Here is a 72,089-nt window from a genome sequence, read left to right on the forward strand (position 1 = left end):
ATACGATACAAGTATCCATTTGGCATCGTTTTATATTGTCTATTTACCGGATTAGGTCCGATTAGGATATTGGTCCATCTGGATCCATTAACAACTCTTATTGGGTTTAAGACCGAATTCGATCCTCTTGACAGAGGCTTTAACAATAACGGGTGTATTTTTTTAAGATTCGTGTAAGTGTGGGATGCTTCGTCCTTTTAATCGTTGTATGCTATCAAAATTCTAAAGAGAGCCGCTTGTGTAATTTTCTTTTTGTCTCGTCAGTCTTCCCTTCTCTTCTATTAAAATAACCAAATATCAATATGCCAGATCCGATTGCCACCTAATTAATGATACGTCCGATACGATATAAGGATCCATTTGGCATCGTTTTAGATGGTCTATTTACCGGATTAGGTCCGATTAGGATATTGGTACATTTGGATCTATTAAGAACTATTATCGGGTTTAAGATCGAATCCGATCCGCGTGACAGAGGCTTTAACAATAATGAGTGTATTTCTTTTGATCATTCGAAATGACCATGAAAGAAGGGCATAAAGGAGTCTTGTTGAATCTCGTATTTTGATGATGAAACTACTTGATATATGTTTATGATTTAATCTGCGTTTTGAGTGACGCGGGATGCCTCGATCGGGATGAGACAATTAAAGCAGGAAAATCATGTTGTGCTGGAGGAACATGTCAGAAGATTGGACGTCGGGCCGGTGGATCGGTCGACGTATCGACAGAAGGCTTCGGGCCGTGGACTCGGGCATCGGACCAAGAAGAGTGGGTATTGTGCCAAAGATATCGGAGTTGCGAAGTCAACTGGCCGATTGGGCAATAGGCCGCAGGAAAGGACGATGCGCCGAAGAATCAGACGAAGCGTCGAGGGACCAATGACATGCAGGACAACTTGGTTAATTGCTTAGGATTAATTGTCTCGATCGAAGCTTTTGTTTACATGTGCAGGATTAACTGCGATGAAAGTAAGACATGCAGCAGGAGTTGCGCCGGAGTCAAGACAATGATCACGTTGGGAGTTCGAGAGTTCGACGGAAGTTCAGACAGTTGTCGGAGGTTCTGTGGGAACAAATTCGAGAAGTCCATAAGCTTGCCAAAGAAGCTCGTCGGAACTCGCCAAGTGGATCGTCGCAAGTCCAAGAGTTTGCTGGAAGTCCGTAGGAGCATCACCGAGGGTTCATCGGATGATCGACAGAAGTTCGCCGGAAGCTCGCCAGAAGAAGCGATTGACACACCGGAGCAAGCTGTAGAAATTATCTTAGGAATTATCGTAGTTAGCACAATGATTAAGTTGGAAATGGGAGGTGATCCCATTAACTTAATCTTGGGGCAATTGGGCCCCTAAAAAACCTAAATTGGGCCGAATGGATCAACCCATTCGGACCCTGATTGCTATGGGAGGTGCAACCGCCCAAGCCAGGAGGTGGCACCGCTTGGCCTAAGTCTCCCAGCGAGACTAGGCGGTGCAACCGCCCCAGCCAGGAGGTGGCACCGCCTGGGCTCAGTCTCCAAGCGAGACTGGGCGGTGCAACCTCCCCTGACAGGAGGTGGCACCGCATGAGCTCAGTCTTCGAGCTCTGCCAGGCGGTGCAACCGCCTCAATCAGGAGGTGCAACCGTCTGAGCTCGGTCATCGAGCTCTGGCATAGTGGTGCAACCGCCCCTGACAGAGGTGGCACCGCCTAGAGGCTCAGTCTTCGAGCTCTACCAGGCAGTGCAACCGCCCTAGTCAGTTGTTGCAACCGCTTGATCCCGGAATTCCGGGAATTGACAGTTTTGAGCTCCTAATTAAAACAAACTTGAATCGATTTATACTAAGATCCACACTTCACCCGATTTCTAATTCTAATATAGAAGGATTTGCTCTATCACTTAGCTCTCACCTGTGGCGGTATTGTGTAGACCAACTATCCTCCACTAATCTAGCTTGATTCGGCCAACTCATCGCCAGACTTAACTTCAACTCCAAAAACCTTAAAAAAAGAAAATCTTAATTATCTTCTTCGCTTTATGTTATATAATCCTTTTAATATTCAAAAATGATATTTTCTAGAAAAGACTCATAAAATCTAGAAAAACCTGGTACAAAAATATATTAACACAAGCACAATCCTGTATGGTCCATCAGAGATCTAATGCCTATCTACATCGGTGATAATTAATTAAGTGTCAAGCAATGATCATTTATCAATAATATATTCTATTATGTTTGCTGTCTTCCAATAAAATATACAATGTCAAGTTATATATGATTCATGTGTATATAAATATAAATATATATTTGGTAAAGGCTTTAAACAGGTCAATATGGCTGGCGTTGATGCAATTAATTCTTGTGGAGTCTGAGAGTACACAGCTCCGCCTGTGTAGGATATCTGAGCAGAAACGATTACAGACTAGGCGGATCCGTCCAAAGGTTTCGAGACTCGCAGCGATTGAGAAGATAGGGAGGACCTGAGCGAAATCAAACCCAGAGGGCCTCGATAAATTGACGTCGTCTCGCGATCTGAGATCTCCGCCGCACATATCCTCGATCCCTCCGCCGTCACTCCTTTCGCGTCCTCTTCCTTACGCCCATCCATATCAAGAGCCCCTCCGAGCCCTAATCCCCCTACTGATCTGATATTGGGCTTTTCTTCTCCGCTTTTTGCTGCTGCTGCCTACGAGGTGCGCACTTCTGTTACGGTCGCTTTGCTACCTTCTCGATAAAATTTGTTTCAAGAAGAGAACACCGATCCGATCACATGAACCATTGTGGTTTTGATGTGGCCTTTTTTTCTCCCACGATCATGTGTGCTTGGTGGTGGTCTAGATGGATTTCGGATTGATGTCTTTTCTCTTCTCTCCGAAAAGGATGACAGAAAGTGTTATTCCTGTGAAAGGGAATGGCGAGATTTTGTACGGAAAGAACTTCCAGAAGTTCATATATGTTGCTTTGTGGATTTCTTTTTTCTTTCGTGTTTTGATGATTTTAGTCCGTGAATTTATAATGTTTGTATGGGATGTTTCTGTTTATGAATATGTGCAGAATACAATCCTCATAAAGGAGCTCGGAGCTGGTCATTGGGACCTCGAATAGGAGTGAGGAAGGGGAGGAAGAAAGCCGGTGAGCGCGAGGGATGAAGAATTACGGACTCCGGCTTCGATTTCCGCTGGTGCAGAAGACCTCGAAGCTAGCTCCTCCTCGCCCTTCCCTTCCTGCCTTCGCTTTCGGCGGCGGCGACGACGACGAGGATGACATCGAGAGGGAAATCTCACGGCAGGCGTCCAAGAACAAGTCTCTCCGGAAGGTTTTTTAAAATGGTTTCCTTATTCCTGGTATTGATGAGTAAATTAACTTACGGGTTGATTGATTGATGGTGGAATTTGGTAGATCGAGGAGCAGCACAAAAAGGCAATGGAAGAGGATCCCTCGGTCTTCGACTACGACGGGGTTTACGACGAGATGAAAGGGAAGATTGCGCGCCCCAAGGTTCAGAATCGAACGGAGAGAAAGGTACTTCACTTTTGCCTACGTTTGGATGAAAACATGATCCTTTTGATTACGCTGATGATCGCATGGAATTACGTTTCAGTCTTATGTGAGACCTCTTTATTCCCTTCTTTCATGGTCATTTCGAATGATCAAATTGAAAGAAGTGATCTTTTAGATGAGACTATGACGATGATAATTGGGCTCCAAGAAGATTTCTTAGATATGTATCCAAAGTCGGATACTCTACAAAACGAACTCACCTTATTACTCTTTTTGAAATTGGTTTTCCCTCGTGTTCAGGGTGGGGCAGGTGTGACGGTGATTATTTATCGTATCTTCTCCATTCCTTTCTTGAAATAAACATGGGATACCTTTTCCAGTTTTTTTTTCTTTTTCAAGTTAGTCGATCTCTCGTACAAAGAGTATTGAATTATATTTTGGTTGAAATTCAGATCAATAATAGGATACAAAGTAAAGCTTTGTGGACTTTGTATGTTTGCTTTGGCACAATAATTAGCATTTTAATTTTCAATTGTGCTTTGTTCAAGTATGATGTGAATTTAAAAATCCTAATTCGGCAGTTCTTTTTCGGCGGCATCCTTTTTGTATTAAACCTAAATTGTGGGAGAGGATCGACCTTATTTTTTGAGTGCTTAACGATTAAGAATGCAAGTTAAAAATTTTATGTCTGTGTTTGATCTTGGTTGCAGTCAAAGTATATAGAAACACTTATGGAGAAAGCAAAACAACGTGAGCGGGAACATGAAATTGTATATGAGAGGAAGCTGCTGAAAGAGAGGAGCAAGGATGATCACCTTTTTGCAGATAAGGAAAAGTTTGTAACCGGTGCCTACAAGAAAAAGCTAGCAGAACAAGCTAAATGGTTGGACGAAGAGAGGCTGCGCCAAATTCGTGAAGAAAGAGATGATGTAAGTGGCTCATATCTTTCTTTTTGCTGCTTTGCTTTATTTTTCTTGTTGCATATGTAATGTGATTTATGCAACCTTTTGTGCATAAAAAACATCCACTGTTCAACAAAATGTGGTGTATTCGACAATTGATTTTGTTTTTCTCTGGTGGAAGAATAAAAGCTTAAAATCACTTCATTGTTGTAGAATCAGCTCATCAGCAATTGCCTTTTGTATGTTTATCTGGACTTTTTTAAGAAGTCAAAACCATGAGTTTGTCGGGGTCATGAAACATGGTAATACTTTTATTAGAACTTATCAATTTATTGTTTGAATGTGCTTCCAATTTGGAGTCCTGTTGTACATACTTGTGTCATCTTCTTTTGTTAAATTTAAATCCTTTTGGTATTAACATCAGATAGAAATACTTTCGATAACTTTTGTAGATTTATAGTGATGAAAGTTATTAAGTGTATATTTCGCCTTCGGGAGTATTGCATTTGTGAGCATAATTATTGAATTTATCTATTAGCTAATTTATGAATTCTAATATTAGCTATCAAGTATTAGATGCTATTTGGTGTTGGCCACATGGAATGAGACCTTGGTAAAAGTATTGCATCCAAGGTTCACATCTTAGTCATCTATTAATATAAGCTTGGTGGTAATTTTGATTTTTTCCATAAAAATTGAATTTATCTGATTTTGGTTTTTGTATTGATTTTAATTTTTCTGTGACCTTATCCTATCATCATCTTTGTCCAATACTCCAACCATATTGTCCCAACCAATTGTTGCATTATTATCCCCTTCTTGTTTACCAGTCTTGACCTTCATCTCGATTTTTAAAACCTTGATCAGATCAGAATTTGGACAGTTTTGGTTAGGGGTTTGATTCATACCCAGTTTAGTCAGATAGGCTATCAGATCACATCGTGTTAAGATATGTGACACTTGTAGTCTTATAAACTATAATCTTCCAATTATGAAGCACAGTGAGGTGTCTTGAGGGTTTGAGTGGATTTGACAACCTGGCTAACTTATGATCAGCATGGTTCATGTCTTTAACATCAGTTAGGGCAAGACTTAGGAGAGGACAAGACTTATGATGGTTCTCATGTTATTGTGAAACATGGAGCACCATAATTTTTTTACGCTTAGCCAGTAAGATTGGTCCTTCTGGTGACAATACGTATGTTTAATGTTCCGAAACTTAATGTGAATTTTCTTTTATGTTATCAACCATAGTGCAAGAAGATCCATTATGAGTGAAGGCTTCTAGTTATTGTATGTCGAATCCAATTCAAATGGCTGCTTTCAGCAATGATGCAATTTAAATTTGACTAGTATTTGAGTGATAAGTTGTTTTATGTTGCAATTAAGTGGGACTAGCAATTTCATTATTTCTCAGGAGTGATCACACTTCTCTTCGATGCTTTTACTTTTTTAGTTGGTTATCATGGTCATTAAATTTCATTATGCAGCACCCATTTCTTTTCTTTAATCAGTTAATGTAACCGACATGACTGCTTCATGTAGGTAACCAAGAAGAGTGACTTGAGCGATTTTTACTTTGGGCTCGGTGAGAATGTAGCTTTTGGTGCTCAATCAGAAGATGCCACAAAACGGAAGGAACAAAAGCCACCCGGAGGCACTTCAGCGGTACCTGAACATGGCCCTAGTGAGAAGAATGCACAGACAGATTATACTCGGGATATAGAGAAAGTTGATACTCAAGCCAAGACTTCTAGTCATACACAGAACAACTCTGAGCAAGCTGTAGAGTTAACAACATCAGATGTAACCGTAAAAGGTTACGATGATGGTGATAAATTGGCAGCTGTGGATCAATCAACTGAACGTTACACGAGAGGTGATGACGCATTGGCTTCAGCAAGAGAGCGTTTTCTAACTCGAAAGAGAGCAAGACAGCAGTTGGAAAGCAGTTGTTTCGTCTCTATTTAGCACTTATATCTGGAGTTAAAATTGGTATTATCTGATGCCATTTATAGTAACCTCATCGGTTATTTAGTTTTTGAGGAACTCAAGAAGTGCACCACTTGGTAAGTTTGCTGTAAGCATTTCTCCAAAATAAGCAAAAGAAGCATCAAACGTTTCATGTTAGACGCTTATTTATACACAAAAGTTGTTTGAAGTGACTGTGGTCAGTCTATATATGATTATGAACAGCTACAGTCTAGCCATTTCTGACTACCTGGGAGCTGATATGTCATGCAGCCCATCAGTACAAGCAGACCTTAATAACCTTCAAGTTGGAATTGATCTTCATGGTGCTGAGGTATATGCATGGCTTGTTAACAGAAATCCTGTTCTTCAGATTAAATTCTTCTTCTGCTAGTTAATCTCTTGAAGATAATCTTTCTGTTCTTTCATATAATCCTGTTACAAATATAAATCTGCTATTTTTTTTCTTTTTTGTCTGTTTTTAGGGGTTTCCTGGTGTTGATGATTCAATATATGGATCTCTTGGAGATATAGGTTTGTATTATTTGCTGCAGTTTTTGTTGTTTTCTTTACAAATTATCATTTTTCAGGAGTTAACTTTGATTAGTGCTAGTAATTCACTTCTATTTTTGTTTTCCCCCCACAAAATTAGTCTTTTCTTAGCAGTTAGCTTTTTATTTTTGCAATCATTTGAATTTTGAAAGTTCTTTAACATATTAAAATTCAAGTTATTACTACTGTTGGATGTTCATGAGATTTTTCTTTTCATGAAATAGAAGGCAAAGCCATTTAAATTTAGTAGATAAGATTAGAGCTAAAATTTTGGTACAACACAAAAGATAGGGAAAAAACTTGGAATGAGTAGTAGTCCCCTACTCTGTCTTCCTTCATCTCAGTTCCAGTGCTTAGTGGGACTTGGGGCTAGATTCCACTTTCAAATCCAAATATGAAAGTGCCAGGTGGTGAAATTGTATCTTGAGCCTTGCCTAATCCATCTAGCAATCCTGGTTGACCTTGGAACACCTCAAATGCCTGCCATGCATATTAATCTTCCCACCATCCGAGTGAAAGTAAGCCTTGTCACATGCATCTTGTAGTGACATACAGCAGCACGAAGCTGTCCAAATGGCCAATCATGTAGGATATTCATGATTGGAGCTGAAACCCACCTTGGCTTAGCCAGTTACATAGTGGATGCGGGCAGTTCAACTGGAGAGTCTTGCTAAGGTTGAGTTCAAGTTCAGTTTCCTTCGCAATAGTCCTTTAGTACATGTACATAAACAACCTATATGTTAACTAAATACATGCAAGACTAACACGAGTGCAACTAAGTGCTGTCAAATTCTGGTTCACTATCTGTGTACAGTGTGTATTAGTAGGAATCAATTGTGAGGTTGGGTCATGGCATTACAGTGAGGTTGCTCTTTTCACAACCAGGTGACCAAGTTTCATGAACATAGCAGCTTGAGGGGTCCCTAGACCCAACCTCAGTATAGAGTCTCGTATACTAGGCATTTTTCAAAATTCTTGTCATTTGAAAACCTATGTCAAATTTTGTAAAGATAAGCCATGCCAAAAACATGTCCAAGTATGTTCACCTCATAACACTAGGTATGCCAGATCATCTGAATTGGGTTAGGCTGAATTTGCATATTGGCACAAACATTTCCAAGCTCAATTCATAATGGTTTCGAAATACTTGTTACGGTAATAAGCTGGTGAAAATGGAGTGTATTTACTGTTGTACTTAATTTTTTATTCTCTCTTTTTGCTTGAGGATTCATCTGATGTGTGGTTGTATTCATTGTAAATTGCTTTACATGAATGATTAAGTTTGGATATTGAAGCATATTAAATAGTTTTCCAAGTTTGTTTTAAGTGTTTGCTACACAACATTTTGTTTTATAATTTTAACAATATTTTTCACTTGTAGGATTCATGGAGGTCTGGGACCATCCAACACAAGATTATGAGAAGTTCTTTTGAACCTTTAACTGTGTTGTGGCAATTTAAGTAAGGCTGCTTATTACTTATCCTCCAGCCAGTATCTGGATTTCAAACATCTAGGATTTTAGACAATAAATAGCACATTGATATATCAACTATCAGTTGCTGTGTCCAGTATCTAAACCACATGTCACAAAGTTGTGTTCTGCTTTTGTTGTCTGCTGCTTTAAATTCCTGCCATTAACTTTGTCCTTACCTTGTGAGAATGGTTGTTTTGTACCTTGTTCAGTAACTTCTGTTTGCCTGTTTGAGGAGAGGCTTCCATCTAATTCCATAGTCTATTGTTTGATGATGAAGGTTAACATTGATTAACTTAATTGTGCTCTATGTAGCTAATATTGCTGAAGTATCATTATCAGTTAATGTTTTATCTCATTATATTTCCAGATGTTCTCTTTCCCACTAATCTTATGTTTAGTGCTAGATTGGCTTGCAGTTGGTAGATCCTTGTAACACATCTAAGTTCGATTTCTAGTATATTTTATCAAGATAAATTAGAAATTCTAGAGGTTGCCTCTTGGCTTTCCAGGGAAAGGAAGTGAGAATGAGAACACGTAAGTATGAAACTTTTGTAAAGAAGTGGACTACTAGTGTTCAAAGAATTGGCATGTGAAATCATATAATGAAGAGTGAATGAAACTTTTTATTGCTGTTAGAAAGGTCCATGAAATTTGAACCAAGTCTTTTACTGGATTGAATGCTCAAGGATATAAAAATTTGTGTTGCATTAGGTTGGTCAAATTGGACAATGTGTAATAAAAACATCAGATTTGTGATAAAAATAATTAAAATATTAAAGGAACCTAAATTTGGGGAAAAATTAAAATTAAAAATAAAAAAATACTTAAAGCTTGTTATTTTCCTCAACTTTTGAAACTACAACAGAAAGTTAAAGAAAAACTACTCAATTTTCTAGATAAAATCCCCTAAATGTTCAATTTATGAATTTTGAATTTCACCAAAATTTCTAACTTTCTATTTTCATCTTTGATTACTTGTGAAAAGAAACTCTAATAGTCTAGCTCTGGCTAATCATGTATCATATATGAAAACATCAGACAAAGATCATCAGGAGCTACTTATTGTCATATATAAAATTTATGCCTAAAGATTACTAAAATGTAGTTTTTTTATGACATTACTGAAATCTAGCCTTCTGAAGATGATTATATTTTTCTAAATCTGCTATCATTGTGTACCATGACATATACAAAAATCCTTGATGTTGACATGGTGATCGGTAGTACATGCATGTTTTTTTATTGTGTTCTTAATCCTGTTTTATTTGCTTTTTTCTCTTTAAAAAAAGAATAACTGAGTTCCTCCTCCATTTTTGGCAACCATATGGAGAGGTGAATCTCTTATAAATAATGTCACCGTCCACGTTCATTGAAGAAGCCATCTAACAATTAACATCTGAAGTGTCAATGAGTTGTTCCCATATTGTGCTAAACTTCTCGAGCTGATTGGACCAATTCAGGATAAAACCAATGATCCTGTAATCAATTTTCTGAACTAGTGTAAGGGTTCACCAGAGGTTTTATTTTGTGCCAACTAAATTGCCCAGATCCATAAAGGATTGGGACCAACTTAAGGACACATACATGGTAACAAAGCAACAGGATGATAGCAGAAGAAAGGGTAAGAGAACGTTATTCGGACAGAGTAGAAGAATTTGATGTGGTAGACATTTCTTTTTTGGTATGATGGATAATTATGGCTAAGGTTTGGTAAATTGTCGAAGAGGATTGATTAATTGAAGCCGACACCGATAAGATTCATGAGCTGGCAACAAGAACATTTATATTCCATGAAGAGCTGTCGGTTGCTAAACACATGGTTCGGCTGAAGGAAGAGGTCTAGGATCACACATTTGACCATTGTTCTTAGTTGCGTACCACGTTGCTTTAGAAATTGAAGCAGAACTTGGATGTTTCACAAGATCAACTGTTATATGTTTCTACAATGGAAAATCAGACATGGTGCATAATTAACCTGAAAAGCAAATAGTTCTTGCAGAGGACATTCCTACATCTATTGAGCGTGGATGTTGCCTAGGCAATCTACTTAGAAAGGATTGATAGTATTTGAAGGCAAAGATAGAGAAGCTTGGCTTACCAGGCTGTTTGCTCTTAGCATTACTCAATAGCCAAAGGTGAAATAGTTTTCTTTGGGAAATAGACTTGGATTGGATGTGGGTTCATAGTTTTTATGAACTCAATGGTAGTGGTTGATTTAATCAATTCAAGGGTAGTGATTTAGAACAACCTACAGGGTGGTAGGCTTAAGAATTTGAGAAGAGAGTTGATGGAAGGTAAAAAAAGGGGGAGGATTCAATTTAACATACTTAAGTCACAAAAATTTCAGTCGAAACAATGAAAGAACAAGTAATGTAAATTCTAACACATACCAGTTATGAGGAGGAAGAAGATACTTTATCACCCTTCTTGACCAGCTTTATTTTGATTTGAGCTTGGTTCAAGAGACCTATTGATAGTTTTTCATTTGGAACCAAACTCTTACAAAATGCAACCTGCAGGCTTTTTTGGGTGCCTACTATAGGCTGATTAGTGATTTTTCTCCCTTTCTTTTCAGAATTCTAATTAACAAAAGTGTCTGAATTGCATGTAATTTTGTTTTAAGGATTATCCGTTCCTTAGATAAATTATAAATTTAAAATGCAAAAAAATAATGTTGGGTTTTCTTAGCATGTTCTTTATGTTCATCTATTTCCTAATTTTTCTATTTTTCCTTCTTATTTGTCACAAGACCCTGCATTTGTTTTCTTTTTATAATTTTAATGTGACTTAATACAACAAAATTACTCAACCCATCTTTCTCTCCTCCCTGCCCCTACTTTTATCTGCTGGTGAGCAATTCAGCAGTTGGATCTGTTGTATTTCATCACAGCAGCGAGACAAATTACCTCATCTGAAAGCCTGCTGTTGTCAGACTTCTTGTCATGATGGTCATTGTGCCATCAAGCATTCTTCTTCAAAGCCATCAAAAGACAATTACATTGTATAGCAGGTATGACATGAGAAAAGGTGAGATTAGATGAATCAGGACTTGAAACTTGATTTTTGATAATAGTTGTCTTTAAAGCTTATGTATAAACATGATTGTTATGCTTTAATTGTTGTTGCTTTGGTTGGAATTTTCACCTGAAATTAGTGGAGGTTAATCATGAAACTGCTTCCCCCCATTAACAAACTTCATATCATAAAATAACTTGCGATGCTGCCAATAGTGGCAAGCGATCTGTGAACATAGAATAAGCTATCTTGTTTTGTAATTTTTGGAAATTGAAGAAAAAGTGGACTTGTTTCTTTACAATATTGTTCTTAGTGTCATCTCTGTATTATATTTGGTCTTTAGTTGCAAAATAATCTAGAGGATCATCTTCACTGCAAGTATGTCATGTACATTAGCGAGAATATAGGTGTAATCTATGTTTTGCTGTAAACGGGAGCATCTGAATTCAAAATAACCGTAGACTTTCTTGCTTTCTAGAATGGTTAAAATATGACTTGTTTATTCTCATTTTGAGCAAAATAAAGGTTCCGTGTCAAGAATATAATTGTCATCTTTTGCATATTCATAGGTTTTGTTGGTCAATTCTTGAAGGAATCTTCCATTAGAGATATTGTGAGCTATTGGTAGTTAGTTCTTGACATTTTAAATTTTTTTTATCAGGACCGTTTGCAGTAAAAGAGTTTGATATAATAAAGTGAAACTGCTTCCAAGTTATTGAGGTCTACTAAAGTTTTGGCTTTTGGAAGTTCAGATGCTAATTGTTTCTTGTAGGAGTTATGTGATATTATTGCACTCCTCTAAGTAATATTTCATGCACTTAAACCATGGTACTGTTTCTCGGGATACCTCAGAACAAACTTGAGCACCTCCGGATGATACATTGTGAACTAAAACATCGATCTTGATAAATTTAAATGCTTCAATTTTTTCTTGTACAATACTTACCATCTCAACTGGTTCTATTGCTTTGTCATTGACCTAACGTAACCCCTGCAACTCGTAAGTGTATTTCCTTTATTCCACTTTAGTTTCTATTAACCATTACACTTTCATTGATTTATTTCATTTCTGTCATGCTTGTCTTGTTTGATAAGACTTGTCTTTACTCTTATACATTTACCAAATATATCATTAAACAGCAGCATTCTTAATGACAAAAACATCAGAAGCAAATTTTCAATTAAGAATCCAAAAGCTTCTTATGTTGGTAATGTGGATAGGGAGAGGGGATGGGTGAAAGGAGGGGATTGAACAACTGGCATTAGTTAAATTTAGGACAGTAATGGCCTGTTGGTTGATAAGTAAAAAATCAATTCTTATTCTTGGACTTTGCTTCTGGAAAGATTTTAATGTTTCACTTCTTGATGGGTTTGACATTGGAGTTTGGCTTGGTGTGGATGTGTCATAGTATAACATAATGTGCTTCATTTTCTGCCAGTGCTACTTGCTGTTTAAAAAAGCATCACAATGATGTTGGGTAAACATTTCCTCGGAGATGTCATTTTACATGGAAAATACATCCAAGATCCACAATATCTTTCTTATGAAAGTGAAGCATGAACCGGGAAATAGCAATTCAGCTTATAATTTAAGTTTGATGATCTTGGGATTTTATTTTTGAGCAAAGGTGCAGCTTAGCTTGGTTTGTAACTCTTTGCTATCACTCCTCTTTTATGCTTTTGCAGCTATCCTTTGGTGCCAGTTTGTTGGGTTTCTTTTGAGATTTCACGGTTGGTGTAATACTGGTGAAGAAAATTTCTTTTGGATTGGTGTTGATGGTTGAGTGCCCGATCATCTTCTTTCGGATATGGTTGGTATTTGTCCATTTAGGTATCCTGATGCTTTGACTCATCCCCATTTTACCTTCTAGGAAGCCACTACAGCTTATGTTTCACATTGTGGACCAATTCTTGCTCAACTTGGCCACCGGAAACATGCATAGGTCTTGTGTAATCTTGATTGTGTTTCCTCATCATCTGTTCTTGGACGTAATTTGACCAATTATAGCCTATTGTTAATTCATCACTTGGGCCGGGCCATCTATAAGTGTTTTTTTTGTCTATTAAAGCAAATTTTGGTGTGTAATGTGTAGTAGGGGAGGACGTGTCCAACTTTCAATTAGGTCGTAAGCCTCAGTATGGAGTCTTGAGTTCAATCGGATTGGATTTTCTATAATTGTATTGAGCGTGTCTCCCCAATTCTCAGGGTATTCTGAAGATTCAGAATATTCAACTATTAGGTATAGGTTGTGAGAGATTAGATGATGCATCATATAATGATTTATCGAAACAATTAAGTTAATCTTTGATTCATAAGATCGATCGATCGATCGATCGAAACGTCCGAATGTTATATTAATCTGATAAATTATTTTGACGCATTTGTTGAGATGGGGTGGCCAATTCTCAGACCAAATTGTATTTGTTTTTCTAACTCCGGTACGTTTATGATTGGGGAACCGGTGCAAAGAAACGAATTAGATTGTTTATCCAGGACCAAGATTTAATCCAAGGAAAAATCATCGCGACACAATCAATCAATCAATCCTAATTAAACCTAACTTCAATCGATTTATACTAAGATCCACACTTCACCCGATTTCTAATTCTATACGGAAGGATTTGCTCTATCACTTGGCTCTCACCTGCGGTATTGTGCAGACCAACTACCCTCCACTAATCTAGCTTGATTCAGCCAACTCATCGCTAACGCCAGACTTAACTTCCAACTCCAAAAACCTAAATTTGATCATTCGAAATGACCATGAAAGAAGGGCATAAAGGGGTCTCACATAAGACCGAAACGTAATTCCATGCGATCATCAGTTTAATCAAATGGATCATGTTTTCATCCAAACGTAGGTAAAAGTGAAGTACCTTTCTCTCCGTTCGATCCTGAACCTTGGGGCACGCAATCTTCCCCTTCATCTCGTCGTAAACCCCGTCGCAGTCGATGACCAAGGAATCCTCTTTAATTGCCTTTTTGTGTTGCTCCTCAATCTACCAAATTCCGCCCTGCGGACTTCCGGCAAACTTCTGGACTTGCGACGATCCACTTGGCGAGTTCCGACGAGATTCTTTTGGTAAGCTCCTAGACTTCTCGGATTTGTTCCCGCAGAACCTCCGACTGGTCTATTTACCGGATCAGGTCCGATTAGGATATTGGTCCGTTTGGATACATTAACAACTTTTATCGCGTTTAAGATCGAATCCGATCCTTTTGACTGAGGCTTTAACAATATCGAGTGTATTTCTTTAAGATTCGTGTCAGTGTGGGATGCTTCGTCCTTTTAATAATTGTATGCTATCAAAATCCTAAAAATAGCCACGTGTGTAATTTTCTTTTTGTCTCGTCAATCTTCCCTTCTCTTCTATTAAAATAACCAAATACCAATATGTTAGATCCGATTGCCACCTAATGAATGATACGTCCGATACGATACAAGGATCCATTTGGCATCGTTTTAGATGGTCTATTTACCGGATCAGGTCCGATTAGGATATTGGTCCATCTAGATCCATTAACAACTCTTATCGGGTTTTTGATTACGCTGAGGATCGCACGGAATTATGTTTCGGTCTTATGTGAGACCCCTTTATGCCCTTCTTTCATGGTCATTTCGAATGAACAATTTGAAAGAAGTGATCTTTTAGATGAGACTATGGCGGTGATAATTAGGCTCAAAGAAGATTTCTCAAAGGAAGAAAACCAGTAGATATGTACCCAAAGTCGGATTCGATTGCCATCTATTCGAGGCAAAAATTAGGGTACCTTCTTTTTGTCCGAGAAGGAGAGTAAGAAGAGTCAGTGAGCGCAAGGGATGAAGAAGTACGGACTCCAGCTTCGATTTCTGTCGACGCAGAAGACCTCGAAGCCAGCTTCTCCTCGCCCTCCCCCTCCTGCCTTCGCTTTCGGTGGCGGCGACGACGACGATGACATCGAGAGGGAAATCTCACGGCAGGCATCTAAGAACAAGTCTCTCTAGAAGGTTTCTTGAAATGGTTTCTTTATTCCTGGTCCGATTAGGATATTGGTCAATCTAGATCCATTAACAACTCTTATCCGGTTTAAGACCGAATCCGATCCGCGTGACAGAGGCTTTAACAATAACAGGTGTATTTCTTTTGATCATTCGAAATAACCATGAAAGAAGGGCATAAAGGGGTCTCATATAAGACCGAAACGTAATTCCGTGCAATCATCAGCGTAATCAAAAGGATCAAAAGTGAAGTACCTTTCTATCCGTTCGATCATGAACCTTGGGGCGCGTAATCTTCCCCTTCATCTCGTCGTAAACCCCGTCGTAGTAAAAAATCGAGGGATCCTCTTCCATTGCCTTTTTGTGCTGCTCCTCGATTTGCCAAATTCCACCATCAATCAACCAATCCGCAAGTTCATTTACTCATCAATACCAGGAAAAAGGAAACCATTTCAAAAAACCTTCTGGATAGACTTGTTCTTGAACGCGTGCCATGAGATTTCCCTCTCGATGTCATCCTCGTCGTCGCCGCCGCCGAAAGCGAAGGCATGAGGGGGAGGGCGAGGAGGAGTTGGCTTCGAGGTCTTCTGTGTCGGCGAAAATCGAAGCTGGAGTCCGTACTTCTTCTTCTCTCTTGCTCACCGACTCTTCTTCCTCCACTTCTCGGACAAAAAGAAGGTACCCTAATTTCTGTCTCGAATAGGTGGCAATCGAATCCGACTTTGGGTACATATCTACTGGTTTTCTTCCTCTGAGAAAACTTCTTAGAGCCCAAATATCACCACCATAGTCTCATCTAAAAGATCACTTCTTTCAATTTGATTATTCGAAATAACAATGAAAGAAGGACATAAAGGGGTCTCACATAAGACCGAAACGTAATTCCGTGCGATTATCAGCGTAATCAAAAGGATCATGTTTTCATCCAAACGTTGGCAAAAGTGTAGTATCGTTCTCTCCATTCGATCCTGAACCTTGGGGTGCGCAATCTTCCCCTTCATCTCGTCGTAAACCCCGTCGTAGTCAAAGACCGAGGGATCCTCTTCCATTGCCTTTTTGTGCTGCTCCTCGATCTACCAAATTCCACCATCAATCAACCAACCCGCAAGTTCATTTACTCATCAATACCAGGAATAAGGAAATAATTTTAAGAAACCTTCTAGATAGACTTGTTCTTGGACGCGTGCCGTGAGATTTCCTTCTCAATGTCGTCCTCGTCGTCGTCGCCGCCGAAAGCGAAGGCATGAGGGGGAGAGCGAGGAGGAGTTGGCTTCGAGGTCTTCTGTGCCGACGGAAATCGAAGCTGGAGTTCGTACTTCTTCATTGCTCGCGCTCACCGACTCTTCTTCCTTCCATTCTCGGACAAAAAGAAGGTACCCTAATTTCTGCCTCGAATAGGTGGCAATCGAATCCGACTTTGGGTACATATCTATTGGTTTTCTTCCTCTAAGAAATCTTCTTAGAGCCCAATTATCACCGCTATAGTCTCATCTAAAAGATCGCTTCTTTCAATTTGATTGTTCGAAATGACCATGAAAGAAGGGCATAAAGGGTCTTACATATGACCGAAACGTAATTCTATGCGATCATCAACTTAATCAAAAGGTTAATGTTTTCATCCAAACGTAGGCAAATGTGAAGTACCTTTCTCTCCGTTCGATCCTGAACCTTGGGGCACGCAATCTTCACCTTCATCTCGTCGTAAACCCCGTCGTAGTCGAAGACCGAGGGATCCTCTTCCATTGCCTTTTTGTGTTGCTCCTCGATCTACCAAATTCCACCATCAATCAACCAACCCGCAAGTTCATTTACTCATCAATACCAGGAATAAGGAAACCATTTCAAGAAACCTTCTAGAGAGACTTGTTCTTGGATGCCTGCCGTGAGATTTCCCTCTCGATGTCATCGTCGTCGTCGTCGCCGCCGAAAGTGAAGGCAGGAGGGGGAGGGCGAGCAGGAGCTGGCTTCGAGGTCTTCTGCGCCGGCGGAAATCGAAGCTGGAGTTTGTACTTCTTCATCCCTCGCTCTCACCGACTCTTCTTCCTCCCCTTGGATAAAAAAAAGGTACCCTAATTTCAACATCTAATAGGTGGTAATCGAATCCAACTTTGGGTGCATATTTACTGGTTTCCTTCCTCTGAGAAATCTTCTTAGTGCCCAATTATCACCGCCAAAGTCTCATCTAAAAGATCACTTCTTTAAATTTGATCATTCGAAATGACCATGAAAGAAGGGCATAAAGGGGTCTCACATAAAACCGAAACGTAATTCCATGCGATTATCAGCTTAATCAAATGGATCATGTTTTCATCCAAACGTAGGCAAAAGTGAAGTAACTTTCTCTCCGTTCGATCCTGAACCTTGGGGCACGCAATCTTCCCCTTCATCTCGTCGTAAACCCCGTCGCAGTCGATGACCGAGGGATCCTCTTTAATTGCCTTTTTATGTTGCTCCTCGATCTACCAAATTCCGCCCTGCGGACTTCCGTCAAACTTTTGGACTTACGACGATCCACTTGGCGAGTTCCGACGAGATTCTTTTGGTAAGCTCCTAGACTTCTCGGATTTGTTCCCGCAGAACCTCCGACTGGTCTGTTTACAGGATCAGGTCCGATTAGGATATTGGTCCATTTGGATCCATTAACAACTCTTATCGGGTTTAAGATCGAATCCGATCCGCGTGACAGAGACTTTAACAATAACGAGTGTATTTCTTGAAGATTCGTGTCAGTGTGGGATGCTTCGTCCTTTTAAACGTTGTATGCTATCAAAATCCTAAAAAGAGTCGCTTGGGTAATTTTCTTTTTGTCTCGTCAATCTTCCCTTCACTTCTATTAAAATAACCAAATACCAATATGTCAGATCCGATTGCCACCTAATTAATGATACGGCCGATACGATACAATAATCCATTTGGCATCATTTTAAATGGTCTATTTACCGAATCAGGTCCGATTAGGATATTGGTCCATTTGGATCCATTAACAACTCTTATCGGGTTTAAGACCGAATTTGATCCGCGTGATAGAGGCTTTAACAATAACGGGTGTATTTCTTTAAGATTCGTGTCAGTGTTTGATGTTTCGTCCTTTTAATCGTTGTATGCTATCAAAATCCTAAAGAGAGCCGCTTATGTAATTTTCTTTTTGTCTCGTCAATCTTCCCTTCTCTTCTATTAAAATAACCAAATACCAATATGTCAAATCCGATTGCCACCTAATGAATGATACGTTCGATAAGATACAATGATCCATTTGGCATCGTTTTAGATGGTCTATTTACCGGATCAGGTCCGATTAGGATATTGGGCCATCTGGATCCATTAACAACTCTTATCGGGTTTAAGATCGAATCCGATCTGTGTGACTGAGGCTTTAACAATAACGAGTGTATTTTTGTTTAAGATTCGTGTCAGTGTGGGATGCTTCGTCGTTTTAATCGTTGTATGCTATCAAAATCCTAAAAAGAGCCGCTTGTGTAATTTTCTTTTTGTCTCGTCAATCTTCCCTTCTCTTTTATTAAAATAACCAAATACCAATATGTCAGATCCGATTGCCACCTAATGAATGATACGTCCGATACGATACAAGGATCCATTTGGCATCGTTTTAGATGGTCTATTTACCGGATCAGGTCCGATTAGGATATTGGTTCATCTGGATCCATTAACAACTCTTATCGGGTTTTCGATTACGCTGATTATCGCACGGAATTACGTTTCGGTCTTATATGAGACCCTTTTATGCCCTTCTTTCATGGTCATTTCGAATGAACAATTTGAAAAAAGTGATCTTTTAGATGAGACTATGGCGGTGATAATTCGACTCAAAGAAGATTTCTCAGAGGAAGAAAACCAGTAGATATGTACCCAAAGTCGGATTCGATTGCCACCTATTCGAGGCAAAAATTAGGGTACCTCTTTTTGTCCGAGAAGGGGAGGAAGAAGAGTCGGTGAGCGCGAGGGAAGAAGAAGTACGGACTCCAGCTTCGATTTCTGCCAACGCAGAAGACCTCGAAGCTAGCTCCTCCTCGCCCTCCCCCTCCTGCCTTCGCTTTCGGTGGCGGCGACGACGACGATGACATCGAGAGGGAAATCTCACGGCAGGCATCTAAGAACAAGTCTCTCTAGAAGGTTTCTTGAAATGGTTTCTTTATTCCTGGTCCGATTAGGATATTGGTCAATCTAGATCCATTAACAACTCTTATCCGGTTTAAGACCGAATCCGATCCGCGTGACAGAGGCTTTAACAATAACGGGTGTATTTCTTTTGATCATTCGAAATGACCATGAAAGAAGGGCATAAAGGGGTCTCATATAAGACCGAAACGTAATTCCGTGCGATCATCAACCTAATCAAAAGGATCAAAAGTGAAGTACCTTTCTCTCCGTTCGATCCTGAACCTTGGGGCGCGTAATCTTCCCCTTCATCTCGTCGTAAACCCCATCATAGTCGAAGACCGAGGGATCCTCTTCCATTGCCTTTTTGTGCTGGTCCTCGATCTACCAAATTCCACAATCAATCAACCAATCCGTAAGTTCATTTACTCATCAATACCTGGAATAAGGAAACCATTTCAAGAAACCTTCTAGAGAGACTTGTTCTTGAACGCGTGCCTTGAGATTTCCCTCACGATGTCATCCTCGTCGTCGCCGCCGCCGAAAGCGAAGGCATGAGGGGGAGGGCGAGGAGGAGTTTGCTTCGAGGTCTTTTGTATCGGCGGAAATGTAAGCTGGAGTCCATACTTCTTCCTCCCTCTTGCTCACCGACTCTTCTTCCTCTCATTCTCGGACAAAAAGAAGCTACCCTAATTTCTGTCTCGAATAGGTGGCAATCGAATCCGACTTTAGGTACATATCTACTGGTTTTCTTCCAATGAGAAAACTTTTAGAGCTCAAATATCACCGCCATAGTCTCATCTAAAAGATCATTTCTTTCAATTTGATTATTCGAAATAACCATGAAAGAAGGGCATAAAGGGGTCTCACATAAGACCGAAACGTAATTCCGTGCGATCATCAGCGTAATCAAAAGGATCATGTTTTCATCCAAACGAAGGCAAAAGTGAAGTACCGTTCTCTCCATTCGATCCTGAACCTTGGGGTGCGCAATCTTCCCCTTCATCTCGTCGTAAACCCCGTCATAGTCAAAGACCGAGGGATCCTCTTCCATTACCTTTTTGTGCTTCTCGATATACCAAATTCCACCATCAATCAACCAACCCGCAAGTTCATTTACTCATCAATACCAGGAATAAGGAAATCATTTTAAGAAACCTTCTGGATAGACTTGTTCTTGGACGCGTGCCATGAGATTTCATTCTCGATGTCATCCTCGTCGTCGCCGCCGCCGAAAACGAAGGCATGAGGGGGAGGGCGAGGAGGAGTTGGCTTCGAGGTCTTCTGTGCCGACGGAAATCGAAGCTGGAGTTCGTACTTCCTCATACCAATATGTCAGATCCGATTGCAACCTAATGAATGATACGTTCGATAAGATACAATGATCCATTTGGCATCGTTTTAGATGGTCTATTTATCGGATCAGGTCCGATTAGGATATTGGGCCATCTGGATCCATTAACAACTCTTATCGGGTTTAAGACCGAATTTGATCCGCGTGACAGAGGCTTTAACAATAACAGGTGTATTTCTTTAAGATTCGTGTCAGTGTTTGATGTTTCGTCCTTTTAATCGTTGTATGCTATCAAAATCCTAAAGAGAGCCGCTTATGTAATTTTCTTTTTGTCTCGTCAAGCTTCCCTTCTCTTTTATTAAAATAACCAAATACCAATATGTCAGATCCGATTGCCACTTAATGAATGATACGTCCGATAAGATGAACTTCTATGTTCATCTTACTGCTGCTCAGACTGATACAAATAACTGAAGAAGCTACAAATGAGGTCTATGTTATTGCAACTTTTGCGTTTACATCACTTTTATCTTGGTGCAATTTTGATAATAGCAACTTCGACTTCACTTTTGCCTACGTTTGGATGAAAACATGATCCTTTTTATTACGCTGATGATCGCACGGAATTACGTTTCGGTCTTATGTGAGACCCCTTTATGCCCTTCTTTCATGGTTATTTCGAATAATCAAATTGAAAGAAGTGATCTTTTAGATGAGACTATGGCGGTGATAATTGGGCTCTAAGAAGTTTTCTCAGAGAAAGAAAACCAGTAGATATATACCCAAAGTAGGATTCGATTGCCACATATTCGAGGCAAAAATTAGAGTACCTTCTTTTTATCCGAGAAGGGGAGGAAGAAGAGTCGGTGAGCGCGAGGGATTAAGAAGTACGGACTCCAGCTTCGATTTCTGTCGACGCAGAAGACCTCGAAGCCAGCTCCTCCTCGCCCTCCCCCTCCTGCCTTCGCTTTCGGTGGCGGTGACGACGACGATGACATCGAGAGGGAAATCTCACGGCAGGCGTCCAAGAACAAGTCTCTCTAGAAGGTTTCTTGAAATGGTTTCTTTATTCCTGGTCCGATTAGGATATTGGTCAATCTAGATCCATTAACAACTCTTATCCGGTTTAAGACCGAATCCGATCTGCGTGACAGAGGCTTTAACAATAACGGGTGTATTTCTTTTGATCATTTGAAATGACCACGAAAGAAGGGCATAAAGGGGTCTCATATAAGACCGAAACGTAATTCCGTGCGATCATCTGCGTAATCAAAAGGATCAAAAGTGAAGTACCTTTCTCTCCGTTCGATCCTGAACCTTGGGGCACGTAATATTCCCCTTCATCTCGTCGTAAACCCCGTCGTAGTCGAAGACCGAGGGATCCTCTTTCATTGCCTTTTTGTGCTGCTCCTCGATCTACCAAATTCCACCATCAATCAACCAATCCGCAAGTTCATTTACTCATCAATACCAGGAATAAGGAAACCATTTCAAGAAACCTTTTGGAGAGACTTGTTCTTGAACGCGTGCCATGAGATTTCCCTCTCGATGTCATCCTCGTCGTCGCCGCCGCCGAAAGCGAAGGCATGAGGGGGATGGCGAGGAGGAGTTGGCTTCGAGGTCTTCTGTGTCGGCGAAAATCGAAGCTGGAGTCCGTACTTCTTCATCCCTCTTGCTCACCGACTCTTCTTCCTCCCCTTCTCGGACAAAAAGAAGGTACCCTAATTTCTGTCTCGAATAGGCGGCAATCGAATCTGACTTTGGGTACATATCTATTAGTTTTCTTCCTCTGAGAAAACTTCTTAGAGCCCAATTATCACCGCCATAGTCTCATCTAAAAGATCACTTCTTTCAATTTGATTATTCGAAATAACCATGAAAGAAGGGCATAAAGGGGTCTCACATAAGACCGAAACGTAATTCCGTGCGATCATCAGCGTAATAAAAAGGATCATGTTTTCATCCAAACGTAGGCAAAAGTGAAGTACCGTTCTCTCCATTCGATCCTGAACCTTGGGGTGCGCAATCTTCCCCTTCATCTCGTCGTAAACCCCGTCGTAGTCAAAGACCGAGGGATCCTCTTCCATTGGCTTTTTGTGCTGCTCCTCGATCTACCAAATTCCACCATCAATCAACCAATCCGCAAGTTTATTTACTCATCAATACCAGGAATAAGGAAACCATTTCAAGAAACCTTCTGGAGAGACTTGTTATTGGATGCCTGCCGTGAGATTTCCCTCTCGATGTCATCCTCGTCGTCGCCGCCGCCGAAAGCGAAGGTAGGAGGGGGAGGGCGAGGAGGAGCTGGCTTCGAGGTCTTCTGCGTCGGCGGAAATCGAAGCTGGAGTCCGTACTTCTTCATCACTCGCGCTCACCGACTCTTCTTCCTCCCCTTCTCGGACAAAAAGAAGGTACCCTAATTTTTGCCTCGAATAGGAGGCAATCGAATCCGACTTTGGGTACATATCTACTGGTTTTCTTCCTCTTAGAAATCTTCTTGGAGCCTAATTATCACGGCCATACTCTCATCTAAAAGATCACTTCTTTCAATTTGTTCATTCGAAATGACCATGAAAGAAGGGCATAAAGGGGTCTCACATAAGACTGAAATGTAATTCCGTGCGATCATCAGCGTAATCAGAAGGATCATGTTTTCATCCCGACGTTGGAAAAAGTGAAGTCGAAGTTGCTATTATCAAAATTGCACCAAGATAAAAGTGATGTAAACGCAAAAGTTGCAATAACATAGACCTCATTTGTAGCTTCTTCAGTTATTTGTATCAGTCTGAGCAGCAGTAAGATGAACATAGAAGTTCAATTCTGAGAAGAATTCTATCAGGAGAAGTATTGCTTGTCTGGGGAAGTGGCAAAATTTTTTTTTTGTCACTGCAGATTGTTGTCCAATAATAAATAATAGAATTTAGGCCTTCTCTAATGGCAAACAGAGAACAAAACCAGTTCTAAACAGACAACAAATTTTGCAGGGAAATGATGAGCCACCGCTTCAACAATTGGAGAAATAAAAAAGAGAGAGGATTCTATTAGTAGGGAATAAACAAACAAAAGCTTTAACTTTAGTTGGAGCCAAAAACAAAAGCTAAAGATGGAGGGGAAGAAATTATAATGTCACCTCAAAATGATTTCAGATGTTGTAGGGAGAAGCAACGGGAAAGATATCTCGTTCACATTCCAGCTTCATCCTTGGGGGTATCATTAGAACCAGAGAGAGCGTGCAATAATATATAGTCAGACTACAGGAAGGTTGTCATAATCCTATAGCGAAAATGCTATTAAGATTCCTCCAAAATCTAATCTTCCAACCACCTTTGGTCTCCCCCCACTCATCATTCACCACCGATAAAATCTTGGTTCCAGACAAATCTCAAAAAGACTAGACCGGAGAGGAGAAAAGACGATCAATATTCTAGATTAGGACTTCTACGAATGATACGTCTGATACGATACAAGGATACGTCCGATACGATACAAGGATCCATTTGGCATCGTTTTAAATGGTCTATTTACCGAATCAGATCCGATTAGGATATTGGTCCATCTGGATCAATTAACAACTCTTATCGGGTTTAAGACCGAATTTGATCCGCGTCACATAGGCTTTAACAATAACGGGATATTGCTACAGTATCGATACGGTACAGGACGGTCCGCGTGCCGCTGGCCTGTCGGACTGGTACGTACCGCCCGTACCGGGCGGTACGGACCGGTACGGCAAACCTTGGTTTTAACAATTACGGGTGTATTTCTTTAAGATTCGTATGATGGTCCGGATTGGGGTAAAGAGAGGAAAAGAAATGGGCCGTGGAACGAACGAAGCAGAGACTATTCTGATAGTATGGAGGAGGACAACGATGACTTTGCCCCGGGGTATCGTAGAGATCGGTTAAGTGGGTACGAGGAAGTGGGAAGCTGTATCGCTGAAAATGAACAGCACTCGAAGGGAGAAGTGGTGGGTGAATCTGGTTCAGAGCTTGATGATGCTGGATCGAAGGCGAGCTCAAACAGTACCAGGAAGGATGTTCCCACGGAAGTGGATGCCGATGAGAACAAAGGGGCAGAAGAAGTGTTGGCTTCGAATTCAGAAGCTGGAGGAGTTAAGAGTGGTAAGCATGATGCGTTAGTAGAGAAAAAGATTTCCACGGAAGAGTACTCAACCGTGAAGCCTGATGGAGTCGAGGAAGGTGTTTCCTCTCTCAGCAATGATGGTAGTGATCTATTGAAGCTCGGTGGTTTTCCAAAAGTGCCAACGCGACCGCGGTCATCACTGTCACATAAAGGTCCTACAGATGACCATTGCCTCAGTACTGGTGGTGGAAACAAGATTGAAGTTGTTCCTAAAGGAGATTTTGAGATGGTTATAGATGTTGTTCCAACTGATGGCTTCTTAAAAGAATCGCATGTGGATCACTCTGACCATTTGAAATATGAAGAACAAGCTAATTCTGGTGATGTTGATATCAAATCCTCTAAAGAAACAATAGAGTCTCCCTGTGAGCCACAGATGAACCTCCTGCATTCAACATCATCTGCTATGATGGTAGATGTAGGGAAGGAGGATAAGTTTGCTAACCATGTGAGTCAAGAGGAGGAACACGAGAAACAAATTAACTCATCTTCGCCTACTGCATCTCAGCAAAATCAATTCTCTCAGCTTGATGGTTCTAGACAAACTCAGGCTAGCCTGTTCATGGAGATGCCACCTCAGAGTGAAGAAATGGAGGCAATCGATCAATTGAAACAAGTCACTGCCAATTTACCTCCAAAAGTTGAAGCTCAATCATTCATGGAGATGGAAGATGTAAAGCAAAACCAACCAACTTAATTTAAAATCTGTGATCTGAACCTAATGGAAGCTCCTGAGATAACTGAGATTCCCAGTGATCCTCTTTTGAATGATTGTAATATTTCAGCTCGCCCTCTGGAAACTGAGAAACAACTTTCGGTTGATTTTGGCCTGTCGATAAATAGCAAGGCCAAAGTTACTTATGACTTCAATCGTCTTTCAGGTGATGACAAAGTGATTCCAGTAATTGATTTGGAAGACGATTCTCCAATTGAAGTGAATGCCTGTAATCCTTCGAAGGCCAAGTAAGTTTTTTTCATATAGCTGGTCAATTTGTGGAATGTTTGATATTTCTATGCCATTTTTTCTTGAATTTATTAGACCTTAATATTTGTACTCCTCCCTCACTAGATGAGTTATTCCTGATGTGGTAATAAAGCAGGAATGAATTGATATATCCTGTAGAGAATGTTATGAACCACACAGCACATTCAGATGACCTTCCTGTCATTCAGGACAGCTACAGTCTAGCCATTTCTGACTACCTGGGAGCTGATATGTCATGCAGCCCATCAGTACAAGCAGACCTTAATAACCTTCAAGTTGGAATTGATCTTCATGGTGCTGAGGTATATGCATGGCTTGTTAACAGAAATCCTGTTCTTCAGATTAAATTCTTCTTCTGCTAGTTAATCTCTTGAAGATAATCTTTCTGTTCTTTCATATAATCCTGTTACAAATATAAATCTGCTATTTTTTTTCTTTTTTGTCTGTTTTTAGGGGTTTCCTGGTGTTGATGATTCAATATATGGATCTCTTGGAGATATAGGTTTGTATTATTTGCTGCAGTTTTTGTTGTTTTCTATACAAATTATCATTTTTCAGGAGTTAACTTTGATTAGTGCTAGTAATTCACTTCTATTTTTGTTTTCCCCCCACAAAATTAGTCTTTTCTTAGCAGTTAGCTTTTTATTTTTGCAATCATTTGAAATTTGAAAGTTCTTTAACATATTAAAATTCAAGTTATTACTACTGTTGGATGTTCATGAGATTTTTCTTTTCATGAAATAGAAGGCAAAGCCATTTAAATTTAGTAGATAAGATTAGAGCTAAAATTTTGGTACAACACAAAAGATAGGGAAAAAACTTGGAATGAGTAGTAGTCCCCTACTCTGTCTTCCTTCATCTCAGTTCCAGTGCTTAGTGGGACTTGGGGCTAGATTCCACTTTCAAATCCAAATATGAAAGTGCCAGGTGGTGAAATTGTATCTTGAGCCTTGCCTAATCCATCTAGCAATCCTGGTTGACCTTGGAACACCTCAAATGCCTGCCATGCATATTAATCTTCGCACCATCCGAGTGAAAGTAAGCCTTGTCACATGCATATTGTAGTGACACACAGCAGCACGAAGCTGTCCAAATGGCCAATCATGTAGGATATTCATGATTGGAGCTGAAACCCACCTTGGCTTAGCCAGTTACATAGTGGATGCGGGCAGTTCAACTGGAGAGTCTTGCTAAGGTTGAGTTCAAGTTCAGTTTCCTTCGCAATAGTCCTTTAGTACATGTACATAAGCAACCTTTATGTTAACTAAATACATGCAAGACTAACACGAGTGCAACTAAGTGCTGTCAAATTCTGGTTCACTACCTGTGTACAGTGTGTATTAGTAGGAATCAATTGTGAGGTTGGGTCATGGCATTACAGTGAGGTTGCTCTTTTCACAACCAGGTGACCAAGTTTCATGAACATAGCAGCTTGAGGGGTCCCTAGACCCAACCTCAGTATAGAGTCTCGTATACTAGGCATTTTTCAAAATTCTTGTCATTTGAAAACCTATGTCAAATTTTGTAAAGATAAGCCATGCCAAAAACATGTCCAAGTATGTTCACCTCATGACACTAGGTATGCCAGATCATCTGAATTGGGTTAGGCTAAATTTGCATATTGGCACAAACATTTCCAAGCTCAATTCATAATGGTTTCGAAATACTTGTTACGGTAATAAGCTGGTGAAAACGGAGTGTATTTACTGTTGTACTTAATTTTTTATTCTCTCTTTTTGCTTGAGGATTCATCTGATGTGCGGTTGTATTCATTGTAAATTGCTTTACATGAATGATTAAGTTTGGATATTGAAGCATATTAGATAGTTTTCCAAGTTTGTTTTAAGTGTTTGCTACACAACATTTTGTTTTATAATTTTAACAATATTTTTCACTTGTAGGATACATGGAGGTCTGGGACCATCCAACACAAGATTATGAGAAGTTCTTTTGAACCTTTAACTGTGTTGTGGCAATTTAAGTAAGGCTGCTTATTACTTATCCTCCAGCCAGTATCTGGATTTCAAACATCTAGGATTTTAGACAATAAATAGCACATTGATATATCAACTATCAGTTGCTGTGTCCAGTATCTAAACCACATGTCACAAAGTTGTGTTCTGCTTTTGTTGTCTGCTGCTTTAAATTCCTGCCATTAACTTTGTCCTTACCTTGTGAGAATGGTTGTTTTGTACCTTGTTCAGTAACTTCTGTTTGCCTGTTTGAGGAGAGGCTTTCATCTAATTCAATAGTCTATTGTTTGATGATGAAGGTTAACATTGATTAACTTAATTGTGCTCTATGTAGCTAATATTGCTGAAGTATCATTATCAGTTAATGTTTTATCTCATTATATTTCCAGATGTTCTTTTTCCCACTAATCTTATGTTTAGTGCTAGATTGGCTTGCAGTTGGTAGATCCTTGTAACACATCTAAGTTCGATTTCTATAGTATTTTATCAAGATAAATTAGAAATTCTAAAGGTTGCCTCTTGGCTTTCCAGGGAAAGAAGTGAGAATGAGAACACATAAGTATGAAAATTTTGTAAAGAAGTGGACTACTAGTGTTCAAAGAATTGGCATGTGAAACCATATAATGAAGAGTGAATGAAACTTTTTATTGCTGTTAGAAAGGTCCATGAAGTTTGAACCAAGTCTTTTACTGGATTGAATGCTCAAGGATATAAAAATTTGTGTTGCATTAGGTTGGTCAAATTGGACAATGTGTAATAAAAACATCAGATTTGAGATAAAAATAATTAAAATATTAAAGGAACCTAAATTTGGGGAAAAATTAAAATTAAAAATAAAAAAAACTTAAAGCTTGTTATTTTCCTCAACTTTTGAAACTACAACACAAAGTTCAAGAAAAACTACTCAATTTTCTAGATAAAATCCCCTAAATGTTCAATTTATGAATTTTGAATTTCACCAAAATTTTTAACTTTCTATTTTCATCTTTGATTACTTGTGAAAAGAAACTCTAATAGTCTAGCTCTGGCTAATCATGTATCATATATGAAAATATCAGACAAAGATCATCAGGAGCTACTTATTGTCATATATAAAATTTATGCCTAAAGATTACTAAAATGTAGTTTTTTTATGAAATCTAGCCTTCTGAAGATGATTATATTTTTCTAAATCTGCCTTCATTGTGTACCATGACATATTCAAAAATCCTTGATGTTGACATGGTGATCGGTAGTACATGTATGTTTTTTTTTTGTGTTCTTAACCCTGTTTTATTTGTTTTTTCTCTTTAAAAAAAGAATAACTGAGTTCCTCCTCCATTTTTGGCAGTCATATGGAGAGGTGAATCTCTTATAAATAATATAACCGTCCACGTTCATTGAAGAAACCATTTAACAATTAACATCTGAAGTGTCAATGAGTTGTTCCCATATTGTGCTAAACTTCTCGAGCTGATTGGACCAATTCAGGATAAAACCAATGATCCTGGAATCAATTTTCTGAACTAGTGTAAGGGTTCACCAGAGGTTTTATTTTGTGCCAACTAAATTGCCCAGATCCATAAAGGATTGGGACCAACTTAAGGACACATACATGGTAACAAAGCAATATGATGATAGCAGAAGAAAGGGTAAGAGAACGTTATTCGGACAGAGTAGAAGAATTTGATGTGGTAGACATTTCTTTTTTGGTATGATGGATAATTATGGCTAAGGTTTGGTAAATTGTCGAAGAAGGCGTGAATGGAGCAGTAGCAGCAAAAGTAGTGGCAGCAGCTGTAGTAGAGGGCTGAAGCTCTGAACCAAGATAGATTTGAGCGACAACAGAGATATAACAACATACCTGCATCACTGTGATCACTAATATGATTACTGGATTACGGTCTTCTCTCTGCCCTTCAGAGCAAGATGGAAATGGAGATGATGGAGAGCCAAGGAATGGAGTTTTTGGGAGGATGATGGCCTACTGCAGCTTTTATCTTCCGAGTCACAGAGATGTCAGAGGAGAGAACATGTTATGAGATAATGTATGTCGTACGTGGGTGGCCAACCACATTGCCGAGATCTACAAAATTTGAACTCACGGGCAGGAATTTGGTTCCAAATGTAGCAGAATAGTTCGAAGTCGAATCGATAACACGTTGATCCATACGATTGTATCCAACCGGTAGTGTACAAGCACAACACCACACGGTTGGTGGACGGTTCGGAATCCCATTTAAGGAAAGAAACACACGATTAAGTCGCGTATATACTACACGTGAGTGTATTCTGATGCGTGATGTTAAAGGTCACAAATATATATATATATATATATATATATATATATATATATATATATATATATTATTGAGGACAAAGATTTTCATTGCATTGGTTGAACAATGAGTTGATCGAACCATGCGAGACCGACACCGGTGAATACGAAGAGGAGGAGAACCTTCCGACTCGTTCGCCGGCCTTTTTATTGGTGCAGTTGTAAAGCCTGCGAGCGGTTCGCCATGTGCTCGCACTGTGAAGACACAGCTTCGTGGACTGTTACAAGTCCACGGCGGCTGTGCAGCAGCCTACAGCCTGTGGCTGATGCCTGCAAGTTGTCACGTCGTGTAATGGGCTACTGTTCGATCGAGGATCAACAATTCTAAGACGAGGGAAATCAATTTCCCATGCATTGACAATTGACACTGTGTGTATGCATGCAAGGAAAGAAGTGAATGGACACTGTTAGTGGCGCTCTACAAGGTCGAGTCTGCTCTCATGTGCAGCATTGACTTCATCGCATATAGTATGCAGAATCAACTCCAATCGCGTTCGTCGATTCACTGGCTATCAGTTCCACAATCTACGACAGTGCTCACATGCTTCGATCACCGTCGCATTGCAAGGAAAACAAAACATCATCTCCTCGTAAAAATAAGTAATGTGCTGTCTGTCACAAGAAAAATGTTTCGTGGGGCGGATGGGGGGGGGGGGGAAAGAGGAATACAGCTAACCTGTGACCTGTCACCGAATAACTGCACGTGGGGTGTCACGCCGTGGTGACGCAAGCGAAGAACACAGACTAAATTACCCAGACACCATTGCCTCTGTAAACTAATGCTGAAACCCACAGTAAGGCACAAAAAGCGACAAAGTCCAGCGTTGGCACGCGGAAACTTCTCCGGCCAACGAAGAGGAGGGTAGAAATTAAGGGAGAAAGGAGGAGGAGGAGGAGGAGCCAATTGTGGGTTGCTGAGATCCAAAGATGCACGCCAAGACCGACTCCGAGGTCACGAGCATCGCGCCCTCGTCGCCCGCCCGGCCGGTGTACTACGTGCAGAGCCCGTCGCGTGACTCCCATGACGGCGCAGAAGACCTCGAAGCCAGCTCCTCCTCGCCCTCCCCCTCCTGTCTTCGGTTTCGGCGACGGCGACGACGACTATGACATCGAGAGGGAAATCTCACGGCAGCAGGCGTCCAAGAACAAGTCTCTCCAGAGGGAAATCTGCATACTATATTCTGCATACTTATTCTTGGTATTGATGAGTAAATGAATTTGTGGGTTGCTGAAATCTGCATACCTTTTTGTCCGAGAATTTGCGGGTTGGTTGATTGATTGATGGTGGAATTTGGTAGATTGAGGAGCAACACAAAAAGGCAATGGAAGAGGATTCGACTACGACGGGATTTACGACGAGATGAAGGGGAAGATTGCGGCCCCAAGGTTCAGGATCGAACGGAGAGAAAGGTACACTTTTGCCTACGTTTGACTGAAAAGATCCTTTTGATTACGCTGATGATCGCATGGAATTACCATATTGCCATGTTTCGTGGTGATATATACAGGTTTTTAGTGTCATCACTGTATGTCATGGTTCTTTGCTTGGATTCATTGTCTTGTGCATTTTGTGCTGTAATGTCTAGAGGTTTCTGGTGTCATCATCATTGCAAGTTCTGCTTCTTTATGTGGATTCATTGTTCAGCTGCTACCTATCTCGATAGGCAGCTTTCTTCGTCAGTAATTATATATGGAGATGACTCTGGTGACACAACTGACCAAATAATCGTGAAATAGGAACAAAAATCTAATTTTGTTGGTGTTGTGTAGCATTAAAAGAACCTCAAATATAGAGAGAGATTGGTCGGAGAAGCATTAGACGGATGTGGCTTTCCAGGTGTTCATCTGAACAGTAGTTCTACTTGTGTGTTGGTGGAGATAAAGCAGAGGCCAACAAAAAAGTATCAGACAGACATCCAACTCGTTTGTCTTGTCTCTGCCCCTCTGTTCGACCGAACAACTGTGCTCATCTAATTTATGGTACAAGCAGTGACTCCATTGCTACAGCTTGTTTCCGAGAAAGTGAAACAAAGTGGGGAATCATCTGATAAAGAAGTCAATGAACAGGCTGCATACTGTGCGCTGCCAATCTGGCTGGGTAAAAGGAGCTGTGACATGGTTAAAAGACATGCATGGTCTGAGAGCTCCGTGTATGGGACAGCGCAATGTGTGCAAGCTTTGGTTTTGTTGGACCCAAATTTGCTGGTGCTACAGAGGCCATGGTCTTCACCAACATTTAGAATGAATATTTCTCATAAATATATATATAATTAAAAGGTATTCAGGGATTTTATTTTTTGGCAATATCATCACGTTATCGGATCTAGAATAATATAACCGGAGAATGAACATGTTCACAATAAACGCAGCTTCTGAAATCAAAGACATGGCTTGAATGCTGCATAATGAGAAAGGAGAAACAGAAGTAGGTTTTACTTATAAAAAGTCAACATTCTAATCCTGCATTTGCAGGAGAGTCCATGATTAGTCAATGGCCTTAGCATCATCCGAACTGTAATCCTATATGGTCATTGCAGCTTCTTGTATCACAAGGTGGAAATATTTCTCATCGAATCAATTTCTTATTCCAATTTATTTTCTTTTTCTTTTGATTTTATTTTTATAATATCCACAAAGGGTTATCTTAAATTTTACTATAGCTTGCTGGATATAAACTGGGAGTTGGTTGGATGAGAGGACTTATAATATAAACTAAATCATGATGGTTTCGTCAGTGAGATTAAAGAGGAAGAATTATGTTATGTTATTATATATGGTGTTAATGATCCATTTCTGCCTAAGCAAATGTATGTGAATCACCTAGATATGCTCTTCTACAAGGCTTTTTCTTACCATATTAGAAAATTTTAAATGATATAATATTTTTTTTTATTAAAATATTTTAATAATTATATAATTAATTATATCGAAGTCAGATGACTCATCACGACATAATATTATACCTCACATACATCAGGTCATAATTAGATTATGTAGAATTTGTAATATCTCGACTCATCTTAGATATAAAATTAATATAATTTATAAAAATTAAATTTATTTATTTATTAATTTTAATTTAAAATTTTAAACAGTGATTTCAACTTAACAAAATTGACGATCCAATCAACTCAACCAAGATTAAATAGAGTTTATCTTTATTTAGAAATTGATTTTTATGACATGGAAACACAAAAACGACTATAAAAAAATCCAAATAAGGTGAATTTTCTTTTGTTGTTGTTGTTGACATGACGTGTTGTATGAAACAGTCTTTGTGTATGCTTTCCACCCTTTTTTGATACGTATTTGTGCCAGGAAAACCGGTAGGTCGTTGAGTTGTTCTCGCTCTCTCACGATGCTCACTTTTACTTGTCCAATTATAAGGCAGGTAATTGAACGCGTTGGCCGGAAAGAGTAAGAGAGTTTTGTCATGACACCTCGTCGGCCTAGGATTACTTATCCTCTCCCGAGGCGTATGCTAACTCCCTTCCTCGGTTCATTCGATATTGGTGGGGCTTCGATCGGATACCGGACTCGGAACGATCGGAGGTCGAATTTTAGGGCTTTTTGACCTTTTCCCCGGACCATCCAATTGAATCTTGAGTGGTTCTACGCGGGATTCATGGGTTTTCGGTGTCTATTTGGGTTTTTGATCCAACAAAATCGGTGAGTCCTTCGGATTGGAGCCCAGCGACGATTGATTCGTTCTGCGAACTAGGGCTTTTCTTGAGCCCTAATTGTTTAAGAGCTCGGAGCTCGTCATTGGGAGATCGATCCATCACTTTCTTATTTGTTCTGCAAGAGGGATGAAGAAGTACGGACTCCAGCTTCGATTTTCGCTGGCGCAGAAGACCTCGAAGCCAGCTCTTCCTCGCCCTCCCCCTCTTGCCTTCGCTTTCGATGGCGACGACGATGAGGATGACATCGAGAGGGAAATCTCACGGCAGGCGTCCAAGAACTAGTCTCTCCAGAAGGTTTCTTGAAATGGTTTCTTTATTCCTGGTATTGATGAGTAAATGAACTTGCGGGTTGGTTGATTGATGGTGGAATTTGGTAGATCAAGGAGCAGCACAAAAAGGCAATGGAAGAGGATCCCTCAATCTTCGACTACGACGGGGTTTACGACGAGATGAAGGGGAAGATTGCGCGCCCCAAGGTTTAGGATCGAACGGAGAGAAAGGTACTTCACTTTTGCCTACGTTTGGATGAAAACATTATCCTTTTGATTACGCTGATGAAAACATGTCCAACAATAAATAATATAATTTAGCCCTTCTTTAATGGCCAACAGAGAACAAAATCACTTCTAAACAAACAACAAATTTTGCAGGGAAATGATGAGCCACCGCTTCAACAATTGGAGAAATAAAAAAGAGAGAGGATTCTATTATTAGGGAATAAACAAACAAAAGCTTTAACCTTTAACTTTAGTTGGAGCCAAAAACAAAAGCTAAAGATGGAGGGGAAGAAATTATAATGTCACCTCAAAATGATTTCAGATGTTGTGGGGAGAAGCAACGGGAAAGATATCTCGTTCACATTCCAGCTTCATCCTTGGGGGTATCATTAGAACCAGAGAGAGCGTACAATAATATATAGTCAGACTACAGGAAGGTTGTCATAATCCTATAGCGAAAATGCCATTAAGATTCCTCCAAAATCTTATCTTCCAACCACCTTTGGTCTCCCCCCACTCATCATTCACCACCGATAAAATCTTAGTTCCAGACAAATCTCAAAAAGACTATAGACCGGAGAGGAGAAAAGATGGTCAATATTCTAGATTAGGACTTCTACGAATGATACGTCCGATAAGATACAAGGATACGTCCGATACGATACAAGGATCCATTTGGCATCGTTTTAAATGGTCTATTTACCGAATCAGACCCGATTAGGATATTGGTCCATCTGGATCCATTAACAACTCTTATCGGGCTTAAGACCGAATTTGATCCGCGTCATAGAGGCTTTAACAATAACGAGTGTATTTTTTAAGATTCGTGTCAGTGTGAGATGCTTCGTCATTTTAATCGTTGTATGTTATTAAAATCGTAAAAAGAGTTGCTTATGTAATTTTCTTTTTGTCTCGTCAATCTTCCCTTCTCTTCTATTAAAATAATCAAATACCAATATGTCAGATCCGATTGCCACCTAATGAATGATACGTCCAATATGATACAAGGATTCATTTGGCATCGTTTTAGATGGTCTATTTACCGGATCAGGTCCGATTAGGATATTGGTTCATCTGGATCCATTAACAACTCTTATCGGGTTTAAGACCGAATCTGATCCGCGTGACAGAGGCTTTAACAATAACGGGTGTATTTTTTAAAGATTCGTGTCAGTGTAGGATGCTTCATCCTTTTAAATGTTGTATGCTATCAAAATCCTAAAAAGAGCCGCTTGTGTAATTTTTTTTTTGTCTCGTCAATCTTCCCTTCTCTTCTATTAAAATAATCAAATACCAATATGTCAGATCCGATTGCCACCTAATGAATGATACGTCCGATACGATACAAGGATCCATTTGGCATCGTTTTATATTGTCTATTTACCGGATTAGGTCCGATTAGGATATTGGTCCATCTGGATCCATTAACAACTCTTATTGGGTTTTAGACCGAATCCGATCCTCTTGACAGAGGCTTTAACAATAACGGGTGTATTTTTTTAAGATTCGTGTCAGTGTGGGATGCTTCGTCCTTTTAATCGTTGTATGCTATCAAAATTCTAAAGAGAGCCGCTTATGTAATTTTCTTTTTGACTCGTCAATCTTTCCTTCTCTTCTATTAAAATAACCAAATACCAATATGCTAGATCCGATTGCCACCTAATTAATGATACGTCCGATACGATATAAGGATCCATTTGGCATCGTTTTAGATGGTCTATTTACCGGATTAGGTCCGATTAGGATATTGGTCCATTTGGATCTACTAACAACTCTTATCGGGTTTAAGACCGAATCCGATCCGCGTGACAGAGGCTTTAACAATAATAAGTGTATTTCTTTCGATCATTCGAAATGACAATGAAAGAAGGGCATAAAGGGGTCTTGTTGAATCTCGTATTTTGATGATGAAACTATTTGATATATGTTTATGATTTAATCTGCGTTTTGAGTGACGCAGGATGCCTCGATCAGGATGAGACAATTAAAGTAGGAAAATCATGTTGTGCCGGAGGAACATGTCAGAAGATTGGACGTCGGGCCGGTGGATCAGTCGACGTATCGACAGGTGATCCCATTAACTTAATCTTGGGGCAATTGGGCCCCGAAAAAACCCAAATTGGGCCGAATGGATCAACTCATTCGGACCCTGATTGCTGTGGGAGGTGCAACCGCCCAAGCCAGGAGGTGGCACCGCTTGGGCTAAGTATCCCAACGAGACTGGGCGGTGCAACAGCTTCAGCCAGGAGTTGGCACCGCCTGGGCTCAGTCTCCAAGCGAGACTAGGCGGTGCAACCTCTCCTGACAGGAGGTGGCACCGCCTGAGCTCAGTCTTCGAGCTCTGCTAGGCGGTGCAACCGCCTTAGTCAGGAGGTGCAACCGCCTGAGCTCGGTCTTCAAGCTCTGGCAGAGAGGTTCAACCGCCCCTGACAGAGGTGGCACCGCCCAGAGGCTCAGTGTTCGAGCTCTGCCAGGCGGTGCAACCGCCCCAGTCAGGAGGTGCAACTGCCTGATCCCGGAATTCCGGGAATTGACAGTTTTGAGCTCCAAATTTGAACTGGGTTGGGGCCTATAAATACCCCACCCATTCAGCACTGAAAGAGCAAGAACTTACACACGAAATCTTGATCTTTCTCTGTGATTCTTAGAGCTCAAAATTGTTATAAAGGCCAAAAGTTCTTCTTCCTTTGTTCTTCCATGTTCTGAGTTGTAAAGAGAGGAGAGAAAATTTCTGTAAGGGTTGTCTCCTAAGCCCGTCAAAAGGAGTGAAACTGTAAAAGGGTGGTTGGCCTTCGCCTACTGAAGGAAGGCCTCTAGTTGACATCGATGACCTCGTCGGTGGAGGAAGCCAAAAGTGGAGTAGGTCAAGATTGACCGAACCACTCTAAATCTCGGTTTGCATTATTTACTTTGAGCATTTTATATTTACTGCAAACCTCCTCAATAGCTTACTGCCTTCTACGCTTTTACGAACGAGTTTCTAAGTTTAGAGCTTTCCGAATATGCGTTTAGACGTAAATCAGCTTTTTCGTACGATCATCATATTTCAGTTTACGTTTACGTTTTGATTTTAATTATAACTGCAAACTGCGTTCTGCGCATTTACAAAACGTATCTCAAAATTCAGTATTTTCAGAATCGGCATTTAGACGTAAACCAGTTTTATCGTATGAACGTCGTATTTCAGTTAGCGCTTGCATTCTGATTTCCATCATAAACTGCAAACCGCCTTCATAGATTTACTTTAACGTCGTCTCGCTTAATCTTAAGTTAAAGTAATCTTATAATCGGATTTTACTCCGAAATCGCTTTTATCACCGAACTAAGTTTTAATAGTTGAAAGATTTCCGCTGCACTAATTCACCCCCCCCCCCACCTCTTAGTGCTCTTGATCCTAACAGGTCTCACATAAGACCGAAACGTAATTCAGTGCGATGATCAGCATAATCAAAAGGATCATGTTTTCATCCAAACGTAGGCAAAAGTGAAGTACCTTTCTCTCCGTTCAATCCAGAACCTTGGGGCGCGCAATCTTCCCCTTTATCTCGTCGGAAACCCCGTCGTAGTCAAAGACCGAGGGATCATCTTCCATTGCCTTTTTGTGCTGCTCCTCGAACTACCAAATTCCACCATCAATCAACCAACCCACAAGTTCATTTACTCATCAATACCAGGAATAAGGAAATCATTTCAAGAAACCTTCTGGAGAGACTTGTTCTTGGACGCCTGCCGTGAGATTTCCCTCTCGATGTCATCCTCGTCGTCGCCGCCGCCGAAAGCGAAGGCATGAGGGGGAGGGCGAGGAGGAGTTGGCTTCGAAGTCTTCTGTGCCGGCCGAAATCGAAGCTGGAGTTCGTACTTCTTCATCCCTCGCGCTCACTGACTCTTCTTCCTCCCCTTCTCGGACAAAAAGAAGGTACACTAATTTTTGCCTCGAATAGGTGGCAATCGAATCCGACTTTGGTTACATATTTACTGGTTTTCTTCCTCTGAGAAATCTTCTTAGAGCCCAATTATCACCGCCATAGTCTCATCTAAAAGATCACTTCTTTTAATTTAATTATTCGAAATGACCATGAAAGAAGGGCATAGAGGGGTCTCACATTTGACCGAAACGTAATTCTATGCGATCATCAACGTAATCAAAAGGTTAATGTTTTCATCCAAACGTAGGCAAAAGTGAAGTACCATTCTCTCCGTTCGATCCTGAACCATGGGGCGCGTAATCTTCCCCTTCATCTTGTCATAAACCCCGTCGTATTCGAAGACCGAGGGATCCTCTTCCATTGCCTTTTTGTGCTGCTCCTCTATCTACCAAATGCCACCATCAATCAACCAATCCGCAAGTTTATTTACTCATCAATATCAGGAATAAGGAAACCATTTTAAGAAACCTTCTGGGGGGAGACTTGTTCTTGGACGCCTGCCGTGAGATTTCCCTCTCGATGTCATCCTCGTCGTCGCCGTCGCCGAAAGCGAAGGCAGGACGAGGGCGAGGAGGAGCTGGCTTCGAGGTCTTCTGCGTTGACAAAAATCGAAGCTAGAGTCCGTACTTCTTCATCCCTCGCGCTCACCGGATCTTCTTCCTCCCCTTCTCGGACAAAAAGAAGGTACCCTAATTTCTGCCTCGAATAGGTGGCAATCGAATTCGACTTTAGGTACATATCTACTGGTTTTCTTCCTCTGAGAAATCTTCTTAGAGCCCAATTATCACCGCCATAGTCTCATCCAAAAGATCACGTCTTTCAATTTGATTATTTGAAATGACCATGAAAGAAGAGCATAAAGCGGTCTCACATATGACCGAAACGTAATTCTATTCGATCATCAACGAAATCAAAAGGTTAATGTTTTCATCCAAACGTAGGCAAAAGTGAAGTACCTTTCTCTCCGTTCGATCCGGAACCTTGGGGCACTTAATCTTCCCCTTCATGTCGTCGTAAACCCTGTCGTAGTCGAGACCGACGGATCCTCTTCCATTGCCTTTTTGTGCTGCTCCTCGATCTACCAAATTCCACCATCAATCAACCAATCTGCAAGTTCATTTACTCATCAATACCAGGAATAAGGAAACCATTTCAAGAAACCTTCTAGAGAGACTTGTTCTTGGATGCCTACCGTGAGATTTCCCTCTCGATGTCATCCTCGCTATCGCCGTCGCCGAAAGTGAAGGCAGGAGGAGGGCGAGGAGGAGCTGGCTTCGAGGTCTTCTGCGCCGACGAAAATCGAAGCTAGAGTCCGTACTTCTTCATCCCTCGCGCTCATCGGCACTTCTTCCTCCCCTTCTCGGACAAAAAGAAGGTACCCTAATTTCTGCCTCGAAAAGGTGGCAATCGAATCTGACTTTGGGTACATATCTACTGGTTTTCTTCCTTTGAGAAATCTTTTTGGAGCCCAATTATCATCGCCAAAGTCTCATCTAAAAGACCACTTCTTTCAATTTGATCATTCGAAATGACCATGAAAGAAGGGCATAAAGGGATCTCACATATTACCGAAACGTAATTCCATGCGATCATCAGCTTAATCAAATAGATCATGTTTTCATCCAAACATAGGCAAAAGTGAAGTACCTTTCTCTCCGTTCGATCCTGAACCTTGGGGCGCGCAATCTTCCCCTTCATCTCGTTGTAAACCCTGTCGTAGTCGAACACCGAGGGATCCTCTTCCATTGCCTGTTTGTGCTGCTCTTCGATCTACCAGATTCCACCATCAATCAACCAACCCGCAACTTTATTTACTCATTAATACCAGTAATAAGGAAACCATTTCAAGAAACCTTCCGGAGAGACTTGTTCTTGGACGCGTGCCGTGAGATTTTCCTCTCGATGTCATCCTCGTCGTCGCTGCCGTCGAAAGCGAAGGCATGAGGGGGAGGGCGAGGAGGAGTTGGCTTCGAGGTCTTCTATGCCAGCGGAAATCGAAGCTAGAGTCCGTACTTCTTCATCCCTCGCGCTCACCGATTCTTCTTCCTCCCCTTCTCGGACAAAAAGAAGGTGCCCTAATTTCTGCCTCGAATAGGTGCAAATCGAATCCGACTTTGGGAACATATCTACGAGTTTTCTTCCCCTGAGAAATCTTCTTAAAGCCCAATTATCACCGCCATAGTCTCATCTAAAAGACACTTCTTTCAATTTGATTATTCGAAAAGACCATGAAAGAAGGGCATAAAGGGGTCTCACATATGACCGAAATGTAATTCTATTCGATCATCAACGTAATCAAAAGGTTAATGTTTTAATCTAAACGTAGGCAAAAGTGAAGTACCTTTCTCTCCGTTCGATCCTGAACCTTTGGGCGCGTAATCTTCCCCTTCATCTCATCGTAAACCTCGTCGTAGTCGAAAACCGAGGGATCCTCTTCCATTGCCTTTTTATGCTGCTCCTCGATCTACCAAATTCCACCATCAATCAACCAATCCGCAAGTTCATTTACTCATCAATACCAGGAAAAAGGAAACCATTTCAAGAAACCTTCTGGAGAGACTTGTTCTTGGACGCCTGCCATTAGATTTCCCTCTTGATGTCATCCTTTTCGTCGCCGTCGCCGAAAGCGAAGGCAGGAGGAGGGCGAGGAGGAGCTGGCTTCGAGGTCTTCTGCGCCGACGAAAATCGAAGCTGGAGTCCGTACTTCTTCATCCCTCGCGCTCACCGGCTCTTCTTCCTCCCCTTCTCGAACAAAAAGAAGGTACCCTAATTTCTGTCTCGAATAGGTGGCAATCGAATCCGACTTTGGGTACATATCTACTGGTTTTCTTCCTCTGAGAAATCTTCTTGGAGCCCAATTATCACCGCCAAAGTCTCATCTAAAAGATCACTTCTTTCAATTTGATCATCCAAAATGACAATGAAAGAAGGGCATAAAGGGGTATCACATAAGATCGAAACGTAATTCCGTACGATCATCAGTGTAATCAAAAGGATCATGTTTTCATCCAAACGTAGGCAAAAGTGAAGTACATTTCGCTCCGTTCGATCCTGAACCTTGGGGCGCGCAATCTTCCCCTTCATCTTGTCGTAAACTCCGTCGTAGTCAAAGACCGAGGGATCCTCTTCCATCGCCTTTTTGTGCTGCTCCTCGATCTATCAAATTCCACCATCAATCAACCAACCCGGAAGTTCATTTACTCGTTAATACCAGGAATAAGGAAATCATTTAAAGAATCCTTGTATCGTCCGATACGTCACCAATATGTCAGATCCAATTGCCACCTAATGAATGATACATCCGATATGATGCCAAATGAATCCTTGTATCGTATCGGACGTATCATTCATTAGGTGGCAATCGGATCTGACATATTGGTTTTTGGTTATTTTAATATAAGAGAAGGGAAGATTGACGAGACAAAAAGAAAATTACACAAGCGGCTCTTTTTAGGATTTTGATGGCATACAACGTTTAAAAGGATGAAGCATCCCACACTGACACGAATCTTAAAGAAATACACCCGTTATTGTTAAAGCCTCTGTCATGCGGATCGGATTCGGTCTTAAAGAAATACACCTGGGTCGGAGGTTGCCGTTGGCTAGACATGTCTCGCGATGCAACCCGGCGTCGCAGTTCCCGTTGGACATGCAGATCGAACCGAGTTGTGTTTTACGGAGAAGAAGAAAACCCAAAGGTGAAGAGGAGAGATGGAGAAAGGTGACGAAGGAGAAGAGGGTAGCAAAGAACCTGAGCAGCAGAAGACGAAGGAAGAAGGCGAGAATGGAGCAGTAGCAGCAAAAGCAGTGGCAGCAGCTGCAATAGAGGGCTGAAGCTCTGAACCAAGATAGATTTGAGCGACAACAGAGATATAACAACATACCTGCATCACTGTGATCACTAATATGATTACTAGATTACAGTCTTATCTCTGCCCTTCAGAGCAAGATGGAAATGGAGATGATGGAGAGCCAAGGAATGGAGTTTTTGGGAGGATGATGGCCTACTGCAGCTTTTGTCTTCCGAGTCACAGAGATGTCAGAGGAGAGAACATGTTATGAGATAATGTATGTCGTACGAGGGTGGCCAACCACATTGCCGAGATCTACAAAATTTGAACTCACAGGCAGGAGTTTGGTCCCAAATGTAGCAGAATAGGTCGAAGTCGAATCGATGACACGTTGATCCATACGATTGTATCCAACCGGTAGTGTACAAGCACAACACACCACGGTTGGTGGACGGTTCGGAATCCCGTTTAAGGAAAGAAACACACGGTTAAGTCGCGTAGATACTACACGTGAGTGTACTCTGATGCGTGACGTTAAAGGTCATATATATATATATATATATTGAGGACAAAGATTTCCATTGCATTGGTTGAACAATGAGTTGATCGAACCATGCGAGACCGACACCGATGAACAACGTGATGAATCCAAAGAGGAGGAGAACCTTCCGACTCGTTCGCCGGCCTTTTTATTGGTGCAGCTGTAAAGCCTGTAAAAGATTATGATGATGGTGATAAATTTTTGGGAGGAGAACCATACTGTAAAAGATTACGATGATGGTGATAAATTGGCAGCTGTGGATCAATCAACTGAATGTTACACGAGAGGTGATGACGCATTGGCTTCAGCAAGCGAGCGTTTTCTAACTCGAAAGAGAGTAAGACAGCAGTTGGAAAGCAGTTGTTTCGTCTCTATTTAGCACTTATATCTGGAGTTAAAATTGGTATTCTTTGATGCCATTTATAGTAACCTCATCGGTTATTTAGTTTTTGAGGAACTCAAGAAGTGCACCTCTTGGTAAGTTTGCTGTAAGCTTTTCTCCAAAATAAGCAAAAGAAGCATCAAACATTTCATGTTAGACGCTTATTTATACACATAAAAGTTGTTTGAAGTGTTAGTGGTCAGTCTATATATGATTATGAACAGAGGAGGATGCAGCCGAGGCTGGTGAAGTCGAAGTTGCTATTATCAAAATTGCACCAAGATAAAAGTGATGTAAACGCAAAAGTTACAATAACATAGACCTCATTTGTAGCTTCTTCAGTTATTTGTGTCAGTCTAACCAGAAGTAAGATGAACATAGAAGTTCAATTCTGAGAAGAATTCTATCAGGAGAAGTATTGCTTGTCTGGGGAAGTGGCAGAATTTTTTTTATGTCACTGCAGATTGTTGTCCAATAATAAATAATAGAATTTTGGCCTTCTCTAATGGCAAACAGAGAACAAAACCACTTCTAAACAAACAACAAATTTTGCAGGGAAATGATGAGCCACCGCTTCAACAATTGGAGAAATAAAAAAGAGAGAGGATTCTATTATTAGGGAATAAACAAACAAAAGCTTTAACCTTTAACTTTAGTTGGAGCCAAAAACAAAAGCTAAAGATGGAGAGGAAGAAATTATAATGTCACCTTAAAATGATTTCAGATATTGTGGGGAGAAGCAACGGGAAAGATATCTCGTTCACATTCCAGCTTCATCCTTGGGGGTATCATTAGAACTAGAGAGAGCGTGCAATAATATATAGTCAGTCTACAGGAAGGTTGTCATAATCCTATAGCGAAAATGCCATTAAGATTCCTCCAAAATCTAATCTTCCAACCACCTTTGGTCTCCCCCCACTCATCATTCACCACCGATAAAATCTTGGTTCCAGACAAATCTAAAAAAGACTATAGACCGAAGAGGAGAAAAGACGGTCAATATTCTAGATTAGGACTTCTACGAATGATACATCCGATACGATACAAGGATACATCCGATACGATACAAGGATTCATCCGATACGATACAAGGATCCATTTGGCTTCGTTTTAAATGGTTTATTTACCGAATCAGATCCGATTAGGATATTGGTCCATCTGGATCCATTAACAACTCTTATCGGGTTTAAGACCGAATTTGATACGCGTCACAGAGGATTTAACAATAACGGGTGTATTTCTTTAAGATTCGTGTTAGTGTGGGATGCTTCGTCCTTTTAATCGTTGTATGCTATTAAAAACCTAAAAAGAGCCGCTTGTGTAATTTTCTTTTTGTCTCGTCAATCTTCCCTTCTCTTCTATTAAAATAATCAAATACCAATATGTCAGATCCGATTGCCACCTAATGAATGATCCGATACGATACAATGCTAAAATCCGCCACCTAATGAAGAAGAAAACCCAAAGGTGAAGAGGAGAGATGGAGAAAGGTGATGGAATAGAAGAGGGTGGCAAAGAACCTGAGCAGCAGAAGATGAAGGAAGAAGGCGTGAATGGAGCAGTAGCAGCAAAAGCAGTGGCAGGAGCTGTAGTAGAGGGTTGAAGCTCTGAACCAAGATAGATTTGAGCGACAATAGAGATATAACAACATACCTGCATCACTGTGATCACTAATATGATTACTGGATTACAGTCTTCTCTCTGCCCTTCAGAGCAAGATGGAAATGGAGAGCCAAGGAATGGTGTTTTTGGGAGGATGATGGCCTACTGCAGCTTTTGTCTTCCGAGTCACAGATATGTCAGAGGAGAGAACATGTTATGAGATAATGTATGTCGTACGAGGGTGGCCAACCACATTGCCGAGATCTACAAAATTTGAACTCACGGGCAGGAGTTTGGTCCCAAATGTAGCAGAATAGGTCGAAGTCGAATCGATGACATGTTGATCCATACGATTGTATCCAACTGGTAGTGTACAAGCACAACACACCACGGTTGGTGGACGGTTCGGAATCCCGTTTAAAGAAAGAAACACACGATTAAGTCGCGTAGATACTACACGTGAGTGTATTCTGATGCGTGATGTTAAAGGCCATAAATATATATATATTGAGGACAAAGATTTCCATTGCATTGGTTGAACAATGAGTTGATCGAACCATGCGAGACCGACACCGGTGAATACGAAGAGGAGGAAAACCTTCCGACTCGTTCGCCGTCCTTTTTATTGGTGCAGCTGTAAAGCCTGCTAGCGGTTCGCCATGTGCTCGCACTGTGAAGACACAGCTTCGTGGACTGTTACAAGTCCACGGCGGCTGTAGGAAGGCCTGCGGCCTGCAGCCTGCAGCAGCATACAGCCTGTGGCTGATGCCTGCAAGTTGTCACGTCGTGTAATGGGCTACTGTTCGATCGAGGATCAACAATTCTAAGATGAGGGAAATCAATTTCCCATGCATTGACAATTGACACAGTGTGTATGCATGCAAGGAAAGAAGTGAATGGACACTGTTAGTGGCGCTCTACAAGGTCGAGTCTGCTCTCATGTGCAGCATTGACTTCATCGCATATAGTATGCAGAATCAACTCCAATCGCGTTCGTCGATTCACTGGCTATCAGTTCCACAATCTACGACAGTGCTCACATGCTTCGATCACCGTCGCATTGCAAGGAAAACAAAACATCATCTCCTCGTAGAAATAAGTAATGTGCTGTCTGTCACAAGAAAAATGTTTCGTGGGGCGGATGGGGGGAAAGAGGAATATAGCTAACATGTGACCTGTCACCGAATAACTGCACGTGGGGTGTCACGCCGCGGTGACGCAAGCTAAGAACACAGACTAAATTACCCAGACACCATTGCCTCTGTAAACTAATGCTGAAACCCACAGTAAGGCACAAAAAGCGACAAAGTCCAGCGTTGGCACGCGGAAACTTGTCCGGCCAACGAAGAGGAGGGTAGAAATTAAGGGAGAAAGGAGGAGGAGGAGGAGGAGCCAATTGTGGGTTGCTGAGATCCAAAGATGCACGCCAAGACCGACTCCGAGGTCACGAGCATCGCGCCTTCGTCGCCCGCCCGGCCGGTGTACTACGTGCAGAGCTCGTCGCGTGACTCCCATGACGGCGAAAAGACGGCGACGTCGTTCCACTCCAGCCCCGTCCTCAGCCCGGCCCACTCCCCCTCCGCGTGAGAGGCTTGAGGCCATTGGTTTTTAAAGCCTCTCACGCGGATCGGATTCGCCAAATCCGATCTCGCGTGAGAGGCTTTAAAAACCAAAGGCCTGAAATTAGGGTATTTTTTGTCCGAGAAGGAAAGGAAGAAGAGTCTGTGAGCGCGACGGATGAAGAAGTGCGGACTCCAGTTTCGATTTCCGCCGGCAAGACCTCGAAGTCAGTTCCTTCTCGCCCTCCCCCTCCTGCCTTTGGTTTCAACGGCGGCGACGACTATGACATCGAGAGGAAAATCTCACGACAGACGTCCAAGAACAAACCTCTTCAGAAGGTTTCTTGAAATTGTTTCCTTATTCTTGGTATTGATGAGTAAATGAATTTACGGGTTGTTTGATTGATTGATGGTGGAATTTGGTAGATTGAGGAGCAGCACAAAAAGGCAATGGAAGAGGATTCGACTACGACGGGATTTACGACGAGATGAAGGGGAAGATTGCGCGCCCAGGTTCATGATCGAACGGAGAGAAATGTACACTTTTGCCTACGTTTGAACGAAAAGATCCTTTTGATTACGTTGATGATCGTATGGAATTGCCATATTGCCATGTTTCGTGGTGATATATACAGGTTTTTAGTGTCATCACTGTATGTCATGGTTCTTTGCTTGGATTCATTGTCTTGTGCATTTTGTGTTGTAATGTCTAGAGGTTTCTGGTGTCATCGTCATTGCAAGTTCTGCTTCTTTATGTGGATTCATTGTTCAGCTGCTACCTATCTCGATAGGCAGCTTTCTTCGTCAGTAATTATATATGGAGATGACTCTGGTGACACAACTGACCAAATAATCGTGAAATAGGAACAGAAATCTAATTTTGTTGGTGTTGTGTAGCATTAAAAGAACCTCAAATATAGAGAGAGATTGGTCGGAGAAGCATTAGACGGATGTGTCTTTCCAGGTGTTCATCTGAACAGTAGTTCTACTTGTGTGTTGGTGGAGATAAAGCAGAGGCCAACAAAAAAGTATCAGACAGACATCCAACTCGTTTGTCTTGTCTCTGCCCCTCTGTTCGATCGAACAACTGTGCTCATCTAATTTATGGTACAAGCAGTGACTCCATTGCTGCAGCTTGTTTCGGAGAAAGTGAAACAAAGTGGGGAATCATCTGATAAAGAAGTCAAAGAACAGGCTGCATACTGTGCGCTGCCAATCTGGCTGTGTAAAAGGAGCTGTGACATGGTTAAAAGACATGCATGGTCTGAGAGCTCCGTGTATGGGACAGCGCAATGTGTGCAAGCTTTGGTTTTGTTGGACCCAAATTTGCTGGTGCTACAGAGGCCATGGTCTTCACCAACATTTAGAATGAATATTTCTCATAAATATATATATAATTAAAAGGTATTCAGGGATTTTATTTTTTGGCAATATCATCACATTATCGGATATGAACATGTTCACAATAAACGCAGCTTCTGAAATCAAAGACATGGCTTGAATGCTGCATGATGAGAAAGGAGACACAGAAGTAGGTTTTACTCATAAAAAGTCAACATTCTAATCCTGCATTTGCAGGAGAGTCCATGATTAGTCAATGGCCTTAGCATCATCCGAACTGTAATCCTATATGGTCATTGCAGCTTCTTGTATCACAAGGTGGAAATATTTCTCATCGAATCAATTTCTTATTCCAATTTGTTTTCTTTTTCTTTTGATTTTGTTTTTATAATATCCACAAAGGGTTATCTTGAATTTTACTATAGCTTGCTGGATATAAACTGGGAGTTGGTTGGATGAGAGGACTTATAAAATAAACTAAATCATGATGGTTTCGTCAGTGAGATTAAAGAGGAAGAATTATGTTATGTTATTATATATGGTGTTAATGATCCATTTCTGCCTATGCAAATGTATGTGAATCACCGAGATATGCTCTTCTACAAGGCTTTTTCTTACCATATTAGAAAATTTTAAATGATATAATATATATTTTTATTAAAATATTTTAATAATTATATAATTAATTATATCGAAGTCAGATGACTCGTCACGACATAATATTATACCTCACATACATCAGGTCATAATTAGATTATGTAGAATTTGTAATATCTCGACTCATCTTAGATATAAAATTAATATAATTTATAAAAATTAAATTTTTTATTTATTAATTTTAATTTAAAATTTTAAACAGTGATTTCAACTTAACAAAATTGACGATCCAATCAACTCAACCGAGATTAAATAGAGTTTATCTTTATTTAGAAATTGATTTTTATGACATGGAAACACAAAAACGACTATAAAAAAATCCAAATAAGGTGAATTTTCTTTTGTTGTTGTTGTTGACATGACGTGTTGTATGAAACAATCTTTGCGTATGCTTTCCACCCTTCTTTGATACATATCTGTGCCAGGAAAACCGGTAGGTCGTTGAGTTGTTCTCGCTCTCTCACGATGCTTACTTTTACTTGTCCAATTATAAGGCAGGTAATTGAACGCGTTGGCCGGAAAGAGTAAGAGAGTTTTGTCATGACACCTCGTCGGCCTAGGATTACTTATCCTCTCCCGAGGCGTATGCTAACTCCCTTCCTCGGTTCATTCGATATTGGTGGGGCTTCGATCGGAGACCGGACTCGGAACGATCGGAGGTCGAATTTTAGGGCTTTTTGACCTTTTCCCCTGACCATCCAACTGAATCTTGAGTGGTTCTACGCGGGATTCATGGGTTTTCGGCGTCTATTTGGGTTTTTGATCCAACCAAATCGGTGAGTCCTTCGGATTGGAGCCGAGCGACGGTTGATTCGTTCTGTGAACTAGGGCTTTTCTTGAGCCCTAATTGTTTAAGAGCTCGGAGCTCGTCATTGGGAGATCGATCCATCACTTTCTTATTTGTTCTGCAAGAGGGATGAAGAAGTACGGACTCCAGCTTCGATTTCCGCTGGCGTAGAAGACCTCGAAGCCAGCTCCTCCACGCCCTCCCCCTCCTGCCTTCGCTTTCGGCTGCGACGACGACGAGGATGACATCGAGAGGGAAATCTCACGGCAGGCGTCCAAGAACAAGTCTCTCCAGAAGGTTTCTTGAAATGGTTTCTTTATTCCTGGTATTAATGAGTAAATGAATTTGCGGGTTGGTTGATTGATGGTGGAATTTGGTAGATCGAGGAGCAGCACAAAAAAGGCAATGGAAGAGGATCCCTCAGTCTTCGACTACGACGGGGTTTACGACGAGATGAAGGGGAAGATTGCGCGCCCAAGGTTCAGGATCGAACGGAGTAAAAGGTACTTCACTTTTGCCTACGTTTGGATGAAAACATGATCCTTTTGATTACGCTGGTGACCGCATGGAATTGCGTTTCGGTCTTATGTGAGACCCCTTTATGCTCTTCTTTTATGGTCATTTCGAATGATCAAATTGAAAAAAGTAATCTTTTAGATGAGACTATGGCGGTGATAATTGGGCTTCAAGAAGATTTCCCAGAGGAAGAAAACCAGTAGATATGTACCCAAAGTCGGATACTCTACAAAACGAACTCACCTTATTACTCTTTTTGAAATTGGTTTTCCCTCGTGTGTTCACGGTGGGGCAGGTGTGACGGTGATTATTTATTGTATCTTCTCCATTCCTTTCTTGAAATAAACATCGGATACCTTTTCCAGTTTTTTTTTCTTTTTCAAGTTAGTCGATCTCTCATACAAAGAGTATTGAATTATATTTTGGTTGAAATTCAGATCAATAATAGGATACAAAGTAAAGCTTTGTGGACTTTATATGTTTGCTTTGGCACAATAATTAGCATTTTAATTTTCAATTGTGCTTTGTTCAAGTATGATGTGAATTAAAAAATCCTAATTCGGCAGTTCTTTTTCGGCGGCATCCTTTTTGTATTAAACCTAAATTGTGGGAGAGGATCGACCTTATTTTTTGAGTGCTTAACGATTAAGAATGCAAGTTAAAAATTTTATGTCTGTGTTTGATCTTGGTTGCAATCAAAGTATATAGAAACACTTATGGAGAAAGCAAAACAACGTGAGCGGGAACATGAAATTGTATATGAGAGGAAGCTGCTGAAAGAGAGGAGCAAGGATGATCACCTTTTTGCAGATAAGGAAAAGTTTGTAACCAATGCCTACAAGAAAAAGCTAGCAGAACATGAAAAATGGTTGGACGAAGAGAGGCTCCGCCAAATTCGTGAAGAAAGAGATGATGTAAGTGGCTCATATCTTTCTTTTTGCTGCTTTGCTTTATTTTTCTTGTTGCATATGTAATGTGATTTATGCAACCTTTTGTGCATAAAAAACATCCACTGTTCAACAAAATGTGGTGTATTCGACAATTGATTTTGTTTTTCTCTGGTGGAAGAATAAAAGCTTAAAATCACTTCAATGTTGTAGAATCAGCTCATCAGCAATTGCCTTTTGTATATTTATCTGGACTTTTTTGAGAAGCCAAAACCATGAGTTTGTCGGGGTCATGAAACATGGTAATACTTTTATTAGAACTTATCAATTTATTGTTTGAATGTGCTTCCAATTTGGAGTTCCGTTGTACATACTTGTGTCATCTTCTTTTGTTAAATTTAAATCCTTTTGGTATTAACATCAGATAGAAATACTTTCGATAACTTTTGTAGATTTATAGTGATGAAAGTTATTAAGTGTATATTTCGCCTTCGGGAGTATTGCATTTGTGAGCATAATTATTGAATTTATCTATTAGCTAATTGATGAATTGTAATATTAGCTATCAAGTATTAGATGCTATTTGGTGTTGGCCACATGGAATGAGACCTTGGTAAAAGTATTGCATCCAAGGTTCACATCTTAGTCATCTATTAATATAAGCTTGGTGGTAATTTTGATTTTTTCCATAAAAATTGAATTTATCTGATTTTGATTTTTTGTATTGATTTTAATTTTTCTGTGACCTTATCCTATCATCATCTTTGTCCAATACTCCAACCATATTGTCCCAACCAATTGTTGCATTATTATCCCCTTCTTGTTTACCAGTCTTGACTTTCATCTCGATTTTTAAAACCTTGATCAGATCAGAATTTGGACAGTTTTGGTTAGGGGTTCGATTCATACCCAGTTTAGTCAGATAGGCTATCAGATCACATCGTGTTAATATATGTGACACTTGTAGTCTTATAAACTATAATCTTCCAATTATGAAGCACAGTGAGGTGTCTTGAGGGTTTGAGTGGATTTGACAACCTGGCTAACTTATGATCAGCATGGTTCATGTCTTTAACATCAGTTAGGGCAAGACTTAGGAGAGGACAAGACTTATGATGGTTCTCATGTTATTGTGAAACATGGAGCACCATAATTTTTTTACGCTTAGCCAGTAAGATTGGTCCTTCTGGTGACAATACGCATGTTTAATGTTCCGAAACTTAATGTGAATTTTCTTTTATGTTATCAACCATAGTGCAAGAAGATCCATTATGAGTGAAGGCTTCTAGTTATTGTATGTTGAATCCAATTCAAATGGCTGCTTTCAGCAATGATGCAATTCAAATTTGACTAGTATTTGAGTGATAAGTTGTTTTATGATGCAATTAAGTGGGACTAGCAATTTCATTATTTCTCAGGAGTGATCACACTTCTCTTCGATGCTTTTTCTTTTTTAGTTGGTTATCATGGTCATTAAATTTCATTATGAAGCAGTTATTTCTTTTCTTTAATCAGTTAATGTAACCGACATGACTGCTTCATGTAGGTAACCAAGAAGAGTGACTTGCGTGATTTTTACTTTGGGCTCGGTGAGAATGTAGCTTTTGGTGCTCAGTCAGAAGATGCCACAAAACGGAAGGAACAAAAGCCACCCGGAGGCACTTCAGCGGTACCTGAACATGGCCCTACTGAGAAGAATGCACAGACAGATTATACTCGAGATACAGAGAAAGATGATACTCAAGCCAAGACTTCTAGTCATACACAGAACAACTCTGAACAAGCTGCAAAGTTAACAACATCAGATGTTACTGTAAAAGATTACGATGATGGTGATAAATTGGCAGCTTTGGATCAATCAACTGAACGTTACACGAAAGGTGATGACGCATTGGCTTCAGCAAGAGAGCGTTTTTCTAACTCGAAAGAGAGCAAGACAGCAGTTGGAAAGCAGTTGTTTCGTCTCTATTTAGCACTTATATCTGGAGTTAAAATTGGTATTCTCTAATGCCATTTATAGTAACCTCATCGGTTATTTAGTTTTTGAGGAACTGAAGAAGTGCACCTCTTGGTAAGTTTGCTGTAAGCATTTCTCCAAAATAAGCAAAAGAAGCATCAAACGTTTCATGTTAGACGCTTATTTATACACATAAAAGTTGTTTGAAGTGACAGTGGTCAGTCTATATATGATTATGAACAGAGGAGGAAAAGAAATGAACAGCACTCGGGGTAGAGAGAGGAATAGAAATGGGCCGTGGAATGAACGAAGCAGAGACTATTCTGATAGTATGGAAGAGGACAACGATGACTTTGCCCCGGGGTATCATAGAGATCGGCTAAGTGGGTACGAGGAAGTGGGAAGTAGTATCGCTGAAAATGAACAGCACTCGAAGGGAGAAGTGGTGGGTGAATCTGGTTCAGAGCTTGATGATGCTGGATCGAAGGCGAGCTCAAACAGTACCAGGAAGGATGTTCCCACGGAAGTGGATGCCGATGAGAACAAAGGGGCAGAAGAAGTGTTGGCTTCGAATTCAGAAGCTGGAGGAGTTAAGAGTGGTAAGTATGATGCGTTAGAGAAAAAGATTTCCACGGAAGAGTACTCAACCGTGAAGCCTGATGGAGTCGAGGAAGGTGTCTACTCTGTCAGCAATGATGGTAGTGATCTATTGAAGCTCAGTGGTTTTCCAAAAGTGCCAACGCGACCGCGGTCATCACTGTCACATAAAGGTCCTACAGATGACCATTGCCTCAGTACTGATGGTGGAAACAAGATTGAAGTTGTTCCTAAAGGAGATTTTGAGATGGTTATAGATGATGTTCCAACTGATGGCTTCTTAAAAGAATCGCATGTGGATCACTCTGACCATTTGAAATATGAAGAACAAGCTAATTCTGGTGATGTTGATATCAAATCCTCTAAAGAAACAATAGAGTCTCCCTGTGAGCCACAGATGAACCTCCTGCATTCAACATCATCTGCTATGATGGTAGATGTAGGGAAGGAGGATAAGTTTGCTAACCATGTGAGTCAAGAGGAGGAACACGAGAAACAAATTAACTCATCTTCGCCTACTGCATCTCAGCAAAATCAATTCTCTCAGCTTGATGGTTCTAGACAAACTCAGGCTAGCCTGTTCATGGAGATGCCACCTCAGAGTGAAGAAATGGAGGCAATCGATCAATTGAAACAAGTCACTGCCAATTTACCTCCAAAAGTTGAAGCTCAATCATTCATGGAGATGGAAGATGTAAAGCAAAACCAACCAACTTAATTTAAAATCTGTGATCTGAACCTAATGGAAGCTCCTGAGATAACTGAGATTCCCAGTGATCCTCTTTTGAATGATTGTAATATTTCAGCTCCTCCTCTGGAAACTGAGAAACAACTTTCGGTTGATTTTGGCCTGTCGATAAATAGCAAGGCCAAAGTTACTTATGACTTCAACCGTCTTTCAGGTGATGACAAAGTGATTCCAGTAATTGATTTGGAAGACGATTCTCCAATTGAAGTGAATCCCTGTAATCCTTCGAAGGCCAAGTAAGTTTTTTTCATATAGCTGGTCAATTTGTGGAATGTTTGATATTTCTATGCCATTTTTTCTTGAATTTATTAGACCTTAATATTTGTACTCCTCCCTCACTAGATGAGTTATTCCTGATGTGGTAATAAAGCAGGAACGAATTGATATATCCTGTAGAGAATGTTATGAACCACACAGCACATTCAGATGACCTTCCTGTCATTCAGGACAGCTACAGTCTAGCCATTTCTGACTACCTGGGAGCTGATATGTAATGCAGCCCATCAGTACAAGCAGACCTTAATAACCTTCAAGTTGGAATTGATCTTTCTGTTCTTTCATATAATCCTGTTACAAATATAAATCTGCTATTTTTTTTCTTTTTTGTCTGTTTTTAGGGGTTTCCTGGTGTTGATGATTCAATATATGGATCTCTTGGAGATATAGGTTTGTATTATTTGCTGCAGTTTTTATTGTTTTCTATACAAATTATCATTTTTCAGAAGTTAACTTTGATTAGTGCTAGTAATTCACTTCTATTTTTGTTTTCCCCCCACAAAATTAGTCTTTTCTTAGCAGTTAGCTTTTTATTTTTGCAATCATTTGAATTTTGAAAGTTCTTTAACATATTAAAATTCAAGTTATTACTACTGTTGGATGTTCATGAGATTTTTCTTTTCATGAAATAGAAGGCAAAGCCATTTAAATTTAGTAGATAAGATTAGAGCTAAAATTTTGGTACAACACAAAAGATAGGGAAAAAACTTGGAATGAGTAGTAGTCCCCTACTCTGTCTTCCTTCATCTCAGTTCCAGTGCTAAGTGGGACTTGGGGCTAGATTCCACTTTCAAATCCAAATATGAAAGTGCCAGGTGGTGAAATTGTATCTTGAGCCTTGCCTAATCCATCTAGCAATCCTGGTTGACCTTGGAACACCTCAAATGCCTGCCATGCATATTAATCTTCCCACCATCCGAGTGAAAGTAATCCTTGTCACATGCATCTTGTAGTGACACAGCAGCACGAAGCTGTCCAAATGGCCAATCATGTAGGATATTCATGATTGGAGCTGAAACCCACCTTGGCTTAGCCAGTTACATAGTGGATGCGGGCAGTTGAACTGGAGAGTCTTGCTAAGGTTGAGTTCAAGTTCAGTTTCCTTCGCAATAGTCTTTTAGTACATGTACATAAACAACCTATATGTTAACTAAATACATGGAAGACTAACACGAGTGCAACAAAGTGCTGTCAAATTCTGGTTCACTATCTGTGTACAGTGTGTATTAGTAGGAATCAATTGTGAGGTTGGGTCATGGCATTACAGTGAGGTTGCTCTTTTCACAACCAGGTGACCAAGTTTCATGAACATAGCAGCTTGAGGGGTCCCTAGACCCAACCTCAGTATAGAGTCTCGTATACTAGGCATTTTTTAAAATTCTTGTCATTTGAAAACCTATGTCAAATTTTGAAAAGATAAGCCATGCCAAAAACATGTCCAAGTATGTTCACCTCATAACACTAGCTATGCCAGATCATCTGAATTGGGTTAGGCTGAATTTGCATATTGGCACAAACATTTCCAAGCTCAATTCATAATGGTTTCGAAATACTTGTTACGGTAATAAGCTGGTGAAAATGGAGTGTATTTACTGTTGTACTTAATTTTTTATTCTCTCTTTTTGCTTGAGGATTCATCTGATGTGTGGTTGTATTCATTGTAAATTGCTTTACATGAATGATTAAGTTTGGATATTGAAGCATATTAGATAGTTTTCCAAGTTTGTTTTAAATGTTTGCTACACAACATTTTGTTTTATAATTTTAACAATATTTTTCACTTGTAGGATTCATGGAGGTCTGGGACCATCCAACACAAGATTATGAGAAGTTCTTTTGAACCTTTAACTGTGTTGTGGCAATTTAAGGCTGCTTATTACTTATCCTCCAGCCAGTATCTGGATTTCAAACATCTAGGATTTTAGACAATAAATAGCACATTGATATATCAACTATCAGTTGCTGTGTCCAGTATCTAAACCACATGTCACAAAGTTGTGATCTGCTTTTGTTGTGTGCTGCTTTAAATTCCTGCCATTAACTTTGTCCTTACCTTGTGAGAATGGTTGTTTTGTACCTTGTTCAGTAACTTCTGTTTGCCTGTTTGAGGAGAGGCTTTCATCTAATTCAATAGTCTATTGTTTGATGATGAAGGTTAACATTGATTAACTTAATTGTGCTCTATGTAGCTAATATTGCTGAAGTATCATTATCAGTTAATGTTTTATCTCATTATATTTCCAGATGTTCTTTTTCCCACTAATCTTATGTTTAGTGCTAGATTGGCTTGCAGTTGGTAGATCCTTGTAACACATCTAAGTTCGATTTCTAGTATATTTTATCAAGATAAATTAGAAATTCTAGAGGTTGCCTCTTGGCTTTCCAGGGAAAGGAAGTGAGAATGAGAACACATAAGTATGAAAATTTTGTAAAGAAGTGGACTACTAGTGTTCAAAGAATTGGCATGTGAAACCATATAATGAAGAGTGAATGAAACTTTTTATTGCTGTTAGAAAGGTCCATGAAATTTGAACCAAGTCTTTTACTGGATTGAATGCTCAAGGATATAAAAATTTGTGTTGCATTAGGTTGGTCAAATTGGACAATGTGTAATAAAAACATCAGATTTGAGATAAAAATAATTAAAATATTAAAGGAACCTAAATTTGGGGAAAAATTAAAATTAAAAATAAAAAAAATACTTAAAGCTTGTTATTTTCCTCAACTTTTGAAACTACAACAGAAAGTTAAAGAAAAACTACTCAATTTTCTAGATAAAATCCCCTAAATGTTCAATTTATGAATTTTGAATTTCACCAAAATTTCTAACTTTCTATTTTCATCTTTGATTACTTGTGAAAAGAAACTCTAATAGTCTAGCTTTGACTAATCATGTATCATATATGAAAATATCAGACAAAGATCATCAAGAGCTACTTATTGTCATATATAAAATTTATGCCTAAAGATTACTAAAATGTAGTTTTTTTATGACATTACTGAAATCTAGCCTTCTGAAGATGATTATATTTTTCTAAATCTGCTTTCATTGTGTACCGTGACATATACAAAAATCCTTGATGTTGACATGGTGATCGGTAGTACATGCATGTTTTTTTATTGTGTTCTTAACCCTGTTTTATTTGCTTTTTTCTCTTTAAAAAAAGAATAACTGAGTTCCTCCTCTATTTTTGGCAACCATATGGAGAGGTGAATCTCTTATAAATAATGTCACCGTCCACGTTCATTGAAGAAGCCATCTAACAATTAACATCTGAAGTGTCAATGAGTTGTTCCCATATTGTGCTAAACTTCTCGAGCTGATTGGACTAACTCAGGATAAAACCAATGATCCTGGAATCAATTTTCTGAACTAGTGTAAGGGTTCACCAGAGGTTTTATTTTGTGCCAACTAAATTGCCCAGATCCATAAAGGATTGGGACCAACTTAAGGACACATACATGGTAACAAAGCAACAGGATGATAGCAGAAGAAAGGGTAAGAGAAACAGAGTAGAAGAATTTGATGTGGTAGACATTTCTTTTTTGGTATGATGGATAATTATGGCTAAGGTTTGGTAAATTGTCGAAGAGGATTGATTAATTGAAGCCGACACCGATAAGATTCATGAGCTGGCAACAAGAACATTTATATTCCATGAACAAGTGTCTGAATTGCATGTAATTTTGTTTTAAGGAGTATCCGTTCCTTAGATAAAATATAAATTTAAAATGCAAAAAAATAATGTTGGGTTTTCTTAGCATGTTCTTTATGTTCATCTATTTCCTAATTTTTCTATTTTTCCTTCTTATTTGTCACAAGACCCTGCATTTGTTTTCTTTTTATAATTTTAATGTGACTTAATACAACAAAATTACTCAACCCATCTTTCTCTCCTCCCTGCCCCTACTTTTATCTGCTGGTGAGCAATTCAGCAGTTGGATCTGTTGTATTTCATCACAGCAGCGAGACAAATTACCTCATCTGAAAGCCTGCTGTTGTCAGACTTCTTGTCATGATGGTCATTGTGCCATCAAGCATTCTTCTTCAAAGCCATTAAAAGACAATTACATTGTATAGCAGGTATGACATGAGAAAAGGTGAGATTAGATGAATCAGGACTTGAAACTTGATTTTTGATAATAGTTGTCTTTAAAGCTTATGTATAAACATGATTGTTATGCTTTAATTGTTGTTGCTTTGGTTGGAATTTTCACCTGAAATTAGTGGAGGTTAATCATGAAACTGCTTCCCCCCATTAACAAACTTCATATCATAAAATAACTTGCGATGCTGCCAATAGTGGCAAGTGATCTGTGAACATAGAATAAGCTATCTTGTTTTGTAATTTTTGGAAATTGAAGAAAAAGTGGACTTGTTTCTTTACAATAATGTTCTTAGTGTCATCTCTGTATTATATTTGGTCTTTAGTTGCAAAATAATCTAGAGGATCATCTTCACTGCAAGTATGTCATGTACATTAGCGAGAATATAGGTGTAATCTATGTTTTGCTGTAAACGGGAGCATCTGAATTCATAATAACCGTAGACTTTCTTGCTTGCTAGAATGGTTAAAATATGACTTGTTTATTCTCATTTTGAGCAAAATAAAGGTTCCGTGTCAAGAATATAATTGTCATCTTTTGCATATTCAAAGGTTCTGTTGGTCAATTCTGCCTTCGAAGCCAGCGCAGAGGACCTCGAAGCCAGCTCCTCCTCGCCCTCCCCTTCCTGCCTTCGCTTTCGGCGGCGACGACGACGAGGATGACATCGAGAGGGAAATCTCACGGCAGGCGTCCAATAACAAGTCTCTCCGGAAGGTTTCTTAAAATGGTTTCCTTATTCCTGGTATTGATGAGTAACTGAACTTACGGGTTAGTTGATTGATGGTGGAATTTGGTAGATCGAGGAGCAGCACAAAAAGGCAATGGAAGAGGATCCCTCGTTCTTCGACTACGACGGGGTTTACGACGAGATGAAGGGGAAGATTGCGCGCCCCAAGGTTCAGGATCGAACGGAGAGAAAGGTACTTCACTTTTGCCTACGTTTGGATGAAAACATGATCCTTTTGATTACGCTGATGATTGTATGGAATTGCGTTTCAGTCTTATGTGAGACCCCTTTATGCCCTTCTTTCATGATCATTTCGAATGATCAAATTTAAATATGTGATCTTTTAGATAAGACTATGGCGGTGATAATTGGTCTCCAAGAAGATTTCTTAGATATGTACCCAAAGTCGATACTTTACAAAACGAACTCACCTTATTACTCTTTTTGAAATTGGTTTTCCCTCGTGTTCAGGGTGGGGCAGGTGTGACGATGATTATTTATCGTATCTGCTCCATTCCTTTCTTGAAATAAACATGGGATACCTTTTCGAAATTCAGATCAATAATAGGATACAAAGTAAAGCTTTGTGGACTTTATATGTTTGCTTTGGCACAATAATTAGCATTTTAATTTTCAATTGTGCTTTGTTCAAGTATGATGTGAATTCAAAAATCCTAATTCGGCAGTTCTTTTTCGGCGGCATCCTTTTTGTATTAAAACGAAATTGTGGGAGAGGATCGACCTTATTTTTTGAGTGCTTAATGATTAAGAATGCAAGTTAAAAATTTTATGTTTGTGTTTGATCTTGGTTGCAGTCAAAGTATATATAAACACTTATGGAGAAAGCAAAACAACGTGAGCGGGAACATGAAATTGTATATGAGAGGAAGCTGCTGAAAGAGAGGAGCAAGGATGATAACCTTTTTGCAGATAAGGAAAAGTTTGTAACCAGTGCCTATAAGAAAAAGCTAGCAGAACATGAAAAATGGTTGGACGAAGAGAGGCTGCGCCAAATTCGTGAAGAAAGAGATGATGTAAGTGGCTCATATCTTTCTTTTTGCTGCTTTGCTTTATTTTTCTTGTTGCATATGTAATGTGATTTATGCAACCTTTTGTGCATAAAAAACATCCACTGTTCAACAAAATGTGGTGTATTCGACAATTGATTTTGTTTTTCTCTGGTGGAAGAATCAGCTCATCAGCAATTGCCTTTTGTATGTTTATCTGGACTTTTTTGATAAGCCAAAACCATGAGTTTGTCGGGGTCATGAAACATGGTAATAGTTTTATTAGAACTTATCAATTTATTGTTTGAATGTGCTTCAACCATAAAAATTGATGAATTGTAATATTAGCTATCAAGTATTAGATGCTATTTGGTGTTGGCCACATGGAATGAGACCTTGGTAAAAGTATTGCATCTAAGGTTCACATCTTAGTCATCTATTAATATAAGCTTGGTGGTAATTTTGATTTTTTCCATAAAAAATGAATTTATCTGATTTTGGTTTTTTGTATTGATTTTAATTTTTCTGTGACCTTATCCTATCATCATCTTTGTCCAATACTCCAACCATATTGTCCCAACCAATTGTTGCATTATTATCCCCTTCTTGTTTACCAGTCTTGACCTTCATCTCGATTTTTAAAACCTTGATCAGATCAGAATTTAGTCTTGACCTTCATCTCGATTTTTAAAACCTTGATCAGATCATAATTTGGACAGTTTTAGTTAGGGGTTTCATTCATACCCAGTTTAGTCAGATAGGCTATCAGATCACATCGTGTTAAGATATATGACACTTGTAGTCTTATAAACTATAATCTTCCAATTATGAAGCACAGTGAGGTGTCTTGAGGGTTTGAGTGGATTTGACAACCTGGCTAACTTATGATCAGCATGGTTCATGTCTTTAACATCAGTTAGGGCAAGACTTAGGAGAGGACAAGACTTATGATGGTTTTCATGTTATTGTGAAACATGGAGCACCATAATTTTTTTACGCTTAGCCAGTAAGATTGGTCATCCCTCGCGCTCACCGACTCTTCTTCCTCCCCTTCTCGGACAAAAAAAAGGTACCTTAATTTCTGCATCTAATAGGTGGTAATCGAATCCGACTTTGGGTGCATATTTACTGGTTTTCTTCCTCTGAGAAATCTTCTTAGAGCCCAATTATCACCGCCAAAGTCTCATCTAAAAGATCACTTCTTTAAATTTGATCATTTGAAATGACCATGAAAGAAGGGCATAAAGGGGTCTCACATAAGACCGAAACGTAATTCCTTGCGATCATCAGCTTAATTTAATGGATCATGTTTTCATCCAAACGTAGGTAAAAGTGAAGTACCTTTCTCTCCGTTTCATCCTGAACCTTGGGGCACGCAATCTTCCCCTTTATCTCGTCGTAAACCCCGTCGCAGTCGATGACCGAGGGATCCTCTTTAATTGCCTTTTTGTGTTGCTCCTCGATCTACCAAATTCCGCCCTGCGGACTTCCGGCAAACTTCTGGACTTGCGACGATCCACTTGGCGAGTTCCGACAAAATTCTTTTGGTAAGCTCTTAGACTTCTCGGATTTGTTCCCGCGGAACCTCCGACTGGTCTATTTACTGGATCAGGTCCGATTAGGATATTGGTCCATTTGGATCCATTAACAACTCTTATCGAGTTTAAGATCAAATCTGATCCGCGTGACAGAGACATTAACAATAACAGGTGTATTTCTTTAAGATTCGTGTCAGTGTGGGATGCTTCGTCCTTTTAAACGTTGTATGCTATCAAAATCCTAAAAAGAGTCGCTTGGGTAATTTTCTTTTTGTCTCGTCAATCTTCCCATTACTTCTATTAAAATAACCAAATACCAATATGTCAGATCCGATTGCCACCTAATTAATGATACGTCCGATACGATACAATAATCCATTTGACATCATTTTAAATGGTCTATTTACCGAATCCGATCCGATTAGGATATTGGTCCATCTGGATCCATTAACAACATTTATCGGGTTTAAGACCGAATTTGATCCGCGTGACAGAGGCTTTAATAATAACGGGTGTATTTCTTTAAGATTCGTGTCAGTGTTTGATGTTTCGTCCTTTTAATCGTTGTATGCTATCAAAATCCTAAAGAGAGCCGCTTATGTAATTTTCTTTTTGTCTCGTCAATCTTCCCTTCTCTTCTATTAAAATAACCAAATACCAATATGTCAGATCCGATTGCCACCTAATGAATGATACGTTCGATAAGATACAATGATCCATTTGGCATCGTTTTAGATGGTCTATTTATCGGATCATGTCCGATTAGGATATTGGGCCATCTGGATCCATTAACAACTCTTATCGGGTTTAAGACCGAATCCGATCCGCGTGACTGAGGCTTTAACAATAACGAGTGTATTTTTGTTTAAGATTCGTGTCAGTGTGGGATGCTTCGTCGTTTTAATCGTTGTATGCTATCAAAATCCTAAAAAGAGCCGCTTGTGTAATTTTCTTTTTGTCTCGTCAATCTTCCCTTCTCTTTTATTAAAATAACCAAATACCAATATGTCAGATCCGATTGCCACCCAATGAATGATACGTCCGATACGATACAAGGATCCATTTGGCATCGTTTTAGATGGTCTATTTACCGGATTAGGTCCGATTAGGATATTGGTCCATCTGGATCCATTAACAACTCTTATCGGGTTTTTGATTACGCTAATGATCGCACGGAATTACGTTTCGGTCTTATGTGAGACCCCTTTATGCCCTTCTTTCATTGTCATTTCGAATGAACAATTTGAAAGAAGTGATCTTTTAGATGAGACTATGGCGGTGATAATTAGGCTCCAAGAAGATTTCTCAAAGAAAGAAAACCAGTAGATATGTACCCAAAGTCGGATTCGATTGCCACCTATTCGAGGCAAAAATTAGGGTACCTTCTTTTTGTCCGAGAAGGGGAGGAATAAGAGTCGGTGAGCACGAAGGATGAAGAAGTACGGACTTTAGCTTTGATTTCTGTCGACGCAGAAGGCCTCGAAGCCAGCTCCTCCTCGCCCTCCCCCTCCTGCCTTCGCTTTCGGTGGCGGCGACGACGACGATGACATCGAGAGGGAAATCTCACGGCAGGCGTCCAAGAACTAGTCTCTCTAGAAGGTTTCTTGAAATGGTTTCTTTATTCCTGGTCCGATTAGGATATTGGTCAATCTAGATCCATTAACAACTCTTATCCGGTTTAAGACCGAATCCGATCCGCGTGACAGAGGCTTTAACAATAACGGGTGTATTTCTTTTGATCATTCGAAATGACCATGAAAGAAGGGCATAAAGGGGTCTCATATAAGACCGAAACGTAATTCCGTTCGATCATCTGTGTAATCAAAAGGATCAAAAGTGAAGTACCTTTCTCTCCGTTCGATCCTGAACCTTGGGGCGCGTAATCTTCCCCTTCATCTCGTCGTAAGCCCCGTCGTAGTCGAAGACCGAGGGATCCTCTTTCATTGCCTTTTTGTGCTGCTCCTCGATCTACCAAATTCTACCATCAATCAACCAATCCGCAAGTTCATTTACTCATCAATACCAGGAATAAGTAAACCATTTCAAGAAACCTTCTAGAGAGACTTGTTCTTGAACGCGTGCCATGAGATTTCCCTCTCGATGTCATCCTCGTCGTCGCCGCCACCGAAAGCGAAGGCATGAGTGGGAGGGCGAGGAGGAGTTGGCTTCGAGGTCTTCTGTGTTTACGGAAATCGAAGCTGGAGTCCATACTTCTTCATCTCTCTTGCTCACCGACTCTTCTTCCTCCCCTTCTCGAACAAAAAGAAGGTACCCTAATTTCTGTCTCGAATAGGTGGCAATCGAATCCGACTTTGGGTACATATCTACTGGTTTTCCTTCTCTAAGAAAACTTCTTAGAGCCCAATTATCACCGCCATAGTCTCATCTAAAAGATCACTTCTTTCAATTTGATTATTCGAAATAACCATGAAAGAAGGGCACAAAGGGGTCTCACATAAGACCGAAACGTAATTCCGTGCGATTATCAGCGTAATCAAAAGGATCATGTTTTCATCCAAACGTAGGCAAAAGTGAAGTAACATTCTCTCCATTCGATCCTGAACCTTGGGGTGCGCAATCTTCCCCTTCATCTCGTCGTAAATCCTATCGTAGTTAAAGACCGAGGGATCCTCTTTCATTGCCTTTTTGTGCTGCTCCTCGATCTACCAAATTCCACCATCAATCAACCAACCCGCAAGTTCATTTACTCATCAATACCAGGAATAAGGAAATCATTTTAAGAAACCTTCTGGATAGACTTGTTCTTGGACGCGTGCCGTGAGATTTCCTTCTCGATGTCATCCTCGTCGTCGCCGCTGCCGAAAGCGAAGTTATGAGGGGGAGGGCGAGGAGGAGTTGGCTTCGAGGTCTTCTGTGCCGACGGAAATCGAAGCTGGAGTTCGTACTTCTTCATCCCTCGCGCTCACTGACTCTTCTTCCTCCCCTTCTCGGACAAAAAGAAGGTACCCTAATTTCTACCTCGAATAGGTGACAATCGAATCCGACTTTGGGTACATATCTATTGGTTTTCTTCCTCTAAGAAATCTTCTTAGAGCCCAATTATCACCGCCATAGTCTCATCTAAAAGATCACTTCTTTCAATTTGATTATTCAAAATAACCATGAAAGAAAGGCATAAAGGGGTCTCACATAAGACCGAAACGTAATTCCGTGCGATCATCAGCGTAATCAAAAGGATCATGTTTTCATCCAAACGTAGGCAAAAGTGAAGTATCGTTCTCTCCATTCGATCCTGAACCTTGGGGTGCGCAATCTTCCCCTTCATCTCGTCGTAAACCCCGTCGTAGTCAAAGACCGAGGGATCCTCTTCCATTGCTTTTTTGTGCTGCTTCTCGATCTACCAAATTCCACCATCAATCAACCAACCCGCAAGTTCATTTGCTCATCAATACCAGGAATAAGGAAATCATTTTAAGAAACCTTCTGGATAGACTTGTTCTTAGACGCATGCCGTGAGATTTCCCTCTCGATGTCGTCGTCGTCGTCGTCGCCGCCGAAAGCGAAGGCAGGAGGGGGAGGGTGAGGAGGAGCTGACTTCTAGGTCTTCTGCGCCGGCGGAAATCGAAGCTGGAGTTTGTACTTCGTCATCCCTCGCGCTCACAGACTCTTCTTCCTCCTCTTCTCGTACAAAAAAAAGGTACCTTAATTTCTGCATCTAATAGGTGGTAATCGAATCCGACTTTGGGTGCATATTTACTGGTTTTCTTCCTCTGAGAAATCTTCTTAGAGCCCAATTATTATCGCCAAAGTCTCATCTAAAAGATCATTTCTTTAAATTTAATCATTCAAAATGACCATGAAAGAAGGGCATAAAGGGGTCTCACATAAGACCGAAACGTAATTCCATGCGATCATCAGCTTAATCAAATGGATCATGTTTTCATCCAAACGTAGGCAAAAGTGAAGTACCTTTCTCTCCGTTCGATCCTGAACCTTGGGGTGCGCAATCTTCCCCTTCATCTCGTCGTAAACCCCGTCGCAGTCGATGACCGAGGGATCCTCTTTAATTGCCTTTTTGTGTTGCTCCTCGATCTACCAAATTCTGCCCTGCGGACTTCCGGCAAACTTCTGGACTTGCGACGATCCACTTGGCGAGTTCCGACGAGATTCTTTTGGTAAGCTACTAGACTTCTCGGATTTGTTCTCGCAGAACCTCCTACTGGTCTATTTACCGGATCAGGTCCGATTAGGATATTGGTCCATTTGGATCCATTAACAACTCTTATCGGGTTTAAGATCGAATCCGATCCGCGTGACAGAGACTTTAACAATAACGGGTGTATTTTGTTAAGATTCGTGTCAGTGTGGGATGCTTCGTCCTTTTAAACGTTGTATGCTATCAAAATCCTAAAAAGAGTCGCTTGGGTAATTTTCTTTTTGTCTCGTCAATCTTCCCTTCACTTCTATTAAAATAACCAAATACCAATATGTCAGATCCGATTGCCACCTAATTAATGATACGGCCGATACGATACAATAATCCATTTGGCATCATTTTAAATGGTCTATTTACCGAATCAGGTCCGATTAGGATATTGGTCCATTTGGATCCATTAACAACTCTTATCGGGTTTAAGACCGAATTTGATCCGCGTGATAGAGGCTTTAACAATAACGGGTGTATTTCTTTAAGATTCGTGTCAGTGTTTGATGTTTCGTCCTTTTAATCGTTGTATGCTATCAAAATCCTAAAGAGAGCCGCTTATGTAATTTTCTTTTTGCCTCGTCAATCTTCCCTTCTCTTCTATTAAAATAACCAAATACCAATATGTCAAATCCGATTGCCACCTAATGAATGATACGTTCGATAAGATACAATGATCCATTTGGCATCGTTTTAGATGGTCTATTTACCGGATCAGGTCCGATTAGGATATTGGTCCATTTGTATCTATTAACAATTCTTATCGGGTTTTTGATTATACTGATGATCGCACGGAATTACGTTTCGGTTTTATGTGAGACCCCTTTATGCCATTCTTTTATGGTTATTTCGAATGAACAATTTGATAGAAGTGATTTTTTAGATGAGACTATGGCGGTGATAATTAGGCTCTAAGAAGATTTTTCAGAGGAAGAAAACCAGTAGATATATACCCAAAGTCGGATTCGATTGCCACCTATTCGAGGCAAAAATTAGGGTGCGTTCTTTTTGTCCGAGAAGGGGAGGAAGAAGAGTCGGTGAGCGCGACGGATGAAGAAGTATGGACTCCAGCTTCGATTTCTGTCGACGCAGAAGACCTCGAAGCCAGCTACTCCTCGCCCTCCCTCTCCTGCCTTCGCTTTCGGTGGCGGCGACGACGACGATGACATCGAGAGGGAAATCTCACGGTAGGCGTCCAAGAACAAGTCTCTCTAGAGGGTTTCTTGAAATGGTTTCTTTATTCCTGGTCTGATTAGGATATTGGTCAATCTAGATCCATTAACAACTCTTATCCGGTTTAAGACCGAATCCGATCCGCGTGACAGAGGCTTTAACAATAACGGGTGTATTTCTTTTGATCATTCGAAATGACCATGAAAGAAGGGCATAAAGGGGTCTCATATAAGACCGAAACTTAATTTCGTGCGATAATCAGCGTAATCAAAAGGATCAAAAGTGAAGTACCTTTCTATCCGTTCGATCCTGAACCTTGGGGCGCGTAATCTTCCCTTTCATCTCGTCGTAAACCCCGTCATAGTCGAAGACCGAGGGATCCTCTTCCATTGCCTTTTTGTGCTGCTCCTCGATCTGCCAAATTCCACCATCAATCAACCAATCCGCAAGTTCATTTACTCATCAATACCAGGAATAAGGAAACCATATCAAGAAACCTTCTGGAGAGACTTGTTCTTGAACGCGTGCCATGAGATTTCCCTCTCGATGTCAACCTCGTCGTCGCCGCCGCCGAAAGGGAAGGCATGAGGGGGAGGGCGAGGAGGAGTTGGCTTCGAGGTCTTCTGTGTCGGCGGAAATCGAAGCTGGAGTCCGTACTTCTTCTTGTCTCTTGCTCACCGACTCTTCTTCCTCCACTTCTCGGACAAAAAGAAGGTACCCTAATTTCTGTCTCGAATAGGTGGCAATCGAATCCGACTTTGGGTACATATGTACTGGTTTTCTTCCTTTGAGAAAACTTCTTAGAGTCCAAATATCACCGCCATAATCTCATCTAAAAGATCACTTCTTTCAATTTGATTATTCGAAATAACCATGAAAGAAGGACATAAAGGGGTCTCACATAAGACCGAAACGTAATTCCGTGCGATTATCAGCGTAATCAAAAGGATCATGTTTTCATCCAAATGTTGGCAAAAGTGAAGTATCGTTCTCTCAATTCGATCCTGAACCTTGGGGTGCGTAATCTTCCCCTTCATCTCGTCGTAAACCCCGTCGTAGTCAAAGACCGAGGGATCCTCTTCCATTGCCTTTTTGTGCTGCTCCTCGATCTACCAAATTCCACCATCAATCAACCAACCCGCAAGTTCATTTACTCATCAATACCAGGAATAAGGAAATCATTTTAAGAAACCTTCTGGATAGACTTGTTCTTAGACGTGTGCCGTGAGATTTCCTTCTCGATGTTATCCTCGTCGTCGCCGCCGCCGAAAGCGAACGCATGAGGGGGAGGGCGAGGAGGAGTTGGCTTCGAGGTCTTCTGTGCCAACGGAAATCGAAACTGGAGTTCGTACTTCTTCATCCCTCGCGCTCATCGACTCTTCTTCCTCCCCTAATTTCTGCCTCGAATAGGTGGCAATCGAATCCGACTTTGGGTACATATCTATTGGTTTTCTTCCTCTAAGAAATCTTCTTAGATCCCAATTATCACCGCCATAGTCTTATCTAAAAGATCACTTCTTTCAATTTGATTATTCGAAATGACAATGAAAGAACGGCATAAAGGGGTCTTACATATGACCGAAACGTAATTCTATGCGATCATCAACGTAATCAAAAGGTTAATGTTTTAATCCAAACGTAGGCGAAAATGAAGTACCGTTCTCTCCATTCGATCCTGAACCTTGGGGCACGCAATCTTCACCTTCATCTCGCCGTAAACCCCGTCGTAGTCGAAGACCGAGGGATCCTCTTCCATTGCCTTTTTGTGCTGCTCCTCGATCTACAAAATTCCACCATCAATCAACCAATCCGCAAGTTCATTTACTCATCAATACCAGGAATAAGGAAACCATTTCAAGAAACCTTCTGGATAGACTTGTTCTTGGACGCGTGCCATGAGATTTCCCTCTCGATGTCATCCTCGTCGTCGCCGCCGTCGAAAGCGAAGGCATGAGTGGGAGGGCGAGGAGGACCTGGCTTCGAGGTCTTCTTTGTTGGCGGAAATCGAAGCTGGAGTCTGTACTTTTTCATTCCTCGTGCTCACCGACTCTTCTTCCTCCCCTTCTCTGACAAAAGGAAGGTACCCTAATTTCTGTCTCGAATAGGTGGCAATCGAACCGACTTTGGGTACATATCTACTGGTTTTCTTTCTCTGAGAAAACTTCTTAGAGCCCAATTATCACCGCCATAGTCTCATCTAAAAGATCACTTCTTTCAATTTGATTATTCGAAATAGCCATTAAAGAAGCGCATAAAGGGGTCTCACATAAGACCGAAACGTAATTCCGTGCGATTATTAGCGTAATCAAAAGGATCATGTTTTCTTACAAACGTAGGCAAAAGTGAAGTACCGTTCTCTCCATTCGATCCTGAACCTTGGGGTGCGCAATCTTCCCCTTCATCTCGTAGTAAACCCCGTCGTAGTCAAAGACCGAGGAATCCTCTTCCATTGCCTTTTTGTGCTGCTCCTCGATCTACCAAATTCCACCATCAATCAACCAACCCGCAAGATAATTTACTTATCAATACCAGGAATAAGGAATTCATTTTAAGAAACCTTCTGGATAAACTTGTTTTGGACGCGTGCCGTGAGATTTCCTTCTAGATTTCATCCTCGTCGTCGCCGCCGCCAAAAGCGAAGGCATGAGGGGGAGGGCGAGGAGGAGTTGGCTTCGAGGTCTTCTGTGTCGGCGGAAATCGAAGCTGGAGTCCGTATTTCTTCATTCCTCGTGCTCACCGACTCTTCTTCCTCCCCTTCTCGGACAAAAAGAAGGTACCCTAATTTCTGTCTCGAATAGGTGGCAATGGAATCTGACTTTGGGTACATATCTACTGGTTTTCTTCCTCTGAGAAAACTTCTTAGAGCCCAATTATCACCGCCATAGTCTCATCTAAAAGATCACTTCTTTCGATTTGATTATTCGAAATGACCATGATAAAAGGGCATAAAAGGGTCTCACATAAGACCGAAACGTAATTCTATGCGATCATCAACGTAATCAAAAGGTTAATGTTTTCATCCAAACGTAGGCAAAAGTGAAGTACCTTTCTCTCCGTTCGATCCTGAACCTTGGGGCACGCAATCTTCACCTTCATCTCGTCGTAAACCTCATCGTAGTCGAAGACCGAGAGATCCTCTTCCATTGCCTTTTTGTGCTACTCCTCGATCTACCAAATTCCACCATCAATCAACCAACCCGCAAGTTCATTTACTCATCAATACCAGGAATAAGGAAACCATTTCAAGAAACCTTCTAGAGAGACTTGTTCTTTGACGCCTGCCGTGAGATTTCCCTCTCGATGTCATCGTCGTCGTCGTCGCCGCCGAAAGCGAAGGCAGGAGGGGGAGGGCGAGGAGGAGCTGGTTCGAGGTCTTCTGCGCCGGCGGAAATCGAAGCTGGAGTTTGTACTTCTTCATCCCTCGCGCTCACCGACTCTTCTTCCTCCCCTTCTCGGACAAAAAAACGGTACCCTAATTTCTGCATCTTATAGGTGGTAATCGAATCCGACTTTGGGTGCATATTTATTGGTTTTCTTCCTCTGAGAAATCTTTTTAGAGCCCAATTATCCCCGCCAAAGTCTAATCTAAAAGATTATTTATTTTAATTTGATCATTCGAAATGACTATGAAAGAAGGGCCTAAAGGGGTCTCACATAAGACCGAATCGTAATTCCATGCGATAATCAGATTAATCAAATTGATCATGTTTTCATCCAAACGTAGGCAAAAGTGAAGTATCTTTCTCTCCGTTCGATCATGAATCTTGGGGCGCGTAATCTTCCCCTTCATCTCGTCGTAAACCCCGTCGCAGTCGATGACCGAGGGATCCTCTTTAATTGCCTTTTTCTGTTGCTCCTCGATCTACCAAATTCCGCCTTGCGGACTTCCGGGAAACTTCTGGACTTGCGACGATCCACTTGGCGAGTTCCGACGAGATTCTTTTGGTAAGCTACTAGACTTCTCGGATTTGTTCTCGCAGAACCTCCGACTGGTCTATTTACCGGATCAGGTTCGATTAGGATATTGGTCCATTTGGATCCATTAACAACTCTTATCGGGTTTAAGATCGAATCTGATCCGCGTGACAGAGACTTTAACAATAACGGGTGTATTTTTTTAAGATTCGTGTCAGTGTGGGATGCTTCGTCCTTTTAAACGTTGTATGCTATCAAAATACTAAAAAGAGTCGCTTGGGTAATTTTCTTTGTCTCGTCAATCTTCCCTTCACTTCTATTAAAATAACCAAATACCAATATGTCAGATCCGATTGCCACCTAATGAATGATACGTCCGATACGATACAATAATCCATTTGGCATCATTTTAAATGGTCTATTTACCGAATCAGATCCGATTAGGATATTGGTCCATTTGGATCCATTAACAACTCTTATCGGGTTTAAGACCGAATTTGATCCGCGTGACAGAGGCTTTAACAATAACGGGTGTATTTCTTTAAGATTCATGTCAGTGTTTGATGTTTCATCCTTTTAATCGTTGTATGCTATCAAAATCCTAAAGAGAGCCGCTTATGTAATTTTCTTTTTGTCTCGTCAATCTTCCCTTCTCTTTTATTAAAATAACCAAATACCAATATGTCAGATCCGATTGCCACCTAATGAATGATACGTTCAATAAGATACAATGATCCATTTGGCATCGTTTTAGATGGTCTATTTACCGGATCAGGTCCGATTAGGATATTGGGCCATCTGGATCCATTAACAACTCTTATCGGGTTTAAGACCGAATTTGATCCGCGTGACAGAGGCTTTAACAATAACGGGTGTATTTCTTTAAGATTCGTGTCAGTGTTTGATGTTTCGTCCTTTTAATCGTTGTATGCTATCAAAATCCTAAAGAGAGCCGCTTATGTAATTTTCTTTTTGTCTCGTCAATCTTCCCTTCTCTTTTATTAAAATAACCAAATACCAATATGTCATATCCGATTGCCACTTAATGAATGATACGTCAGATACGATACAAGGATTCATTTGGCATCGTTTTAGATGGTCTATTTACCGGATCAGGTCCGATTAGGATATTAGTCCATCTGGATCTATTAGCAACTCTTATCGGATTTTGTATTACGCTGATGATCGCACGGAATTACGTTTCGGTCTTATGTGAGACCCCTTTATGCCCATCTTTCATGGTTATTTTGAATGGACAATTTGAAAGAAGTGATCTTTTAAATTAGACTATGGCGGTGATAATTAGGCTCAAAGAAGATTTATCAGAGGAAGAAAACCAGTAGATATGTACCCAAAGTCGGATTCGATTGCCACCTATTCGAGGCAAAAATTAGGGTACCTTCTTTTTGTCCGAGAATGGGAGGAAGAAGAGTCGGTGAGCGCGAGGGATGAAGAAGTATGGACTCCAGCTTCGATTTCTGTCGACGCAGAAGACCTCGAAGCCAGC

General features: G+C 40.4%; 3 protein-coding genes, 1 long non-coding RNA gene and 2 pseudogenes across 4 annotated transcripts; 5 read left to right on the forward strand and 1 right to left on the reverse strand.

The window, feature by feature from the left end:
* The first annotated feature begins 2,141 nt into the window (after positions 1–2,141).
* Positions 2,142–6,747, forward strand: LOC135644290 (uncharacterized). The gene is made up of 7 exons (XM_065161755.1): positions 2,142–2,672; positions 3,034–3,295; positions 3,379–3,501; positions 4,191–4,409; positions 5,928–6,261; positions 6,421–6,451; positions 6,579–6,747. Exons 2-7 carry the CDS (start codon positions 3,125–3,127, stop codon positions 6,745–6,747), a joined length of 1,047 nt encoding a protein of 348 aa, XP_065017827.1. The 5' UTR covers positions 2,142–2,672; positions 3,034–3,124.
* Positions 6,748–24,047: 17,300 nt separating this feature from the next.
* Positions 24,048–26,275, forward strand: LOC135644291 (uncharacterized protein At4g26450-like; annotated as a pseudogene).
* A 4,705-nt stretch (positions 26,276–30,980) lies between these two features.
* On the forward strand, positions 30,981–55,790 carry LOC135644294 (uncharacterized protein At4g26450-like; annotated as a pseudogene).
* On the reverse strand, positions 37,889–41,441 carry LOC135644292 (uncharacterized). The gene is made up of 7 exons (XM_065161757.1): positions 41,343–41,441; positions 40,651–40,773; positions 40,163–40,288; positions 39,957–40,079; positions 38,765–38,902; positions 38,572–38,694; positions 37,889–37,999 (listed from the first exon to the last, which is right to left on the reverse strand). Exons 1-7 carry the CDS (start codon positions 41,439–41,441, stop codon positions 37,889–37,891), a joined length of 843 nt encoding a protein of 280 aa, XP_065017829.1.
* LOC135644293 (uncharacterized) lies at positions 50,202–52,380 on the forward strand. The gene is made up of 2 exons (XM_065161758.1): positions 50,202–50,399; positions 51,919–52,380. Exons 1-2 carry the CDS (start codon positions 50,202–50,204, stop codon positions 52,378–52,380), a joined length of 660 nt encoding a protein of 219 aa, XP_065017830.1.
* Positions 55,791–57,604: 1,814 nt separating the features above from the next.
* LOC135644705 (uncharacterized) lies at positions 57,605–59,786 on the forward strand. Its single transcript, XR_010498568.1, has 3 exons — positions 57,605–58,771; positions 58,855–58,977; positions 59,600–59,786. It is a non-coding gene; the product is annotated as an uncharacterized LOC135644705 (long non-coding RNA).
* Positions 59,787–72,089: the final 12,303 nt, after the last annotated feature.

Source organism: Musa acuminata, chromosome BXJ3-8 (assembly GCF_036884655.1).
Source record: "Musa acuminata AAA Group cultivar baxijiao chromosome BXJ3-8, Cavendish_Baxijiao_AAA, whole genome shotgun sequence".
NCBI lineage: Eukaryota > Viridiplantae > Streptophyta > Magnoliopsida > Zingiberales > Musaceae > Musa > Musa acuminata.

Excerpts from the sequence above, each read along its gene's own strand:
- LOC135644292 (XM_065161757.1), bottom strand. The coding sequence starts at position 41,441 with ATGGAAGAGGATCCCTCGGTCTTTGACTACGACGGAGTTTACGACAAG. Across the intron at positions 40,080-40,162 it reads AGAACAAGTCTCTCCGGAAG|ATCGAAGAGCAGCACAAACA; the intron begins GTTTCTTGAAAT and ends GGAATCTGGTAG. Across the intron at positions 38,695-38,764 it reads CCAGAAGGTTTCTTAAAATG|ATAGAGGAGCAGCACAAAAA; the intron begins GTTTCCTTATTC and ends GGCATTTGGTAG.
- LOC135644290 (XM_065161755.1), top strand. The coding sequence starts at position 3,125 with ATGAAGAATTACGGACTCCGGCTTCGATTTCCGCTGGTGCAGAAGACC. Across the intron at positions 3,296-3,378 it reads AGAACAAGTCTCTCCGGAAG|ATCGAGGAGCAGCACAAAAA; the intron begins GTTTTTTAAAAT and ends GGAATTTGGTAG. Across the intron at positions 6,452-6,578 it reads CTCAAGAAGTGCACCACTTG|CTACAGTCTAGCCATTTCTG; the intron begins GTAAGTTTGCTG and ends GATTATGAACAG.
- LOC135644293 (XM_065161758.1), top strand. The coding sequence starts at position 50,202 with ATGGAGAAAGCAAAACAACGTGAGCGGGAACATGAAATTGTATATGAG. Across the intron at positions 50,400-51,918 it reads TTCGTGAAGAAAGAGATGAT|GTAACCAAGAAGAGTGACTT; the intron begins GTAAGTGGCTCA and ends TGCTTCATGTAG.